The sequence below is a fragment of the Vigna unguiculata genome, chromosome 3 (assembly GCF_004118075.2).
Source record: "Vigna unguiculata cultivar IT97K-499-35 chromosome 3, ASM411807v1, whole genome shotgun sequence".
NCBI lineage: Eukaryota > Viridiplantae > Streptophyta > Magnoliopsida > Fabales > Fabaceae > Vigna > Vigna unguiculata.
This window is the reverse complement of record NC_040281.1, coordinates 38,872,686-38,944,774: the sequence shown is the minus strand read 5'-3', so window position 1 is coordinate 38,944,774 and position 72,089 is coordinate 38,872,686. Positions and strand designations below refer to the sequence as shown.

At 31.2% G+C, this 72,089-nt stretch overlaps 3 protein-coding genes, 1 long non-coding RNA gene and 1 pseudogene across 5 annotated transcripts; 4 read left to right on the top strand and 1 right to left on the bottom strand.

Annotated features, from left to right (window-relative positions):
- Window positions 1-12,253: 12,253 nt before the first annotated feature.
- Window positions 12,254-28,270, top strand: LOC114179471 (alpha-glucan water dikinase, chloroplastic). 2 transcript variants are annotated; one of them, XM_028065822.1, is made up of 34 exons: window positions 12,254-12,410; window positions 12,567-12,823; window positions 13,551-13,592; window positions 13,694-13,803; window positions 13,940-14,018; window positions 14,141-14,232; window positions 14,346-14,499; window positions 15,746-15,967; window positions 16,088-16,426; window positions 16,515-16,622; window positions 16,742-16,840; window positions 16,927-17,061; window positions 17,169-17,257; window positions 18,565-18,699; window positions 18,944-19,106; window positions 19,199-19,288; window positions 19,366-19,551; window positions 20,396-20,458; window positions 20,548-20,610; window positions 20,700-20,759; window positions 20,909-21,061; window positions 21,176-21,259; window positions 22,013-22,189; window positions 22,267-22,373; window positions 22,502-22,715; window positions 23,737-23,840; window positions 23,991-24,129; window positions 24,224-24,349; window positions 24,936-25,046; window positions 25,697-25,795; window positions 26,445-26,618; window positions 26,735-26,827; window positions 27,002-27,117; window positions 27,722-28,270. In XM_028065822.1, the coding sequence occupies exons 2-34, from the start codon at window positions 12,587-12,589 to the stop codon at window positions 27,924-27,926; spliced, it is 4,368 nt and encodes a 1,455-aa protein (XP_027921623.1). In that variant the 5' UTR covers window positions 12,254-12,410; window positions 12,567-12,586; the 3' UTR covers window positions 27,927-28,270. The 2 variants fall into 2 exon arrangements, with proteins under 2 accessions (XP_027921623.1, XP_027921622.1); XM_028065821.1 differs by having other exon boundaries at window positions 12,559-12,823.
- A 1,042-nt stretch (window positions 28,271-29,312) lies between these two features.
- On the bottom strand, window positions 29,313-30,116 carry LOC114179372 (heme-binding protein 2-like). The gene is made up of 2 exons (XM_028065697.1): window positions 29,905-30,116; window positions 29,313-29,820 (listed from the first exon to the last, which is right to left on the bottom strand). The coding sequence occupies exons 1-2, from the start codon at window positions 30,114-30,116 to the stop codon at window positions 29,406-29,408; spliced, it is 627 nt and encodes a 208-aa protein (XP_027921498.1). The 3' UTR covers window positions 29,313-29,405.
- Window positions 30,117-41,232: 11,116 nt separating this feature from the next.
- Window positions 41,233-41,563, top strand: LOC114175869. The gene is made up of 3 exons (XR_003602933.1): window positions 41,233-41,246; window positions 41,345-41,441; window positions 41,524-41,563. It is a non-coding gene; the product is annotated as an uncharacterized LOC114175869 (long non-coding RNA).
- A 4,577-nt stretch (window positions 41,564-46,140) lies between these two features.
- Window positions 46,141-52,045, top strand: LOC114175430 (annotated as a pseudogene).
- Window positions 52,046-66,620: 14,575 nt separating this feature from the next.
- On the top strand, window positions 66,621-70,483 carry LOC114176782. Its single transcript, XM_028061943.1, has 7 exons — window positions 66,621-67,130; window positions 67,234-67,320; window positions 67,400-67,615; window positions 68,028-68,192; window positions 68,396-68,449; window positions 68,577-68,723; window positions 70,030-70,483. Exons 1-7 carry the CDS (start codon window positions 66,870-66,872, stop codon window positions 70,405-70,407), a joined length of 1,308 nt encoding a protein of 435 aa, XP_027917744.1. The 5' UTR covers window positions 66,621-66,869; the 3' UTR covers window positions 70,408-70,483.
- The last annotated feature ends 1,606 nt before the right edge of the window (window positions 70,484-72,089 follow it).

Sequence of the window (72,089 nt, the reverse complement as noted above, 5' to 3'; positions counted from 1 at the left end):
GAGACATTCGAGATCATGGTCAAAATATATGGCTCTTACTTAACGTAGTAACGTTGATCCACTTTTGAGGGACGAGAAAAAATATCAAAGACAACAATAACATAGAAATGTTTTCGTACAATGTTTTTTTTTTTTTTATCAAATCAAATTGAAGATTAAACCATAATTGATTATCCGGAGTGGAATTGTAAAGACATTAAAACCAATTCAAAGTAAGTTATAAAGTTGTAAGTGTTATATTTTGTTTTATATTTTATATATTACACATAAGTAATTTTAGTTTGACCAATATAGCGTGTATAACGAGTACGAGAGATTATAATTATTTAAGGATGATTAAATTGCTAGTGTATTTTTTTTAAGGGAAATTTAAAGTTATTTTTAAATGAAGTCACATCTTGAGTGGGAGGGTGACCCGCCATTGTTAATAAATGGGTGGCTTCATTTAGGTTGACCATTTTTTTTTATATTATTATTAAAAATATTGAAGGTATATACCGAATCTTATGCACGATATTTTGAGCGAAGAGAATATTCATTACGTGTCTTTTAATCATTTCGTGGAAACTCGTGACTTTGAATATTTCACTTTGCATCGACATCGTCATTTCATGCCACATGGATACATGGGACAAAACAAAGTCTTCACTTAATTAAGAACCACCCAATTGCGATGGAACTATTTCTTTTTCTTGATTGCTTCATTTCTGGTTAAATGGGGTGGAAAAATGCACAATCTAACAAGTCTTGTCTAAACAATTTCACTTATTTAAAACTTACGATAACTGTTATGGAGTATAACCTTTTTTTATTATATTTTTTAAATTTGATTTATTATAATAATTTTTTCAAGCAAGCTATCAAGATAAACCAGTCGGAATTTCTTTTTGAAAAAATACACAAAGAAAATTCAGCACCAATAAATTATAAAGCATGTTCATATTAGATATCAAAACATTGTCTCTTAAAATAATGAATTTATAAAAAATTTATTTATATATTTCTCAACTTTTTTATTTTGTCTGAATGTAAGAGTCAAACTCACATATATAAATTCATAAGATCTTTATATATATATATATATATATATATATATATATATATATATATATATATATATATATATATATATATATATATATATATATATATATATGTATGTATTTTTGTGTATGCAATAAATTATTTATCGATAATATATAGTTTAAGTTGTTATATAAGATTACTTTAAATTATTAAATATTTAAAAAATGATCAAAATTTGATTTACAAATAATAATTTTAAAACCAAATATTATTCTTGAATGTAATCATGTAAAAGCCATTACATGGTCAACGACATTGTAAGGTGGATCTTTATTGAATGCAATTAGTGTACGAAATGGAGCTGTGAGAGATAAGAATAACAATTCTTAAATCGCATAATTCCTTAAAAAAATCTTAATCGTATAATTACAACTACATGATCATAATTAAATTCACTAAAACTGTTTTGAATGATTCACGTGCAAAAATGAAATGATAAATATTATTTAGTGACACGCTCCCTCTCGCACCTAATAGCAATATATTATTATTATTATTATTATTATTATTATTATTATTATTATACCTCGAATTGATGAGATAAAAGGGAGAGTGGAAAATTCATAATATGAATACAAAATGAGACCATTTTCAAGCTTTAGAAAAATGTTCTACATTTAACGTCTTTCTAAAAGCAAAAATCTCAAATTATCTGATTTTAACTATTTACATAATATTTTGATATTTTGAAAGTACCCAATAATATGTATGGGCTCTTATCGGCCCAAATACCAAGGTCTGTCCACAATGCACTTAACACCCAAAAGTGAAGCCTGTCTCTTTCTGCACCTCCTTTCTTTTTTCATCCTCATAAAATTCATAAACTCTAAATTTACCCTCCTTAAAATTATACTAAAAATGTAAAAAGTTACCTCTCATTTTCATTTTTTAAAGCTCACCTAATTGTGTAATTTGAAAGATATTTTCATATTTGAAAATATATTTCACAACTTATATTCCAAAATTTATTAGAAAAATATATTTTAAATTATACGATCCAAAATGCATTTGAATTTAAAACCTTATACTTTATGAACGTTCATGGAACGCTTTGGAAAGATAGCTCTTAGCATCTAAAACCTTAACCTTGAGGTCACTCTCCGCTTCATGGTCACAACACTACAAATAAGACCCTTCGCTAATAGCCTCTGCAAAAAACCTACTACAGATATGGATGAGCTTAGGTAGAGGGATGCTAGGTACATGCAATTACAAGAATTGATGGAGCTTGAAAACAAGTTCAGAGCCGAAATTGGTACGTTGTATAAGTGTGAAAAGGTGAGTTATTAAAAGGAAATGAGGTGAAAGTGTGAAAAGTGTTTTAAAATTTAAAATAAAAGTCCAAAACAGAGAGTGAAACCAAAAAATAAAATAAAACAACAGGTGTGCAAGATAGTAAAAAAGTGGTGCAGAAAGTAGTTAATGGGAGGTGTGTGCAGTGAAATGTGGGCTGCAATTAAAAATAAATAGGCAAAAAAAATATATACAAACAAATCCAACACAAAAAAAAGAGGTACAAAGATTAAAACAATGGGGTGCGCAAAGTAGAATGATTTGTAGCCCAAAGTGAAATAATGGATGGTGCAAGGATTGGGGAGGAAGTGAATCTGTTGCGTGAATCAAGGGGTAATGTTGTGGTGTTTTAGTTGGAATCAAGAGGATGAAGGTGCGTGGAGTGATGAAGGTGCGTGGAGGGAATGTAGGTTCTCTGTTTTTGTTTTGCAGAAAATTAAGGAAAGCAAGCGTGAGTGACGAAGGTGAAAGATGTTGGATGAAGGGAATGTGATGATATTTGTTGTGCTTGTGTTCTATTCCTTTTTTATCATGCAAGTGACGAGATGAAAGAATATGGAGGTTTTGGCTGGCAAGATGAAGTATGAAGATGGCAGGGATAGATGGAGGGAATTTGTGGCTGTGGGGGTTCGCTTGAGGCTTGGACGGTGAAAGCATTGGTGTTGGATCGTGGATTATATTTTCAAACACTCCAGCAACAAAAACAAACAACAACTCACAACAGTATTATCATGAATCAGCAACAAATGAAGCACGGTAGGCACAACCACAACACGACATCATTCATTCAAAGACTAGACAATCTCACATTCATCCAAACATTCAAGAATAGAATGATGCTTAACTCTTGTAGCCTCCTTGTGTTTGTGTTGCTTGATGTTAGGTGGTTCTCCTCTTGTATTTGCTTCTCTTTGTGTGCTCTTTCCTCTGTAATGAAATTTTTTCAAAATTTCTCCGGTGAGCTTATGAATCTTAGTTCTCTTTTTTCTATCCTCCTCAGAGGTATGTATTCTGTTGTTATCCAAATCTCCTCTTTTTGTTAAAGATCTTGGGCAAGATTCTAAACCTGAAGCACGCACTCTATGCCACCAACGTCAGGATATAGGGTCAAGCCAGAGAAATGGCGGTTGCTTCCTGCCTCTGATTTTTCTTCTACTATTGGTCATCTTCCCCTTTAATCACTTCCAACAAATGGAATCAGTCACCTTATCTCCCCTTCCATCACTTCCCACTGGTACAATTTTTCCATTTATGTATACAAATAGTAACAAAGTAGGACCTTAGCCAACTAATTACTCCCCAAATAAAGAAAAAGCTAGTCGTGAACCTCACCATCAGAATAAATTCTATACTAATTGCTCCTGCCTTTGAAATTAGTAGAAATTATAAAAGTCCAAAAAATAAAATAAATAAATAAGATAAAATAAAAGAGTTAAAAAATAAAATAAAAGAAAAACAAAACAAAACAAAGGGCAAAATAAATCAGAGAAGAGAAGAAAGAAAGAAAAAACAATATATATATATATATATATAATATAAAACTAAAAAAATAATAAAAAAGAAAAGTATACAAACAAAATAAAAAATAAAAGAAAAGAAATAATATAAAACGAGATAAAAATAATAAAAAAGAAAAGTAAAAAAATAAACAAAATAAAATAAAATAAAAAGGAGATAAATAAAATAATAATAATAAAGACAAAAATAAAATAAAATAAGATAAAATAAAGAGATTCAAATTAAATAAAGTAAAAAATGTAATATAAGTGTATATTTTTTTTGAAATAATAAAAAATATCTTTTATTTTCCATTTTGTTTTTTTTTTGTGTTCTCTGTATATTAGTTTTATTTTTTATTATTGTCATCCGAACGAAATTTAGGGTTGATAATGGTAATAGACATCGACACCTCTTGTAACTGATTGTTAAAACGACCTTTCTTTGACCCATTAAAGGTCATAATATCTACACTCTGGTCATGAAGTTCCCGGTCATTGGCAGGAGATATTATCAAATTCATGTTGATAAAAAAATTGCATGAGAATGTTATATCACAAGCCTCCTTTCATCCATGCCCCAACAACAACATGTAAATGGGAGAGCTACTGATAGAGAATGAAAACTTTCTCATATTATTGAAGTATGAAAACAGTGGTGTTTATATACACTGAAAAGGAAGTAATAGACTCAACAGAAAAACAGAAAATAAACCCATGCACGTAACCATGCCCCATGCATAGGCCCATACACATTGACTTAAATCTCAACATGCCTCATTAAGTCAAAATCGAACAATTCCCAGAGACTCTCTAAGTTTACAAAATCTAGCAGCCTTCAAAGGCTTTGTAAAGATATCTGCACTCTGATCTTCTGTGCTGCAGTGCTCTACTTCAAGCTTCTTGTCATTAACCTGCTTTCTCAAAAAATGAAACCTCATCTCTATATGTTTGCTTTTTCCATGAGCTGATGGGTGTTTAGCTAAGTCTATTGCAGACTTATTATCAACAAACAGTGTTGGTGGTTGGATCAATTCTGCATTCAACTCCTTCAACAACATCCTGAGCCATGCAGCTTGACATGCAGCCTGCGCAACAGCTATATACTCTGCTTCACATGAGGAGAGAGCCACCACGGGTTCCTTGACTGAATTCCAGGATACTAGTCCTTTGCCATAGTAAAAAATGTGACCTGCAGTACTTTTCCTGTCTTCCATGTCACCACACCGATCTGCATCTGCAAATCCCACCAACTTCATCTCACCCCTTGGCTTCTTGCATGGAAACATTATACCAAGGTTACATGTTCCACGCAAATAACGTAAGATTCGTTTTACGGCATTCATATGGCTAACTTTCGGGCTCTGCATATGTCTGCTAACAATACCAACACCATAACTCAAATCGGGTCTGGTGTTACATAAGTATCTAAGACTCCCAATGATTCTTCGAAACTCTGTGTGATCAACATCTTCCTCCTCAATGCCCCTTTCTAATCTGAGACCCATTTCCGTTGGAGTTACTGCAGCATTGCAATCCTTCATCTCGAACCTGTTGAGAAGATCACGTGAGTATTTCATCTGATGCATAATAGTTCCGGCTTTTGTGAACTAGAACTCAATGCCTAGGAAGTAGTTGAGCCTTCCCAAATCACTCATCTCAAATTCACTATGCATTTGAGACTTAAACTCTACAATTGCTTCTGGCTTGCTCCCAGTCAACAACATATCATCCACATAAAGACATACTATTATTTTCTCTTCTCTGTCTTGATCTTTCCAGCACTTGGTGTACACCCCTTGTTCAGAAACACACTCACAAAACCAATCTTCTCCAAGAACTGATTGATCCGATGGTTCCAAGCTCTAGGAGCTTGTTTAAGCCCGTAAAGTGCCTTATTAAGCATGTACACCTTGTGCTCTTCTCCTTTGACTATGAAACCCAATGGTTGTGTTACATATATTTCCTCCTCTAAATACCCATTCAAGAAGGCAGATTTTACGTCTAGTTGGTGCAAGGACCAACCCTCCCTGATTTTTCTTCTACTATTGGTCATCTTCCCCTTTAATCACTTCCAACAAATGGAATCAGTCACCTTATCTCCCCTTCCATCACTTCCCACCGGTACAATTTTTCCATTTATGTATATAAATAGTAACAAAGTAGGACCTTAGCCAACTAATTACTCCCTAAATAAAGGAAAAGCTAGTCGTGAACCTGACCATCACAATAAATTCTATACTAATTGTTCCTGCCTTTGAAATTAGTAGAGATTATAAAAGTCCAAAAATAAAATAAAAGAGTTAAAAAAGAAAAGAAAAGAAAAACAAAACAAAGGGAAAAATAAATCAGAGAAGAGAAGAAAGAAAGAAAGAATATATATATATATATATATATAATATAAAACTAAAAAAAATAATAAAAAAAGAAAAGGATACAAACAAAATAAAAAATAAAAGAAAAGAAATAATATAAAACGAGATAATAATAATAATAAAAAAGAAAAGTAAAAAAAAACAAAGTGAAATAAAATAAAAAGGAGATAAATAAAATAATAATAATAAAGATAAAAATAAAATAAAATAAGATAAAATAAAGAGATTCAAATTAAATAAAGTAAAAATGTAATATAAGTGTATATTTTTTTTGAAATAATAAAAAATATCTTTTATTTTCCATTTTCCATTTTGTGTTTTTTTTTTTGTATTCTCTGTATATTAGTTTCATTTTTTATTTTTTATTATTGTCATCCGAACGAAATTTGGAGTGGATAATGGTAGTAGACATCGATACCTCTTGTAACTGATTGTTAAAACGATCTTCCTTTGACCCATTAAAGACCATAATATCTACACTCTGATCATGAAGTTCCCAGTCATTGACAGGAGATATTATCAAATTCATGTTGATAAAAAAATTGCATGAGAATGTTATATCACAAGCCTCCTTTCACCCATGCCCCAACAACAGCATACATCACATAATGGAGATAGAGGTTGAAGATCTCAACCCATAATATAGAAGGCGACGATCGCATCCAACCAGTGAGAGACACTAAACTATTCTCTTTTTTTTTGACGTCAATAGATCGTTAAAGATTGAGACTTATATTGAAGGTAAGGATGAAGAGCTCCAATACCAATTCATTTGCTTGCAAATGTACACATTTAAATGTTTTACATTTAGATGTTTTTGATTATGTAATCTCAAACACAAATGATGGAAGAGTCATGCATAATATAATATTACAAAATGTAGAATTTAAAGATAATTAAAATTAAGAAATGGCATTTAAACATGAATAATAAAAAGTTATAATGGAAATAATTTCTTAAATACTCTAACTAAGGAAATGAAAATCTGAAAGGAAGTTGGTGTTGCTTGCTTCTACTTCTAGCCTTGTACACTGTTTTAGATGAAATGGTATTGAAAGGGATGAGCCATACCATTGCCACACCATTGTGAGTGGATAAATCTAACCGCCAATGATATCTTTGGTGACTTGCTGAGCATACTGATCCATATCTTATGATGTGGTGGTCACTGGTCAGCCATTTCTCGACAAATATAAAGCATTTGAGCTGTGCCTTTGCTTCTGCGTTTAGCCAAGTGTCTCTCGCCTTTCATTTTTACTTTCCTTTTCATCGGAACAACACAAATCATCTCCGAATCATTTTGCTTTTCCAACACATTTTTTCTGTCGTTTTTCTTGGACTTCAAATTTATCCTTATACTTTCATTCATCCATTAATGTTTAAATTTGAGTTACTACAGTCCATTTTTTTATTTTATTTTAAGACATACTTTTATTTCTATAATTTTATAAACTTTTTTATATGTACTCGCATAAAAATTACGAAAATTTTAACTTGTGTTTCAATTATAAAGAACCATAAACATAGTAAAAAACAATATATGAAGTCTCATCATTAGCAACAGATTAGATTTTGGATGTACTGATTGCTCATCAAATTCACACTTCCCATGATCTTATCTTCATAGTGTTTGATATTTTACTCCAATATTAAGTTTTATAAGGTAAATCTAACCAATTAAATTTAACGTATTGAATATAACCAAGATCATTCCCAAAATAAAATAATACACTTGTTCCAAAATAATAACATTAACTAAAATTTATAATTGAAAGGAAAAATATAATAAAATTTCATAATAAGAAAAAATATAAAAAGTATATTTTACCCTTTAATAAATTTTAATTTATAATTTTTTTATTTTAGTAAAGTTTAATTAATAATAAAGTTTGAGAGTGGTGTAAAGATTTTTGGGCTTTAGTTTCCATTTTCTTTAATCAACTTTACTTTGTTTTACAGCTCCTTGCTTGTGAAAGTTGTGGATTTTAAACCCTCCTTTACTCATTCAAGCACCTAAATTTATTTGCTTGGACAAGCTGTCCGTGATAATGCATAAGTTAGTAATTGACGTGTCCACTTTTAAGATCTGCCCATGTACTACTTTTTTTTTTCTGATTTTTTAAAATTAAAATAAAATTAATTGATTTATATTATCTATAAAAATTTACGGCGTTAATATGATATTTAATTTTACAGAAATGAAAAAAAAATGATAATATGAAGATATGAATATTAAATAAAAATTGTTTATAACGAAGAAACCGTGGTTAAATAAGGCGTCCAAGATAAGATATTTAAATGGGACTGTTATTGGAAACCGTTGATGTGTTAATCATCAACGGAATATAAATAAGATAAGTATGATGTATATGCGAAGTGTATCTTTGATACAAGAACCATTTCAGAATCTAGAAAAGCAACTTTTGGATTTACCAAATTGGGTTCGTTACATGAATGAAACTACGGAAATGATACTACTGTACACGTGATGGGATGTGATCCATAGAAATAATAATAATAATAATAATAATAATAATAATAATAATAATAATAATGATTTATTTTAAAATAATAAAAAAATTAAATAGGATTAAGAACCGGATATCTTAGAGGGGAGATTAAATAAAGAATCTCATAGCTTCCTTCCTAGCAAGAAATAATTTGTTTTTAATTTGAATTATAATTATCTTTGCAACATTAGAAGTTTGATCTAAATTTAAAAAATAATCTTAAAAAATGTAAGTTTAATATAATCAAACATTATTAAGAAATAATTTCTAACTTAAAAACTAGGTTGCAGCAAACAAATGACAACAAGTTTATCAATCCTTCAACTTTAATTATGGTCTGTTTTGGTTAGAAATGCTCCGATTTGGATTATTTAGCTTTGACCTATACAAAATATCTAGATTGAAGTGTAAAATCTAAAAAATTAGTAAAATCTTAAAACTTTAATAATAATTTTGACTGAAAATATTTCAAAATAGATTAAGAATAAGTGAAAGTATTGAAAAATATAGTATTTGTAATTCTATTTATGATTGACAATTATAGTGAATGAAACTATACCTTTCTTTAGCCTGTTGGCCAATTTTTTAGTTAAAAAAAATAGAACATAATTTAAATTATTAATTTTTTATTGTATTATTTAACAGTTGTAAATGTGTAATAATACTAAAATTTAGCTTAAAACAAGTTAAATTTCAATTATTAATTACAACAAAACAATTTGAACATGTAAAGATAAAAATTAATATTATAATTAAATATTATTACATATATATAATTCATTCAATTAAATATTATAATTAATCAATTAAAAATATATATAATTAAAATTTTATTTTTTCAAAAAATACATTTTAAATACAACACAGGAATTCCAATTTATACATATATATATATATATATATATATATATATATATATATATAGATATAGATATAGATAGATAGATAAAAGTTAAACATTTATGTCATCATCATTTTCACTCTCACATACATTATTGAGTTAAATATGTTTTTGTCTCTTAATTTTCAGTGAATTTTGGAATTAGTATATTTTGAAACTTTGGACCAATTTAGTAATTTATCTTTCGAAATACGTAGATTTAGTCATTTTAATCAAATTTTGTTAGGTTTATTTAATGTTTTGTACGCATTTCAAGATTGTATTCGAGTGATTTATACTGTTTGACAGATTTTACTTTAACGTTAAGTCAAATACTATTATGAAACACTAGCGTAAACACAGGCGCTATCGCGCCTGTGTGTACACATTTTTTGAATATGCATGATATTATATTAGTAGTTAATTATATTATAATGTTATATTTATCAAAAATAAATGTATGGAGAAAATATGAGAAAATAATTGTTGATGAAGAAAAAAAGAAGAAGAAGGAGATAAATAAATAGTTTTATAAAAATTTGTAAAAGTAACATTAATTTTAAAAAATTTAACAATAATTACATCGTAAAAGTAAAGTTGGAATTATAAAATGTGGACACAAAAGAGGGAATCCTCTTTATATATAGTTATAGATCCTTGAAATATCAGGTAAATTTAACCAAATTTGACTAAAAGAACTAATTTGAAAAATAAAAAACTAAATTAATTCAAAATTTTAAAATAAATTAATTTCAAAATTCACTGAAAATCAAGGGACAAAAAATATATTTAATCTTAAATTATTAATTTATTTCCCATGTTAATACTTTTTATATTTATAGATTCTATGACGAGTTGTAAAAGTGTTCATTTACATCAGTATTATTTTTTTTTAAAATTTTATATCAATTAAAAGGTGAATGTCGATGTCATTTATGTAAAAAGAACTTTCTAATAAATCAGAATTATAATCAAATGCAGAGAAACTGAAGTTTTTGAAGACCATAGCATTCTAACATCTTCCCCTTTGAAAACAAACAAGAAACACTAATCTGGATCCACCACATATATGGGGTGAGAAGTGCATGCAGAGGTAGAAAGAAACAAACATCACCCATTTTCCCCTTACTTTGTCCGCTGTCTGCTTCAGAAATGCGACGATATATGTTTCAATTTTTGCTTTTGCCTTCTCCTAGTGCTTACCCCTTCCAATTGTTAACTTTGGACCTCAATCTAAGACGAACTTTCAAAATGGTTGCCCTTCAGATAACTTGGATCTCACATATTCAAATTATTTTTCACAATTAAAATTACTATATAATATTTTATACAATCTTATAAAATATTATAATATTGTAAAAAAATTATAACTTTATGTAAAATTATAATTTTAGTAATTCCTTAACTTAAAATTGCTTAAACAAAGATGGTAAAGCAAGAAAAAATTCTTCAAAAAGGATATGTTTTGAACAAGACCTAAAGTTGACCTAAAACTAGTCATCGGTGATTTTCTTATTTTATCTTCCCAAAAGTTTTGACATACAATAATTATAAATGATTTTCCATTTTCCATTTATTTATTTTTTGTCACTTAATGATTCCATAATTTTATTTTTTCCTACAATGTTATCCTATGCTTTAAATGAACTTCCTAACACGTGTGCATGTGTTTCATGCTAATTCCCTATTTATCATGTTCACAAAAACCAAATGCAAAATCAATCTTACCAAGGAACTCCTACATCTGCATTTTTAATCTCAACAATAAACCCAAAGCTAATTTAGTTTCTAGTACTTAACACAGTAGAATCATTTCTTTGTTTTGATATATAGAGGCAAAATATATACAGATGTGAAAGGATATTAATGGTTCTACCTGAACACAATGAAAGATGAGATGCACAACTTGGAAAAAACTATATACTCACTGTTTTACTGAGTAAATATGAATAAGGATCCGAAAATGAATATAAAAATTTAAATTAATACTATTTAAGTCTATATTAAAAATTGGCTTAGGTATGGGAAATTCAAGACACAAATCAATATACTGCATATAAGATAATTTTTAGTTTCTAAAATGAATTTAATTGATTAGACAGAAAAAAAGAAAAATCTAACTTGCGCACTTCTTGCGTGATGAATACATGGGTGCCAATTGTGCGAACATTAAATATCTAAAAAATTGTCGCTGAATAAACCAATGGGAACTAATATTTTGAAGTAACTTCAATAATAGTAAAATCACAATAAAGTTACACAAATTCATTTCTTGAACAAACAAGTGGCTTACTTAATTTGGAATTCCTCTCCAAGATTTCCCGAAATCTGATGCGGACAATTATAACCGTGTGATTCACGTTGATTTTGTTCTCATTCATAGGACAGAATCATGGTACTGTTGAAATTAAATTCAAAAGCAGGGGCAAATAAGGAAGAAAGCGGTTATGAATATCATAAAGAAGAAAGTATCAGCTCTCACGGGCCCCACGGGTTCGTCTCACAAACACTGTGCCATCATGCGATGAAGCACGTGACAACTTCTCCAGCCCCATCTTTGACCAATACCACCTTGCCACGTGTCCATTCCCTTGATATTACTTCTCTCAGCGTTCCAAGTGAACCAACCGATACCATACACACACTTCCAAGCTCTCTCTCATCACAGTGAAGATTTTCTTTCTAATTTTACGTGATTCCAATCTCACACTCTTCTCGAAGTCTCAGACGAAGCCACTCTCACACCTTCCACCGATTGAGGAAGACGAAGGTTTCTTTTCTTTTTCTTTCTCTGTTTTCTTCCAAATTTGCCTCTTCTCCTTCTCGTTCTTATTTATTCATAGGTTCTGGTATCGCAACTTTTGCTCATTGTGAATTTGAATGATGGACGCATGTTAATGTTTTCCTTATTTGTCTAGAGGAATAGTAAGGAGTAGATCCGTGAAGATGAGCCAAAGTATCTTCCACCAAACGGTGCTTTGTCAAACGCAAACGGTTGCTGAGCATCAAAGTAAGGTAAGTTCCTTCCCGGTCAGTGTGAACAAAGGAAAGAAGAATCTCGCGTTTCGTACAAATTTTCGCGGGAACAGGCTGTATGTGAGGAAATGCAAATTAGCCATGGGAAAGCACCGCCACGTCGACGCTATTCCACGCGCTGTGTTAACCACGAATCCGGCTTCTGAGGTATGCTCCAATCACCATAATATCATTACGTCGTTTCAGTCTGATCATTATTATTATATTATCATCATTTATTATTATTATTATTATTATTATTATTATTATTATTATTATTATTATTATTATTATGATTAGTATTAGTGAAGGGAAAACTAATTATTATAAAATCTTTACCCTCTTCATTTATTTAAGGATCGAGATTATATTAAGAATGAAAAAAAAAAGGAAGGATTCATTTTGTTAAATTAGCGGTTAAATGTTAAATTAAGAAAGCTTAAAGTTTGATGGGGGAAGAGTAACTCCTGGAGTCTTTCCTTTTATTTATTTTATTATTATTATTATTATTATTTAAATTATTTAATGGTGCTGAGAAAAAAATTGCTGGACGTCTGCTAGGTAATCTTGAATGAAGCTTTGTAAAAAATGTAATCATAAAGAAACAGTAACTTTAATGGAAATGCTGAAATATGTTCGCTCTTGATAATGTCTCAAGCAGAGCGTTAAGAAACTGCGTTCATTTTCTTGAGGCATTGGATTGAATGCTCATACATGAACATGACATAAGACAGTAGCTTAGGATGTAACTATTAATTTGGGCACAAATCAACATTACGCGTTTTTGTGAGCGTATAAAATTTAATCAATAATATTCAATGTGTTCCTTTTCTTGTCTGTTTTTATTAACTGGAATTTGAGTGTTGTGTTGACTGCCTTTTTGGCCATTGAACAGCTTTCTGGGAGGTTCAACCTTGATGGAAATATTGACTTGCAGGTATTCATGTGGCCCATAATATTTAATTGTGTTCATGGATGGTAAATATGAGATTGTAATAAGACATTATTAGTCAATGATGGTGGTATTCAATGGAGCAGGTTAGTGTTAGTTCTTCACAACCAGGAGCTGCAACACAAGTAGAAATTAAAGTTTCATACAGTAGTAGCTCTCTGCTTTTACATTGGGGAGTTGTGTGTGATCAGCCAGGGTATGTTCTGTACTAGTTAAGTTATTTTGATATTCCTCAAGCATTTTAGGTGTTTGGGTTAGTTAATAATAGTCTTTAATATATCTTGTAATTTGAAGGAGATTTGTTTCCCCCCGTTTTTTTATTTTATGTTCAGGAAGTGGGTACTTCCTTCTCGTCGCCCGGAAGGAACTAAAGTTTACAAGAACAAAGCTCTTAGAACTCCTTTCATGAAAGTAAGTTTTCAACATTAACTGCAACATTAAAAGAAAGTTTTATCGGAATGTTGATAAACTGACTTGACATCTTTAAATATAGATTTGCATATCCGTTTGACTAATTTTTTTTGTTGCTTTAGGCTGACTCGGAATCCTTCCTTAAAATAGAAATTTACGACCCTGCGGCACAATCCATTGAGTTCCTCATACTTGATGAGGCTAAAAATAAGTGGTGTGCTTCTCATAGCCTTGTTTTTTTATCGCCATTGTTGAATAATAGTTTCACGGTAAACTTAGACATAGTTATTTTTGCTTTTTTTTTTTTTCTATTTTTTCTAAACGTAGGTTTAAAAATAATGGTGAGAACTTTCACATCAAGTTACCAGTAAAAAATAAGCTATCTCAAGAAGTTTCAGTTCCTGAAGACCTTGTACAGATTCAAGCATATCTTAGGTGGGAACGAAAGGGTAAGCAGATGTACACTCCAGAGCAAGAGAAGGTCAGTAATGAAATGGTCTTTCATGTCTTACATTTAGCTGCAAGTTTTTGAAGTTTGATGCCTACTTTGTTCCTTTCAGCTGATTCTTTTTTATAATTTCCTAGTTCTCCCTTTAGTTTGTTTTGCTCTCCAATTTTGTTATATCAATTTTCTGCTTTTCATTCGAAGAATATTCTTCTGAATGTATCCATGGTAAACGTTCTTGGTTATGCCTTCCATAACAATCTCTGGAAAAGATTAGTCTTTGCAATCTCGTATAAATTCTATGCTCATGTATTGTCCAGGTTTATTGACATTCCCACTCCTAATCCTTATTTAAGTTGATTCTATCACATTGGGTTACTACGACCCACTCTCTGGTTTTTGTCTTTAGCTTCCATGAAATATTATTCAGATGAAAGAGCATTCTTTCACTTGTGATTGAGAATAAACTACCAAACGCATCATCTCTTTCTTCTCTAACATGATATATAGCTAAGATTATTTTCTTGTGCCTGTTGGATAGGCATCTCACTACACTATAGAGTATCTCTTGGAAGAACACTTTTGCTTACAAGATATGTTATATTTTTTATTACTTTTAAAATTATTCTTTGGATATCCATGCTTTACAACATGTTAACCGCTCTAAATAGACTGATAATTATGTTAAAATATTGTTGATTATATTCATCATTTGATTTTGTAATGATTAGCCAGTTGTTAGGACTTAGGTCATGTTGAACATTTTGTTAGTGGTTGTTATTCTGCCATAAAATGGGGGTTATATGGGGGAAAGTTAAAAGGAAATGTCCCTTGTACAACAGGCTCTGGGAGTTAGATCTTCTATGCAAATTTGTTATTATTTGATTGTTCATTGCTGTTATAAAAAGCACTGCTTTACATGCTCCTTAAATTATTCTCTTGAAAAAGAATTCTCTACCTGAAACTTCCAGAATCGAAAAGTAAAGAGGAAGTGGAGGAGGTAGGTAGGGGTTACTTTTACTGGATTTGATTCTTCTATTTTTGTAAAAAGAATGATAAATATGATTCCTTCCTTTTGGCTTGTAAGTTTATGATCGCAATTTGTTCTGTATAGTTCATTTTTGGATAATCTAACATTATATGGAAAATGGATTTAGTGACAGCCTTCTACTTTTGCTGGAATTCAACATTAGTCTGTTATATTTTACTGCTCTCGTCAGGACTATTGCATTTTTCCTTCACATACATGATTAGTATATAATTTTCTCCTCAATTATGTTAGGCGGAATATGAAGCAGCTCGGCAAGAACTATTGGAGGAAGTATCTAGGGGTACTTCTGTACAAGATCTTCGTGCAAGGTTAACTAAGAATACTAAAGCTGCTGAAGTGAAGGAGCCTTCTGTTTCTGAAACAAAGACTATCCCTGATGAACTTGTACAGATTCAAGCTTATATTCGTTGGGAAAAAGCTGGAAAGCCTAACTACTCTCAGGAACAACAACTTGTAACTTTGTGACATCCTCTCCAATTTCTACTTTTCTGTTGAATATTAATTACCTAGGTTGTCAAATTATAATTCATTTTATCTAAGAGAACCTTTTGGCACTCGCTGCTTAATTGCCAGATGGAATTTGAGGAAGCAAGAAAAGAGTTGTCAGCAGAGCTTGAGAAGGGTGCTTCTTTGGATGAGATACGAAAGAAGATTACCAAAGGAGAAATACAAACTAAAGTTGCCAAGCAGTTGAAAACAAAAAAATACTTCCGCGCTGAAAGAATACAAAGGAAAAAAAGAGATTTGAGGCAGATTATCAACCGAATTGTTGATGAAAATATAGTTGAACAATTTAAAGATGTTCCAAAGACCTTGAGACTAATTGAACAATATGCCGAGGCAAGGGAAGAATATGAAAGTGGTCCTGTTTTGAACAAGACAATATACAAGCTTGATGATAATGATCTTTTGGTGAGATAATTTTTGCCAAATTGATATTTTGAGCTGGTGGGTCTTTTATTGACCATCTGATTTTGATAGTCTTTCCTATCTTTAAAAGGTCCTCGTTACCAAAGATGCTGGTAAGATTAAGGTTCACCTGGCTACAGACTCAAAGAAACCTCTTACACTTCACTGGGCCTTATCTAGAACATCTAATGAGTGGTTGGTGAGTGTTTATTGTACTATATACCAGATTAATGTTCTCCTGGGTGTTAAAATTGTGTTGTTTGTTTCATCATATTTTTTAAGGCATTTTATTTACAATAAACTCATTGGCAATCTTAGCTACCACCTGGAAATGCTCTGCCCACTGGATCTGTTGCTCTGACTGAGGCTGCTGAAACACCTTTCAGAGCTGGTTCTTTGTCTCATCCTTCCTTTGAGGTGTCTACAATATCATTCCTAAGTATTTTAAGTCTTTAGACCTTTGGATTTTAATCTAAGTTTAATAACATCAATTTAATTTTCAGGTCCAGTCCTTGGATATCGAAGTTGATGATACTTTTAAAGGAATACCATTTGTCATTTTATCTGAAGGAAAATGGATAAAGAACAATGGATCAAATTTTTATATTGAATTTGCTGGAAAAAAGCATATACAAAAGGTTACACTTCCTGAAATTGTGTTTGTATTTCTTCTTTCTCCAATTATGTTGGCCTATGTCACCATGTTATCATGATCAACAATATATATATTTTTTTCCATTAAAAGGATATTGGTGATGGCAAAGGTACAGCCAAGTTCTTGTTGGATAAAATAGCAGAAATGGAAAGTGAGGCACAAAAGTCCTTCATGCATCGGTCAGAAATCCCTTAAAAACTTTTACTACTTTATTGAATTATTGTTATCTGTCACTTGAAACTAGAAATAGGATTTGTACAGGATTATAGCAAACCTTATTTTCTGTTACTATTGTAGCAAAAACATGTAGCTTATAGACTGGCCAAGGGTCCTCCACTGATAGTTGTATTCTTAACGGCAATTTGAGCTTCTTCACCAGTACCAATGCGATATACTATGTTTTTGTGTTAGAGCATCTAATACCAAAGGTTTCGTTGAGTTATTGGGTTCTTGAAAATACTATTTATGCATTTTATGTTATTTTTTATGTCCATTAGGGATTAATCTTTTAGATCTGTCCTGTTGTGAACAATATTAATACTATAGAATTGCTATGTTGGAAGTGATAGACATCTATCAAACTATGAAAGGAAGAAGAAAAGAGGTTTAAGTGAAATAACTTAATTTTATTGGATTGGATGTGGTTGACTGGGTACTTTAATTTGATTTATATGACTGTATAGGTGAGAGATATGTATAACCAAAACCTTTGCAACATAATTTCGGTTATATAATTTTTAATTTGATACCATTTATATGCAATGAAATTTTAATGGATAAGTAGGTAACCTATTTTCTGACAGCGTTCAGAAGAAATAATATATTTTGTGAGTAAAAAGACTATATATTTGGTTAATCTCATCACCACCTTCACATAAGGCTTTTGAATGTGGGTTATTTTCTAAAAATATAGTGTCATAGATTTCAATTTCAAAGTGCAGCTCCAAATTAATGTCATCAACTTTTGATATGTGTGCGTTGTAAAAGATCAGTTAGCCAATATCAAAGGTATGAATGTCAGAAGGGACTACGTTACCATTTTGTTACATGGAAGTATTGGTGAATGATTGACAGTCTTGTCCCTGAATGCATCTTTTGTGGTGTCATAGATACGTAGAAAAAAAAGTTGTTAATTGTGATATGATAAATTGTCCTGATGTGTACTTTTTTATATTCTCGGACTAATATTTAGTTTTTGCTTGTTCGTTTATTTTGTATGTTCAACTTATTGGCACCTTTATTACCTGACCACTTACTAGTAGGTGAAACTCGTGTAAGTTCCACTGAATAGCAAGACACATAAATTTCACTTAATAATATGGATGTGTTGAATAGTGTGTGTAAAAGCTTGGAATCTTCCGTTTTTAATTTCCCTTTTTTAAAACAAACCTTGATGCATTTGACTGAACAAATACAGAATATTTATTAGGATGTTACTTTGTTCTATTGGTTCTGAGATGCTCACTCATCCTTTTACCCCGTTCAGATTTAACATTGCATCGGACTTGATAGATGAAGCCAAAAGTGCTGGTCGACTGGGTCTTGCGGGAATTTTGGTGTGGATGAGATTCATGGCTACAAGGCAGCTCATATGGAACAAAAATTACAATGTGAAACCACGGTAGATTTCCTTATGAAATGTTTCTCACTTGGTTTGTGCACTTCTCTGGATAATGAATAATATTAACCATTCTGGGAAACTAAGATTATGAATCACAATTAACTTTCTGCTTTAGATTTTGCTTGTTTATTGTCTTTCTTTTGTAACAGTCTTATTTATTTGCTATATAGTTTATGATTATGTCTGTCCTGTTTATATGCTTGATCGTCTTCTTCTAGTAAGCATTGGTTACTGATTGGAACAGTGAGATAAGTAAAGCACAGGACAGGCTTACGGACTTGCTCCAGGATGTTTATACAAGTTATCCACAGTATAGAGAAATTGTAAGGATGATCTTGTCTACTGTTGGTCGTGGAGGTGAAGGAGATGTTGGACAAAGGATTCGGGATGAAATCCTTGTTATTCAGGTACATTTGTTTTTTATTTGCTTTTCTATAGCATCTGCATATTTCCCTCTTGTCTGCATATGGATTAATCTTATGAAAAATTTCTATTACAGAGAAATAATGATTGCAAAGGTGGAATGATGGAGGAATGGCACCAGAAGTTACACAATAATACTAGCCCTGATGATGTTGTGATCTGTCAGGTAATTAGTTGTTCTCTTTGTAATTCCTTATGGTTTGCCCTTATCTTCCTTACCTTTATTGTTTTGGTTTTCTCCAGGCACTAATTGATTATATAAATAGTGACTTTGATATTGGTGTTTACTGGAAAACATTGAATGACAACGGAATAACTAAAGAACGGCTTCTGAGCTATGATCGAGCCATTCATTCTGAGCCAAATTTTAGGAGAGATCAGAAGGAAGGTCTTCTGCGTGATCTGGGAAACTACATGAGGACTTTGAAGGTTGTATTTATATATGCGTTCTTAATTATGTGTTATTTTTTTCTGATTTGTTTTTTTTCAGTTAGTGAATGTTATTAGTTGAAAATGCTCTTGGCTTCTATTCAATTCTTTTCGTAATAAATTCTTATTGTCGTGCTAATATGGTTGCGCATATAAATTAGGAGTGATCGTGATAGAATAGTTGCTATATCTGTGTGTGCATGATAGCATAAGTAAATGAAGTTGTTAGGAACCTAGAAACAGTGATGAAAGGACAAGACAGAAAAAGAAGCAAAAAGATAAAGTCTTGTACTGCATATTATTCACTTTACCTTGTAAAAACCAAAGCTTACAAAGGAAAACTACTTTCCTTTCTCATAGGGTTCTCCTTGTCACAAACATCATTTCAAAAAGACTCCCATAGCTCTCCTTGACATGACAATATATAGAATTCTACAAAAAGTCTTCATCTCATGTCAAATAACAGCTAACTGTTAACCAGTTAACTGCTACTGCTTTTATTTTTCTTCCTATATATACTTTCAAGACCCCCTCCTTTTTCCCTTGCCTATCAGAAGTGGAGTTCATTTTTTCCAGATAAGGTTTGTTTGTTCTTGCCAATGATAAGCTGCAAAAGGTTCTTCAGAAGTGGAGGGCAAGGTTCATTAGGCTTCTACCTCTGTATTAATCTAATACTGCTACTGATTTGAAGATTTGTTCCACCTTTAGTTACCTCTTTAGTGGTCTTAGAAAATTGTCCATTGCTGTATTTCCCACCATAGCATAGTACCCTTGACATATTGGGCTTACCTTGTGGATTATATTTTGTCATATGATGATTTTGGTTTGATTACATTATATGCAGGCAGTTCATTCAGGTGCGGATCTTGAATCTGCTATTGCAAATTGTATGGGCTACAAATCTGAGGTAACAAGACAGATAAGATCTCTGTTGCTCATCCTTTTCTTATATCTTGAGATTTTCATGCAATTAATTTACACTTAATTGTTTCTCAGGGTCAGGGCTTCATGGTTGGAGTGCAGATAAATCCAGTGCCGGGTTTGCCTGCTGGTTTTCAAGTAATGTTTATTAATTCTTTATAAATCAGTTTCTGATGATGTTATGTCTTCTGAAATATAAAAATATTTATTTGATCTACCACAAGCAGGGATTACTAGAGTTTGTCATGGAGCACGTTGAAGATAAGAATGTTGAACCACTTCTTGAGGTATATATTGAAATTATATAATTTATGTATGAGAAGAGGAAAAAGTGAGAATATTTAATTAATGAATAACGTGAAGTTGATATTGATTTGATGTGGTGTGAAATACAAAGCGTCAGTCCTATTAATATATGTTTGTTTCTATTCAATAGGGATTGCTTGAGGCTCGTCTGGAACTCCAACCATCACTCAGTAAATCCCAAAGTCGTCTGAAAGATCTTATATTTTTGGATGTTGCTCTTGATTCTACCGTGAGAACAGCAGTGGAAAGGGGTTATGAGGAATTAAACAATGCTGCACCTGAGGTAATTCCCTGTTTTTGGGGTGTAACTGTTTTTAAATGTTGCTTGCTGAATTTTGTTGTGTTGATACATATTTTAAATCAAATTCTGTTATACACTGGTGTGTGGACTTTGCAGAAAATAATGTACTTCATCATCTTGGTTCTTGAAAATCTTGCCCTTTCATCGGATGACAATGAAGATCTTATCTACTGTTTGAAGGTATAGTGATTTGTCCCTTTTTGTTTCGTACTCACTAGTTGGGTTATTTCAAAACTCAGACTCAGGCTTATAAAGCCTGTAGATGTGGTATGTTATTTCAAAAATCAATTATATGTATAATTGATTACAGCAAAAATCATTTGTATTTATCTAAGTTTGCTGAAAACTGGCTTTAAGATAATTTATTCCATTTGGATATGAGAAAAAGAATATGTATATGAAGCTGAAAGGGAAAAACATTGTTGAAAAACAATCATGTTACAATTTATCATATTCATAAAATCAGCTTCTTTTGGATTTTCTTACAAATGTCAGCTGCTATCCTTAAAATAACATATAGTTGAAATTGCAATCTTTTTTACCCCATAAAGAACTGAAATCTTTAAAATTATTTTTTCCCAAACTCGCTCTTTCAGTTGTTAATTGTGCAATTATTATTTTTTATCATGGTCAATTCCACTGTTCTCATGGATTATAATTGACAGTAATGTGGTCACACAATGTGGGAATTTCTTTCATCAACATTCGTTTTTAAATATTCATTCCTCATTAATTTGAGGATTGAATTTGCTTTGTGTTAACTTAAGCTTCTTAAAGCTGAGTATAAAGGATCATAACTAACAATGCAAGAAAACCACTGATGCTGTTCCAGTAATGGTGCTACATAGTGTCTTGGGTCTTCAGATATTCTTGGTCTATATTTAATCAGACAAAGGAAAATATCCATTAGTATTTCTTTGTTTTATTTTGAAGGGATGGGATCTTGCCTTAAGCATGTGCAAGAGTAATGACACTCATTGGGCATTGTACGCTAAATCAGTCCTTGACAGAACCCGCCTTGCACTCACAAACAAGGCTCAATTATACCAGGAAATTCTGCAACCATCGGCAGAATACCTTGGATCACTGCTTGGCGTGGACCAATGGGCTGTATGTATTTTTTGATTGTTTTGTTCTCTATCTTTCTGTTTTGCCTTTGTTTGTATCTAGAATATCTCCTGCTGCAGGTGGAAATATTTACTGAAGAAATTATCCGTGCTGGATCTGCTGCCTCTTTATCTACTCTTCTAAATCGACTGGATCCTGTGCTCCGAAAGACAGCTAATCTTGGAAGGTGAATTGATCATGCTTGTTTCTGATGTCATCTTCAATATAATATAGTCAACAGGCTAGACCATACACCATCATTCTGGTTTTGAGATAATTATAACCTTCTAATCTAATTATAATTTTCTCAAACAGCTGGCAAGTTATTAGCCCAATTGAAACTGTTGGATATGTTGAGGTTGTAGATGAGTTGCTTGCTGTTCAAAACAAAACATACGAGCGACCAACAATTTTGATAGCCAAGAGTGTAAAAGGAGAAGAAGAAATTCCAGATGGTACAGTTGCTGTCCTGACACCTGATATGCCTGATGTCCTATCTCATGTTTCTGTTCGAGCAAGAAACAGCAAGGTATCATCTTACTTTGGATAGCCAGACTATTTTGGTTATATTTAAGGATGCTGTTATTAAATGATAGACCTGTGTGTTTCATCTTCAGTTTGACACTAAATCAGTGGTATCTATATTCAAATAGCGCACAGTCACTCTTTAACTATGATGACATTTGAGTGCATGCTCCCTAGGTAAATTAGCATACTCCAACAACAGTATTTTTATTGAAAACTATTCACCTTCGTTCTCAGATGATTCTAAATTTGATTCTCATTAAATTCAGCATCCAATCATTCAAAGTCGGTGATATTGTTAGTGTTAATAATGTAAACAAAAGGTTTTTCTGGGAAATTCAAGGACAGTTGGATCAAAAGCCCATGATTTGGAAGGTTTACACATAAAAGGTCAAAATGTAAATGACCAGGAGAACTTGCTGATAGGGAAAGTGCTGGAATTTGTATTCACGTTGTTGGGAGTCAGTTACTCCTTACTAGGCTAACGAGGATATTCACACACATTGTGAGACCCAGTTATTAAACCTAGTAAGGAGGGGTAGAATCAGGGAATCTGAATGTTTTAACAGTTTTTGGCTGTAGGCTTGGGCAGAGATTGCCTTCGATATTGAAGTCTTAGCATCTGGGTTGTGAAAGAGAGTTTACAAATCCTTTCTTATTTCAGTAATTTTATCCATCTTTTCTCGTGTAGGTTGGGTTTCTACCAGGATTGATATAAATTGCAAATTTAGACTTAACCAATTATGAAGATTTGATTAAAAGACTTGACACGCTTCATCAGCTAACCTGTTATAGAGTGCAATGTCTATTAATCCAAGACAAAAAATAAAAAAATTAGTTATCATATTTATCTTGTGGTTTTCTAACCAAACACAACAGTTGTGAGCCATGTATTCAATTTCATCACGTGGGATAAGGGTATTGTTGTTATTATATCATATTACCATGCCTATGATACGCTATTTATTGCTGAGAAGATTTTGAAATGCAATGGCTGTCAAATGCTGAAGTTTTGAGTTTTCCAGGTTTGTTTTGCTACATGCTTTGATCCCAATATCCTTGCTAACCTCCAAGAACATAAAGGAAAGCTTTTGCGCTTAAAGCCTACATCTGCTGATGTAGTTTATAGGTAAACATTGTTTCTGCTTTGGATTAAAGTCCTAAAGATGTTTAAATGCCTTCCTGTTAAAATATTCACTTCACCTCCTACTGCTCAACCTTAATTGCTGTGTTTTACTTCTTTCTTATACAATTTTTCATTTTGTGGCATTTCATACAGTCAGGTCAAGGAGGGGGAGTTTACTGATGACAAATCAACTCACCTGAAAGATGTTGGTTCAGTGTCACCCATATCTCTGGCGAGAAAGAATTTTAGTGGTAGATATGCTGTCTCATCCGAAGAATTCACTGGTGAAATGGTTAGCTTTCGAAATGAACTACGTGTCGGTATACATATGCATTTTTCTTATACATGTTTCCTCCAGAATAACTTGCTCAAAGTTATGTTCCCAGGTTGGAGCTAAATCTCGTAATATCGCTTATTTAAAGGGGAAAGTAGCTTCTTGGATTGGAATTCCTACCTCAGTTGCCATACCATTTGGAGTTTTTGAACATGTTCTTTCTGATAAATCAAATCAGGTTCTATATATTATATTTTTGTCCATATTTTTCAGGTTGCTTAATGAACGTCTGCATCTCCTTTTTTGTGGTTATCGTGGATTTTCCATGTATATCAACTAGTGTGATTTTTTTATAATTTGAATTGGGGTTTGGAATACACACATTGGCTTCTGATTTTGGCTTTTTGAATTGCTAAACTATTGTATTTGATCCGTTGTAGTTTTCAATTTGTATACGAGAAGGTTGGTAACTCTTAAATCTTAATGGGTGTATATATTTGAATGTGAACTTTTAAGGTGCTAAATTGAATTTTCATAACAATTTATAATAACTGAACCTGAATACATTTCAAATGCTCTACCCTTTAAAAAATGGATTTCCCCCACTTCATGTTGCAGTTAGTGGTTGTTTATAACCTAGGAGTAAAATTGAGGTTATGGCAGAGGCAAAGTCTTATACTAAAGCATAGTAGTCCCCATAGGATTAAATCTCAAAGATTGTTTAACTGCATGGTTGACATCTATAGCTTATCTCATTTTTCATTTACTTTATGCCAGCCTTTCCTGTAGTCTAATGAAATCTTGGACTGCATGTTAATCAACAGGCAGTGGCTGACAGGATCAATATTTTGAAAAAGGAGCTAATTGAGGGGGACTTCAGTGTTCTCAAGGAGATTCGCGAAACAGTTTTACAGTTGAATGCACCACCCCAGTTGGTATTTTTCTTTTAGTACCGGCTTAACTTTAACATGATACAATAAACATTTATTTATCTTGATTCTTATTGTTGCGTTTAATATTGAAAGGCCACTACTCTGAATATAGAGACTAGTGGGATGATTTGATTTATGTAACTAACACCACTTAACAGGACAAGGTTTGGTCTTGATGGTTATATGATATGTTAGTATGTTAATATTACAGAGGGTTTCCGTGTAATCTAGTGTAACTTTTTGGTATTTCTTGTATGTCAAACTGTACAATTATCAGTCCCTATTTATTATGTACTTGACTGGTTGAAGAAAACTGCTTATTTAAGTTTTAAATTATGCTTCTCTAATAGCTCGACTTGAATTGGGATTCCAACAATCATTCTAATGAACATGAGTCTAAACTTTTCTGTTATGACACCCCATATACCCCTTCCACCCCTTCCAAATATTTCTTGCAAATCACTCATTTATTCTTTTAAGAAGTAGTAGTTTTTGTCTCATGCTCGACATATTACTTTTATTCTTGGTGGAATACCAAAAGTTGATATTAGTCTAAAGTTCTTCGGCTACCCTGCAGTTTTTAAATTATTCCATGTAAATGATGTGGAGTCTTATCGAAGAAGCCAATGAATTTATACATTAACTATATTCAGGTTGAGGAGTTGAAAACTAAAATGAAGAGTTCTGGAATGCCTTGGCCGGGTGATGAAGGTGAACAGCGATGGGAACAAGCTTGGAAGGCTATAAAAAAGGTTAACACTTCTCTCCTTGTTTGAATGAACTGGGTTTGATATATCTTATGCAAGAGAATTTTTTGTTTCTTGTGTATTTTGCCACTGCCCACTACCCATTTTCACTAAGGTCAACACAAATTTGAAATATTTTTCAGGAGATGTTATTAGAGACCAATATTTAAGTTCTCTATTCTTCATTTTAGTATCACATACTCTGCAAATGATGCCTTCTGGAAATCATATGTTCTATGCTTTTCCCTTTAATCATTTAATGTTATTTTCTCATGATTTGTTTTTCTCAATTATGAATTTATCGGCTCTTGGATATTCAAGATATAGAAATTCTTAATATGATGTATTGTGTGGGTTAAAAGCTTGAAGTTTAAGTTAATTTAAATTTGTATCTTTGGTTTCCTTTTCTCAAGCGAATTCATTCACAATCTACTATCCACCGATTTTCCTTGTTCGTCCTTTATTTTTTAAAATCTCCCAAGTTGTTGCACCTGGACATGCTTGCAATGTACAGTCAAAATAAATATATTCCTACATATATATGTTAGATATGTAGTTTAGATCTATTTCGAATTTTAGTGTAAAAACCTTAATACTTGTGTATATTTTAGTGGTCATGAACCAATATTATTTATTTGTTTGATTCATTAAAAAGGTTTGGGGCTCCAAGTGGAATGAAAGGGCATACTTCAGCACACGAAAAGTGAAATTGGACCACGAGTATCTTTCCATGGCTGTCCTTGTTCAGGAAGTGGTAAATGCTGATTATGCTTTTGTCATCCACACGACTAATCCGTCCTCTGGGGATTCGTCAGAGATATATGCTGAGGTATGTTTAATGATGTCATGTTTTCCCCTATTCTTCCGCCCATTTAAGTAAACATATTCACTATTGAATCGATATGGGAAAGAAGCTATTTTAACTGTGGTACTCTTCTGATATAGGTGGTAAAGGGACTTGGAGAAACACTGGTTGGAGCTTATCCTGGTCGTGCTTTGAGTTTTATCTGCAAAAAGAGTGATTTGAACTCTCCTCAGGTACTTCTGCAAGATCGTTTTGTTTTTGTAGTATTTTGTATGGTTAATGCCCTAGTTATCATTCTTTTATCGATTATGTCAAATATAAGAACATCATATATGAATTATCTTTACCAGTACGGCATATGCTTTTGGAATTTTTCATTATTTTTCTAATTTTTTGGGCTTCCTTAGATCTTGGGCTATCCTAGCAAACCTGTCGGCCTATTTATAAGACGGTCAATTATTTTTCGATCTGATTCCAATGGTGAAGACCTAGAAGGTTATGCTGGTGCAGGTCTTTATGACAGGTGAACTTTGACAACTCTTCATCGATGATCATCTTCCATAGAAACTTTGTTAGAATTAACTTTTATGAGAAAGTAGATCGAATTACCCTTCCTTATCAGTTAAATTAATCTTTTTCCTGATAAAAAAAATTGAACTTTTACAATAAATTTATTTACCTTTTTATTTTATTCTATGAAACAAGTTCATAGCTAATGAAATGATGGCATTGAATTGTATCTGCATGTTTTATTATCTTAACGCGATGCCAATCATTTTAACTGTTTTCCCCTTGTAATATGAAATTGCGGCAAGAATTATATCCAATGTACACAAGTCATTTTGAATTGAACATGGAATTTGTCTAGCTTTGCATAACTTGCCTGGCTTAGCAAAATGGTATGTGTATGATGGATAAGAGAGTATAATTGGCTACACTGGTAAATGTATCTCATTTTCGGGTCTTTCTGTTTTCATAAATAATGGTAACCCTTAGGATATAAGAAAATAGTACGTGCATTGATATTTGGGAGATTAGAGTGGTCCTGTGAACTGTTTCAAGTAATTATTTTCCAATTCCATTTCATGCTTTCTGACACCGGTTTACTGAATTTCCTTCCTGAACAGTGTGCCAATGGATGAAGAGGAGAAGGTGGTGCTTGATTACTCATCAGACCAACTGATCCTTGATGGAAACTTTCGGCAGTCAATCTTGTCAAGCATTGCCCGTGCAGGAAATGAAATTGAAGGGTTGTATGGGTCTCCTCAGGACATTGAAGGTGTCATCAAGGATGGAAAACTCTATGTTGTCCAGACCAGACCACAAATGTAGACTTCTACCATCCATATCTTCTAAACCCACCTACCTCCACTTTCTTCATCCCCGTGCAATATGGCGTTTCAAACGTGCCCGTGCCAACATCTGCCTGTTCAACATTTAAACCTGCGGACTACAAAAATTGGCTTTATAGATTTAATACATGTGATATATTAAATTTTAAGGAATAATTTATAAGTGTATAAACATAGAATAATGTAAATTAAGAAAAATTTAAATGGCTTTCTTTTTCCTCACCATAGATTATATCTAAAGCTACTTCTTAATCAAGTTTGTGTTTTTACTTGAGGTGTATGGACCGGGATCAGGTTAATAATATTTCCACATTTATATTCGAAGTACCTTTTTTATATTCTGCATTAGTTAAAATCATTAGCTTGCTATAGTATTTGATAGTTTGACTGTTTCACTGTATTTGTTGCGAGCACTCTATATGGAGTTTCGAGGACGATCTCAAAAAAGAAATGACTTACACTTTTAGGGACAACCAGAAGGTTGGCTTTCAGGACATCTTATTTTTTCTTCACCTTCTCTATTTTTCTGTCTCTTCCACTTCTATCCTCTTTTATATCTCTTGATTCTTTTATGATCATGCTTTTGAAGTTATTTTCATATTCTGATTCTGTAAAGATTATAATTGCTAAATCGCATACTGTGTAACCTAAAGCTATTACAACCAAATGAAACAATAATTATTTTCACTTCATCGGCTAAGAGATGTTGGTTCACAGGTTTTTGTGTATACCAGTATCTCCATCTCATTGTCTGTTGCTACTGGCATAAGCACTTGACAATGAAAAAAGAAAACAACTTAGTCAACATCATTTGAAGTTATCAATATCTTTATGGATTGACTCGTTGCCACACCCATGTTCATAGTCTGTAATTGTTTCTTCAATCAAAGATTATTGAATTTCGAGATATTTTCCAAAACTCGTTAGCACTATTTTGTCTTTCAAAAACTTCTGTTAAAACCTCACAACCTAACCTTGATAATATCTATATTTTTTAATTATAAGCGCATTGTGCGGATGTTTGATTAGCTGAATGAAAATGTTTCTCCTTCCAACACTATCTCATATAAAACAAACATCTTTACCCGTTATGAGTTGACATTGTTTTGGCAATAGATTTTTCATTTCGATCTTATGCCATAACTTTTTACGCTAATTTGTTGTAAAAGGTGAATTGGACAAAATAAAACCTCAACCGTTCAAAATACAAGTGATACAGAATAATCCCATTCAAAGAATTGAATTAGTAAGAAATAATTCGTATCCTAAACCATTCAATAGGAACTATTTTTATATATTAAGTAAACCATCAAATGTTTTATAATTTAGTTTTATTTACATTAAACCCTCCTCAAACGCCGAAACAAGACATTTCACACATGATATCATTGACACAAGCCATTTGAAGCACAATGACACAAAAACAAGATACTGCACTTAAACGAAAAACAACACTCAGTCAGCACTGGGTCCCAATTCCCGACACATTTATCCACACTTCATTCAAGCGTTGAGTAGTATTATGAGAGGAAGCATTGTAGTTGGCAATGATATAGGAGTCGGTATCTTGTATTGTTATGGATTGGTTGTTTAGGGTAGTTAGAAGAGCTTCGATTTCTTTGTTAATATCATCATCATTCGCATACCCACCGAACTTCCTAACTGCTATGCACTGACTTTTCCACTTCTCTATCCGCAGCTTGAGTTCAGGATTGGGCAACGGAGGTTTCCCATGAAAACGAGTTGATATGAATATTCTTACAATATAGGCATTCCCAGAGGGTGACGATGAAGACGGCACACTCGTTAAGGCTGGAGCAGTAAATGCAATTTTTGAAGAATTGGAATTCGCGCCATGGATATACTGGTATAGCCTGGTGCATCATTAACACTCACTTATTAACAACCATCAGAACATCATTATCAGCACTTTTGAAAAGGGAAATAAAAGATAAAACCTTTGAAATCCAATTTTGTAGGACTGGTCGAAGGAAGTTCCAGAAACACGGGCTGATACCCATGTGGATTCATTGTAGAGTCTAATCTGAAAATCTGACCGAGAGAGTATGGGTGTGTAGTTAGGTAATTCAATAGCCTGCCCCATGTTGCCACTGCACCAACAAATTGATATCAACAAATAGTAAACAAAGTGCATCACTGCTGTTTCCATCACTGCCTGTCTTCTCTTTCCAAATTACGTGCCCATTTTAAAGAGACAGAAGCAGCACACAGCACACAGAAAAGGAGTGGAAGCAGGAGTGAGGTGGGGTTTTCCTCATTAATCACTACCTATTTTATTCACTTTCTCTTTTACTTTTTTGCGTAATCTCAGCAGATTTCCATGTCAAATTATACATGTTACTCTTTATTTAAATATTTTTCTACAAATATTTTTAAAAATAAACAAATAATTTTTTTCATAAATTTATTTGTAGCAATTATTTTTTGGGTTAAATATGTTTTTGGTCCCTTAACTTTCAGTGAATTTTGGAATTAGTCTATTTTGAAACTTTGAACCAATTTAGTCCTCCATCTTTTGAAATACGTGAATTTAGTCCTTTTAATCAAATTTTGTTAAGTTTATTTGACATTTCAAACGCGTTTCACAATAGTATTTGACTTAACATTGAAGAAAAAATGTGTCAAACAGTATAAACAACTCAAATACAATCCTAAAATGCGTACGAAACATCAAATAAACCTAACAAAATTTGATTAAAAGGACTAAATCCACATATTCCGAGAGATGAAGGACTAAATTGGTCCAAAGTTTCAAAATGGACTAATTCCAAAATTCACTTAAAGTTAAGGGACCAAAAACATATTTAACCCTTATTTTTTTTTCTCTCACTATTGAAAGAAAAATTACTTTTAATGGAGATTTGTGACTCGGTATATCTCAAAAAACTATATCTTCAAATTCATTTTTCGTGATAGAAGAAATATTTATCCCTAAAATATGGGACTAAATTAATCACAAAGGTAATAAGTCATTCAAGTACATCAAGTTCCATACTTTGCGTAAGTAAAATTTTGTCTCCTCACTTAACTTAAGAACATAGGTGCTTTATTCAATCATACGTAACAATATTTTCAGTTTAAGCAATCCCACGTAAAGGTGAATTCGTTTTGATTGGCATGCTCTAAGTGAATATTGACAAACACTTAAAACGAGCAAATTTAAACATCCATATTTCACTTTCAACAAAGATTAAATTTTTAAGAAATAGTGATGTTGTTCCAAGTGACAAATAACATACTCTAAGGGATTTATTTTCTTAATAAAATATTTTAGTTATGTAACACTCCATTTAATTTAATAAGCGAAATTAAAGGTAGCGTCACATAAAGATAACAAACTAGCGCAGTCCGGGAGTTTGAAACTCAACTCCTTACAACTCAAGGCATACCACGATGCCCAAAAGAAAACTGGATACAGAGTTTAACCAAAAGTATATAAATCTAAGGATGAACAAATACATGGGCCATAACCCTAAAGAAACTTGTAAAGAAATGAGAAACCAGTCCACGCGGACTATGCAGCGGAATCACCACCTCCCTGTTGCCCACAGGTGTTCCTCGCATCTGCTCACACCAACAAGTTGATGATCATCGCAAAAAAGAGTACCACACAGTAGAACACACAACAATGAAAGTAGGGTAAGCTAGAGCACAAAATATTTCATCCATACAATCAAAATATATTCACCATACCGTATACATATATCAACCAAGCATGTTATGACTTCTCAGACAATACACTAAGACACGACTCGACTCATTCGGATACATATAACCTGGTCAGATTCAGCGGATGCTTGCACTTGTGGTGGATACCTCTGCTCACCCCCGAGCTATGTGTTACAAGTGTTATAATGAATCAATTTCCCTCACCACAAGGTTAGCCCTTAATGAATTTCAGGCCTCCTGCTACCCTCATCACAGGAGTCAGTTCGCTCTAGGTGAGACTAACTGACTCCTTAGAGTGTCAGGATGCAACCTTACCTTGAATCCTTACCTAGTTATACAGATGAGGCACCACCATAGACACCCACTAACAGGGGCCATGGAATTACGTCCCGACCACTGAAGCGCGACCCTGAAAGTCTCACCTAGAGACTCCAAGGAATTATGCGCTGACACGGACTAAACATGCTCAACCAATCAAGAAAGATTCATTATACAGATTATACATGCATATCGCATACTAGTTCTTCATAATCCATCTCTTTCATTTTTTTCCAGTAAATCCATACCAGCTCATCATTCTCAACCAACATAGTGAAATTCCATCTCATGCCAATGTCGTGTCAATTTAGTACCAACCACCTCATTCATTTCACATGCGAAGGTTCACGCCCAAAACCATCATTTACAATTCATGAATCACATCACTCATGCATATTTATTTGTCTTATGCATTTAACACAATAATCAACATCCAAGCAAGCATAAACCATTTCAGAATTTCAAAAACAACCACTCAATCACACTGTCTCGTCCAGCTCTTCGCTCAGACTGAAGGGTCTCGCTCAGGCGAGAGGCTCTTGCTTAGGCGAGCCCCATTCGCCTAGGCAAGGGCTTGAAAAAAGGAAGCAGGAGCTAACGCGGGATCTCGCTTAGGCGAGACCCCTCTTGCTTGGGTGAGTTGCTCGCTCGCTCAAAAACTGAGCTGGTCGCCTAAGCGACCTTTCGCGTAAAAAGGGTTTGGGCGAGTCCCTGTCCATCTCGCCTAGGCGAGACTGGTTCGCTTGGGCGAGATTATCAGGTCTCGCCACTATTTTCCTGCAATAGTCACCCACACCAGTCCAAAACAACACACTCATACATTCACAGTTAACATATCATCACATCAACCACAGGACCTCGAAATAACAACCAAACAACATGGAAAAAGGAATATAGGAGTAAGCCATAGCTTCCCTACCTGGAAATGGGCTCGTACGGGACTTCGACACTGAACCAAACAGCAGCTCTAGAACCAGACTCGCAAACTGGAACAGCGGACAAAAATGAGTTACTACAGGGCTTCCAACTGTGACCATGAAAACTATACTAGAAAAAGGCGGTAGGGATTAAAACATACTTGCGTGAGCAGAACTAAGGTCAAGCCAAGCGTGATATCTAACTTTTTCATCCCTTTTTTTACAGGTTTAAACGCACAAGTATTTTTTGTTTTGAGTTTTCTTAAGCCAACAACTCATTTTCTGCTTATATTTTGTCAGATCTAACTTCTTCATCCCTTTTTTTACAAGTTTAAACGGAGAAATATTTTTTGTTTTGAGTTTTCTTAAGCCAACAACTCATTTTCTGCTTATATTTTGTCAGATCTAACTTCTTCATGCTTTTTTTTACAGGTTTAAACGAAGAAGTATTTTTTGTTTTGAGTTTTCTTAAGCCAACAACTCATTTTCTGCTTATATTTTGTCAGATCTAACTTTTTCATGCGTGTTTTTATAGGTTTAAATGGAGAAGTATTTTTTGTTTTGAGTTTTCTTAAGCCAACAACTCATTTTCTGCTTATATTTTGTCAGATCTAACTTTTTCATGCGTGTTTTTACAGGTTTAAACGGAGAAGTATTTTTTGTTTTGAGTTTTCTTAAGCCAACAACTCATTTTCTGGTTATATTTTGTCAGATCTAACTTTTTCATGCTTTTTTTTACAGGTTTAAACCCAGAAGTCGATTTTATTTAGAGTTTTCTCAACCGAAACACTCATTTCTTCTTATTTTTTTGTGAGATCTATCTTTTTCAATCGTTTTTTTAGACGTTTAAACCCAGAAGTCGTTTTTATTTGATTTTTCTCAACCGAACATCTAATTTTCTTCTTATATTTTGTCAGATCTAACTTTTTTATGCTTTTTTTTACAGGTTTAAACCCAGAAGTCGATTTTATTTAGAGTTTTCTCAACCGAAACACTCATTTCTTCTTATTTTTTTGTGAGATCTATCTTTTTCAATCATTTTTTTAGACATTTAAACCCAGAAGTAATTTTTTTTTATTTTTCTCAACCGAACATCTAATTTTCTTCTTATATTTTGTTAGATCTAACTTTTTCATGCGTTTTTTTACAGGTTTTAAACCAGAAGTCGATTTTATTTTCAGTTTTCTCAACCGAACAACTTATTTCTTCTTTTTTTTTTGTGATATTTATCTTTTTCAATAGTTTTTTTAGAGTTTTAACCCAGATATCGTTTTTATTTTGATTTTTCTTAACCGAACATCTTTTTTTCTTCTTATATTTTGTCTGATCTATCTTTTTCATGCGTTTCTTTGTACAGGACTAATATGGCTCACTGCGACATATGGTTTTATTACCCAGATTTCGTTGTTATTTCTACCTTTCTCCAGCGAACAACTCATTCTTCTTTTATTTTGTTATATCTAACAATTTTATTGCATCATTGTATTTTCTAGGTTTGCTACATTTCTAATATGGTTCACTGCCGCAGATTTAACATCAGGTTTGAAATAAACTTTTTATCTAACTTTTTTTTGTGTTTATGTAGATCTAACTGTTGTTTATCTGTATTTTTTCACTTTTGAGATCGTTCATCTTCTTTACTTTTCTACCTTCAAATCTCTTTGTCATTTTTTTTTTCGTTCATGGTTTTTTTTAATAAAGCATTTAATCAGCAGATCTCTTTATTGTTACCAACTTACACTATATTTTGGCAAAGTTCTTCACTAAAAATAGTTAATCTAACTATTTTTGGCGTTTATCTACTTTGATCAAACTGTTTCTTATATTTTTCTTTTGGATACAGGCTTAAAATCAACATTTCAAAGTAATGCAGTAGTCTTCACCAATTTCAACTGGTAAGTAATTTGTATGAAAATCTACCTTTTTCTTGACCAATTTTTCTGTATTTTTTCACCTTTTACAAGCAAACCCTTCATCTTCTTTATTTTTCTTTCTTAAACTCTTTCATTTTTATTCGTTAATGGTTTTTTTTTAATAATTCATTCTATCACCAAATCTACAAATTTTTACCCAATTTTCGTTTTCATTTGCACATTTTTCAAAGAGTTTTTCACATTTTTCAAATCACCCTTTACTCCATCAAAAGCTTTTCGTTTTAAAAATGTTTTGTATTCCAACCCCTTCAAATATTGCTTTTATAAATCTTCAAATCAACCTGTCAATCAGTATTCAAACGCATTAAATTTCGCACTACTCGAGATAATGATGAATAAACTGATCCATCATCTGCCACACGTTATAATTATTAAACTTTATTATATTCCAATATTAAATATACACCATCCTCAAAAAAATCAACATTACAAAATTACATTAAATAATTCTTCTTATACTTTTACGACGTTTCATAATTTTTTTTTATTTAACGTATAATTTTTGAATTCGTATTTATTAACCTGTACTTTTACCACTTAAGACTTTTCAGTATGTACGAATACTTCCAACAACTATGACTTCTCCTATTGTTTTTATATATATATTCCCTGTGTTTACCAATTCAAAGTCAGACATCTGATTTTTCTACTGTTAACCATTTTATTCTCTTACAATTTTACTTCATCACCAACCTATTCTGCTTCAATGGAACCCATGCCCACACCACAATCCATACTTTCTTTAGACATGGTTGGCAGATTCATTTCTATGTTTTTGAAAGACCAAGTATATTTTTTGATTCAAACTCATTTATCTTTGTTATTTAAATTTATTTATTTCTTTATTCTTAACTTGCTAATCTTTTAAGGACTGTGGACACGTCGACCGAGTCTTCATCATACGCTATTGGAAGGACCTTGGTGCTAAATGGACCGTTGTGGATTACCAAAGTAATGTTCACCATGTTATTTACAACATGGATATTCACACTCCAATGATTACTCAAGGCTGGAACCAACTAAGATCTTTCTATGGAGATCAGTCTGACAAGTTGCTTGTGTTAAAATACTTGGGAAATTCATCTTTCGTAATCCACGTCTCTAAACATTCTGCAGACATAGGAATTAAGACCAAGTTCCTTAACAATGTTGCCATACGTCGTCCTCTCTCTATGTCGAACTTAATCCATTTTACTGTTGAATTATCCACATACTACTGTCAAGCATGCCACCTGGTTAGTTTTGAATTTTTAATATTATTTTAAATTTCCATTCCTTTCTAATAATTAATATCTCTTCACATTCTTATTCTTTTTTCAGTATTTGAAGAAAGAATTTGCTACTTATTTTGAAAAGAGTGGACTTTCTTCTGTTGTTTTACATGGACCCAAGGGCGAGGTCGAGTGTAAATTGATAATAAGACCTAGGTATGTTAAGATAGGATCTGGCTGGAAAGACTTTCGTGCTCTTCATCAACTCTTTGTAGAGGATCACCCTAAATTATTTTTTGAAGTTGAAAGTGAAAGAACAAGCAGAGATATCAAAGTTCTTTATCCATTTTTTTGGTATTAAAGTTGAAAATTTGTATTTTATTTTGTTTGAACTTCTTATATATATATATATATATATATATATATATATATATATATATATATATATATATATATATATAAGATGATTTATATTGGACTCTTATTTTGTATGCATTTATTATATATCTCAATATATAAGTTATATTTTGTTCTCTTTTATTATATGCATTTTCTTATTTTGTATTATTTTTTGTTCGTCTTCATTTTAGTAATTATAATTTATTCTTAATTACATTTTTAATTAACAGTAATTACCATAACACAAAATGAATTATAATTAATTATTATTATTAGAATCTTATAAGTTATAAATGAATTATAATCTTTTTCACCATTTTTCAATTAATTAAAAAAGAAATTTAAAATGACCGATTAGAAAGCGTTTTATATTCCACCGCCTTCAAAAAGTGGTTGTAATTGTCTTCAAATCAACCTGTCAATCAGTTTTTAAATGCATTAAATCTCGCACTGCTCGAGATAATGATGACTAAACTGCGGATATCATCTGCTGCACGTCATAATTATTAAATAATAAATCAGAAGCCAACAAACGTTTCATTTTTTAAATTTCTTTTCATTTCTCAAGGTCAAATTAATTGCACTGTCCAGAGTTATCAACACTTCTCAAGACGATAATCATGATTGCTCTACGTAATCAACACTAAAACGCTTTGATTACTGCTACATCTCTTCACATTCAAACAATTCTCAAGACGATAATAATGGATGCTCTACGTAATCAACACTAAAACTCTTTGATTACCGCTACATCTCTTCACATTCAAACACTTCTCAAGACAAAAATCATGATTGCACTACGCAATCAACACTAAAACGCTTTGATTACCGCTACATCTCTTCACATTCAAACAATTCTCAAGACGATAATAATGAATGCTCTACGTAATCAACACTAAAACTCTTTGATTACCGCTACATCTCTTCACATTCAAACACTTCTCAAGACGAAAATCATGATTGCACTACGCAATCAACACTAAAACGCTTTGATTACCGCTGCATCTCTTCACATTCAAACACTTCTCAAGACGAAAATCATGATTGCACTACGCAATCAACACTAAAACGCTTTGATTACCGCTACATCTCTTCACATTCAAACAACGCTTCTACGTTTACAATTTACAAGTTATCTTCTTTCAAGTATACTCATCTGTGTTCATCTATTTAGATCAGATTTACAAAAGTGCTTCTCCATTACACAAAAGGTATGGATGTATAATTATTACACTTTTATGACCTATGCTTCTGTTCATCATCTTTTTTCTTTATCATCTTCTCCGTTTCATCATCACCATTTTCTTTTCCATTACACAAACATTTTTAAACTGCTCTATCCTCACCATCTTCTTTTCCATATGACAAACACCTTTGATTACAAATACCTCTCTTCACAGTCCAAAAACGCACCTTCCTCTACAATTTTCAACTTATCTTATTTGTCTCATACTTATCTGGGTTAATCTTTCTATATATCAGTCAGATACCAAAGCGCTTCCCATTACACAAAGGTATGCATGTTTAACTTTTATATTTTTATGAACGACACGCTTTTATGTTTCATTATCTTTTATGTTTCATCATCTTTTCTGTTTCATCATCTTCTATGTTTCATCATCTTATCTGTTTCATCATCATCATCATTTTCTTTTTTTATCATATTCTCCTTTTCATCATCACCCACTTCTACAAATTTTTTGAAGGTATTCATGTTAAACTTTTAACTTTTTATGAACTACACTTCTCTTCACAGTCCACATAAAAAAATGTGTTTCGTGATTTTCTGTTTTTCATCATAACCATGTTAAACTTTTACCTTTTTATGAACTACACTTCTCAGATCATCATGTTCTCTGTTTTTCAATGTTTTTTAAATATTTTATACCATCTACTTAGATGACGACGAAACAATGCATATTGGGTGATCAATCCATACTTGCAACCAAGTGGAAGGGTGTATTCTTTACTATGTTCATCGAAGAACAGGTTTTTTTTAATTCATCAGTTATAAATTATTCACCATTATTATTCTCTGTTGAATTTAAATAATAGATTTTTGATGAACTTTCTTTTTTCTGAAGGATTTTGGTGACGTCAACCGATTGTTTGTCATTACATTAGGCCGTGAACTGGGTCCAATTTGGACAATTTCTGATAACAAGGGTAATATGCACCATGTTACCTTCAACATGGATATTTATAATCCGAGGATTACTGATGGCTGGTGTGATATAAGAAAATTCTATGATTTAAAACCACCGAGACTATGTTACTTAAGGCATACTGGAAATTCTGTTTTTGAAATACACCTTTATGATCACTGTTCAGAAACAACTTTGCAAAAATTTCAAAGTCATGTTCGATCAAATCTTCCACTCACAACGTCAAAATTAATTCACTTTGAGTTCCGCCTTTCTAAATACAACTACAAATCAAGCTCTCTGGTGATCTTTCTTACCTTTTTTTTTGTAATCTGTATACCATTATTTTTGTCTTTTTTTAATCTTCGGTTTAATGTATATATATTTTTGTTTTGTAATTATATTTTTTTGGTTTCCGCAGGATTTGAATTCAGACCTATGTAAGTATTTTCGCAATAGTAATTTCTCAGAAATTGTGCTTTACGGTCCAAAAGCAGAGGTTCAATGCAAGTTGTTAATTAGAGATAGATCGGTGAAGATTGGCAGTGGATGGAAAAAGTTTTGTGAACTACATGGACTAGAGGAAATAGATATAATACTTCTTGAGGTTGACGGTGAAAAAGCAAGCAACGATGTCAATGTGCTGCTTAATATATTTGATTGTTATCATGGCCACTGAAATCATCCCTGAACAATATTATTTTAACGTATTACTTCTTTTGTATGGCCAATGTAATATTTTGTAGGAATTATTATAGACATTTTTTACATTATATATATATATATATATATATATTTATTTTGGTAAATACAACTTTTTAAATCTGATATAATTTTAACTATTACATATCTTCTTCCATATACGAATATCTTTGCCATTTAATTCATGTCAGACCCCTAAATGTCATATCATTCATTTTTGCTTTTTCAATTAAATTTTATATTTTACAAGATATGACCATGATTTATTTCAGATACATCTCATTTTTAAAAATTTAAACTAAAATTTAATATGATTTTAAAAAAGTAGATTGATATGACTTATGCACTGCTCAAGAAATTTCTTAATTCTTTCCACATTTTTTATGCCGTACCAATCCCTGATATGATTACTTTTTTTTATACGAATATAGTTTTTTTGAAAATTTGATATTATATATTATTAATTTAATTCATCCAACCCTTTTGTCTTCTCCAGGAAGTTTCTCGCACTATTGTATGTCATCTAATTTGTATCTATTTTATTCTAATAAAGTATATTGTGTATTACACTATTTTGTTCTCTTTTTGTACAATTTAATTAATTATTATTCATCCAAATAACTGTTCTCTTTTCTCTGCCTAGTCTGGATTCATACAAACCATCTTCCACCAAAGGTATGTACTTGATTTGTTTTTGTTAACAAATATAGTAATACATGAAGCGTAGCAGTTCATATGTTCTTTTGTACAGTTGTAGGTTTTGTCCATTTGTTAACAAATCCTGAAAAAACATCTTCGCACATTGCTTCTTTCTTAAAATTATTTGTTTATACAGCCATACTTTTTTGCAGATCTTCATTGTTTCCATATTAGTGATTCAATTAATGGTTCACTGCTCAATACATCACGCCAAGAGGTAATATTTTCATTTAAAAGTAACCTGTTCATGGTTCATCTTCATCAGAATGCTTTTTTTCCTTTATTTTCCTTTTATATGAAACCTGTGAAAAAAACCATTGCAACACATTACTGGTTTCTGACATCAATAGCTGTTTTTCGCAGTTTTCACAAAAAATTGATAGTATGATTTCTGTAAACGTAGGTCAATTTTTTTTTCTATTAACATGTCATGTCTATTACTCCATGTTTACAGATTACTTAATGCTTTTGTACTTCTTGCTTTCTTTAACCATTTCAAATTTTAGAATCCAATAACCTATGAACCTTTACTTTTTCAAAATTTGCCAAATCCATGTTATCTTTTTCTTACTATCCTTGACCAAACAGATATATATTACTCTATAGCTGCTTTGAACCTTTTATTTATTTATTTTTTATTTTTCTTAATTAAATGCTTTAGAATTAATTATTATCTTCTTTATGTGAGTTTAAATATGTCACCAATGTAATACTGACTTTTTTACTTCTCATTTCTTGAATATCTTTGTGTTGAGATCAACATGTCTCTCTCTGAAGTTCAAAAGCAAACTCAAAATGTAAGCCAAGTTACTCCAGAAAAGGAGAACTGGAATATCATCGTTAGGGTGATACGTTCATGGTTTGTTCTAGATTTCACTAAACAGAGGTGTCCTTTTTCCATGGAGTTGGTTATTCAAGACAAAGAGGTTATTATTCTTCTAATTATTTACCATCATTGTTATGAACAAAATATGTGTATGTTAAACTTCTTTATATTTATTATATTGATGTATTTCAGGGTTCTAAAATACATGCTTCCATCAGACGTACTCTAATTTACAAATTTCAGACTGAAATTTCTGAAGGTCATGTTTATGCCATCCAAAATTTCAGTGTTGCTCCCAATTCTGGAATATACAGAACTACGCACCACCCTTATAAGATTAATTTCCAGTTTGGTACCAAAGTTAGTTTGCTTGATGGTAACTTGGTTCCTGATCTGAAACCACAATACACACCTTTGTCATTATTGACAATCAATGGATTCGATACTGATTATTTAGTTGGTAAGTTAATATTTTTTGTTTTTCTACCATTCATATTTTTTAGTTATCAACAATTATTTCGTCCTTTTATGTTATGAATTCTATTATTTTTTATTTAGATATATTGGGATTACTGGTCGGAGTGGGTACTGAAAGAGAATTGCAAGTTGATGGAAAGACAACAAAATTAAATGTCATTGCAATAGAAGCTGATGGGTATTTTATTTCTATACTATACTACATACCTTTTTATTTCTGTTTAAATAATGATTTCACATAACATTTATTGAATGTTTAGGTTTCGAATAGAATGTACTTTGTTTGGTATTTATGTGGATGAACTGAATGTATTTCTTTCAAGTGAAGAAGTACAAAATTGGGCTATAAGTATAGAATTTGCGAAACTCAAAACTTTTCAAGGTAAACTTCTGTGACTTCTTTTAGTTTTGTTATATTACAATTTTTACCATGGTACTTTCACATACACTATCTTTTTAAATTTAGATAAGGTTCAACTTCAAAATTGCAAGTTTTGCACTAGGATTAAGTACAATGTTAACTTCAAGGAGGCATCTGAACTTAAATCAAGGTAATGTTCAAATTGTTATTCATTTATTGCAATACTTGATAATTTTTTAGTTAATCCATTTTTTTAACTTTAATTTGTATTGCCCAGAATGTTTGAGAACAATGAATCTCCCTCTCAAGGATTAACGCAGCTTTCTTAGACTTCCAAACATACTGTGGAAGAAGACTTTTTAACTCTTACACCTAGGACGAACATTCAAGGTCTTAAAGATTGTAAAGAGGTTAGAATGACTTCTAAATTATTTCATGAAATTTTGTTGTTGTCAATACCTTTTTTGATTAATCTTTCCTATATTCAAAGGTTGCCACTTTCATATTGTTTGGAACCATTAACCATATATGGGATGAGGATGACTGGTGGTATACGGCTTGTGTTTGCAACAAAGCTGTTTATCCAGATTCAAAGATGTTCTTTTGCGAGAAGTGTAACAAGCATGTTATAAAAGTATTTCCAAGGTTAACTTTAACTTTATTAAACTTAATGCCCATTTACATATATGATTATAATTTACACTTTTGGGAATTAATACTTTTATATATTTTACAGATATAGGATTAAGGTTCGAGTTATTGACTCATCCGATTCCACCACATTTGTTCTGTTTGATAGGGATGCAACCACCCTTTTCAAAAAAACTTGTGTTGATATGTTAGAGTCTCATGATAAGGTATACTCTTCAATATATCAACTTATATATGTACAGTAATAAGCACAGTGCGATATATCTCTCTGAATATGATATTAAATTATTTTGTTATCGTAGATGAATGGTTGTGGGAATTTTCCTAAGGAGTTTGAAGAGTTAGTTAATAAAAGTCTGCTGTTTAAAGTTGAAAGTAGGAACGATCAAACTTTCAAACTTGAACAATCTTTCAGAGTGAAGAAAGTATGTCTTGATGATGATATAATTCAGAAGTTCAATGATTCTTCGTTGAAATCTGTGGTAATATATAACTTTAAATATACAATTTACATTTTAGAATTTACATATATGTAAGTTCTTAATCATTTAATTTTCTTAACCTTCTTGAAGGATGTTTATGCTGGCAATGGTGAGTTTAGCAGGGAAAAACAACATGTAGTCAATGAGTCTACTGTTGATATTGCAGAGGTATACAAATTTAATAAATTTCAATTTTTGTTAATGACATATTATTTTATTAATTTTATTTGTTTTTAACCTGTACTATAGGATTTATTAGTCAGATTTACCAAAGAAACAATTGAGTGTGCATCCTAATCTCCTGACTTAATCAAAGATACTGCTACGAATGAGGATGGTATCAGTTCACTTAAGAGAGAATATGCAAAGAAGACCTTACCACTTGAATCTATCGAAGAAGACATTGTTCCACTGAAGCTGCTAAAAAGAAATATTAAGAAGGAAAAATTAGTCAAAGAATAAATGATTTTAGTTTTAATATTTAAAGACAATTTCTTTTATGTTTGACAATTTGGGACCGTAATATGTGTACGCATGATTATGTCTTCAATTTCCTTTAAACTATAACTTTGATGTTTAATTTGATGATAACTATATTATGCTTTTATTATGCTTTTATTTGTTACAAATTGTATAATTTTATTTCTTCAATCCGTTGGTTTGTAAAATATTGTTGACATTTTTCAATTATTGTCAACAAACTTGACTGCCAGCTACATCAAAACTTTTCAAAATTGATATTATTTTTTAGCATCAATTATTTTTTAGTATAATCAAATAACTTTTATCAAAAACTTATTTAGAAATTCCAATTTATTAGTTATATTTATTTTCATAAATGCATGATATCTTTTTCTTAAATAATTCTCATTTCTTATTTACATTGGTTTTCATAAATAATATATATTTGGCAAACCAATTAAATGTTGACACATTTTAAGTTATGACAACAGGCTGCCATACACAAATTTGAATCATTTTTCTTTGTAATGGTTACCAAGTTTATTAAATAAATTCCATTTTAATTTTCATATATATCAAAAAGTAAAATTTAATATATCATAAATTTACAACCAATTATTATATATTAACTTACTAAGTCAATTTCGATTCGATTGGTCTTAATATAATAATATATATATATATATATATTAATATTTATCTCTATATATATTATATAATATTTATCTCTATATATATTATATAATATTTATCTCTATATATATTATATATATATAGATATAGATTTTTGTTGTTACTTTATTATATCCACCGTATTTAATATTATAAAAAAAGTCTTTATTTTATTATATATTATATTATATTATGATATTATTATATTTAAAAAATATTTTATAACGTAATATCTTTATAATTTTATATTGTCCTTTTAATGGTCTGCCCGTTTTCCAAAGTAATAATTACATTACTGTTTTGAAATCTAATTGTAATTGTCCCGTCTTTTCATGTGGGATTTTTCCTCTATAAATGTTCATCTGCATTTTACCATCAAAACCACACTTGAAGATAAGTTCCATCATATTCTCCATTTTCTAACTCTATTTCTACTTCCATTCTGAAAGTCCTACCAAATGGAGAACAACTTCAACGAAGAACAAGTTCTTAATAGAATGAGTAGGTACCAGTTCTCTATTATCCACCTTCAGGATGAGGTACGTCTTTGGTAAATTTTTGTATAAATTTTTGGTTTTACAAAAATTCTTCTACTCTTCTTATTTTTTTCACGGATTTGAAATTATATTATCATTTTTTCTTCAACTAATCTATGTCGTTGTTCAAATAAATTATATCTTTGGAGGTGGTTGGGTTTGTGGTTCGTGCATTCGCCATTCTTTATGATCATGATCTTGAACGTCAATGGACTTTAACAGATGAAGAAGGCAATAGACATGTCGTCACTTATAACAAGAATTTACAGAAACCAATGCTAATAGGAGGATGGAATGATTTAAGGGAACTTTATGAACTACACGATAACCACAATATTTATTTTGGATATATTGGTCATTCTTGCTTCCACATCACTGTTTTTCCAAGTAAATGCAAACCTTTATCTATTGGACGTTTTCTTAAAAGACTTCAAGCAGATGAACCACTTTTCAATAGACCGAAGTTGCATTTTTGCATATTTCTGAATCCAAACCAATGTCATGCTAGCCATCTGGTGAGATTCATTTCAGTTATATTTATATTTATGTATTTTAATTTTTTTAAACAATTTAATCGATATCTTAAACTGATTAATAATTTTTATTGAATTCTTTAATTACATTCTATGTGTTAGGATTTGCCAGCTGATTTTGACAATTATCTTCGTCAAGGAAGATTTAAAAACATTCTTCTTCAAGGACCGCGCAAAATAGTGAAGTGCAAACTACTCTTGAGAAATCATCCAAAGAAGTCTAACAAAATAGGAAGTGGGTGGAAGGAATTTTGTACTGCTCATGGATTTGATCAATCTATTGACTTGGTGTTTGAAGTTGATTAGATGAAAAGCAATCAGAATGTCAAAGTGCTTACATATTGTAATCTTTAATTTACAGTTTCTTTTATGGTGTTATTTGAAAGTTTTAATTATAATTAGTTTTCTTTTCATGTCTACTACTTAGGTAGTTTTCAAGCTACAAGTTTTTATATCTTCAGCAATGCATATGTATAGTTCTATTTTGTTATTAATGAAATTTCTTTGAACATTGTCTCAAATTCTATGAATTCCAATAAAAATTTATTCTTAATCTTTAATTCATCGAGTTTAATTGATACATACTATAATTTAATTTAACATATTGAAATGAGTTATAATTAAACATAATTAAATATGTTATAAGTAAACATACATGTATGGATGTATCTTGGTTTAGTATGTTATAAGTAAACATACATGTATCGATACATGTTATAATTTTGTAGACATCATGAAAAAAGAATGGCAGATACTTGATATGAAAATGTACTCTTTGTTCTACTATATATAGTACTGCATAAAAAAGACGTGTTGTAGTACCTACATAAAAAGCAAATTTTTTGTTCCTTGTAAGAACAAATCAAATATCAAAGAATTACTATATATATGAATGTTTCTGATCTATTACCAGTCACCATTGCATGCTATTACTATTTATAATCTTAGTCTACTGCTAAATACTTTTTGTAGTCTTACAATTGCTTCCTATTACAATTACAAATATTTTTGTTTCCAAAATTGTGATTAGAGGTACAATCTCCCAAAAAAAGTTTAAGAAAATCATTCACCAATATAGTAATAAAACAAAGAACACTTTTTCATCCATTGAGTCAACTTATCTTTGTTTTTGTTTATTCCATTGACACCTTTGAAAGTATTCCATATGTTTTCTGCTCAAATGGAGGAAAACGATTGTAAAAATGCAAGGGTGAGGAGGAAGTTGGTGCTACAACAAAGGTTTAATGCAAGAAGTAATCAACATTCAGGTAATTTTCTAACATATATCTTGAATCATTTGACTACACAATCTGTTCATCAAACATTTATTTACAAATTCTGCATTTTTATGTTTATATCTTCTTTGCAGATTACAAAGAACAGAATGCAAGGAAAAAACCAAAAATCGTCAACCATTCTTCTCAAAGTATAAAAATATCATTTTTTTAATTGTATTTCAAAAATTATATTTTGATTTGAACTTGACAACATAGATTGATAATCAAATATCTTTGTTGTTTTAATGATAGATAAAAGAAGTGAATCTGAAAAATTAGTCCATAACAGTATCCAAAGGAAGCCATTACAAGAGTTGCATCCTAGTAAGTATTCTTCTTCTTACCTCTTTCTTGACACATTGTTGTTACATGAATGCCATATGTATGGTTTTGTATTGTTGGACATTCAATGCTGCTACAATAAACATTTTTCAGATCTGCAAAACAACAACAATTTTCACAATATTAAATCAAGATTTCAGTCAACAATTGGTAAGTTATGTTTGTTTATTTTTGAAGATTAGTATTGCAATATCACTTTAACAAATTATAAACAATTGTTTATTTCAATGCAGTGTCTGAAAATAATATATCAAATTCTTCCACTACTTTAGTTGAAGATCCAATTGAAATAAACTTAATGACTTCACAATCCGCAGCTTCTACTATAACATACAATACTCCTTGTGGTAAATTTCTACATTTAGCTGTATTTCTACATTCATCTTTAATGATTTCTAATGATTCTATTCATTTTTTTAATGATTTCAGTTCTCAGCAATAACATTCACAGAAGTTATGTACAAAATAATTACAATTGCAGTGCAGGTAAGTAGGTTTTTTTACTCATATATACAAATGTTCATACTGAAAATGACATTGAATGTAACATAATTGTTTTAATAATTCTTTTCCATAGGTGCCACATCTGCAGTTCAAAATCATTCATATTCTGTCTCTAACAATAAAGTTGTCAAATATCCTTTTCAAGTCATACAATCACTTCAAAACAGATTCAATCTTGATGATGAAACAACAACAGAACAACATTGTTCAGACACAACAAATGATGATTCAACAAGAACAACATATGAAGGTAATTCAGATATTGAATTGCTAACTTATTGATGTCAATAAATTCCTTTTTTAAATGATTAATTACTTTTCATTTGACTAATATTGTAGGAGATAATACAAGTACTACAATTACAAACGAATTGTATTGCAAAGGAGAGTTACAAGGTAATGTGACACAAAATTGTACAGAATTTCATACATAAAATATTAGTTGATGGGCTAATGGTTTATGCTTTTGTTCAGAACTACTCAATATTGGAGACCCTTGCTTGGAATGCCAATACTCTCAAGCTCAACTGTGGTATGAAGAAAGAGCAGAAAAAAGTAACACATCAAAGGAAGTTCAATTCTCATTATTTTGTCAAAAGGGAAAAGTCCAAATTCCACTACTAAAAAAATCACCTGATCTTCTTGAAGGTTTGTTAAATGGTGTAGATCGTAGAAGCAAATCATATTTATAGAATATAAGAGTGTACAATAGCATGTTTTCATTTACTTCAATTGGTGGTAAGATAGATACTTCAATGAACAATGGTTCTGCTCCACCACAATTTATTCTTAATGGTCAGAACTATCATCGTATTGGAAGTTTATTGCCAGAACGTGGATCAAAGCCAAAGTTTGCACAACTTTACATATATGATACCGAAAATGAAATGAGTAACAGATTGAAGCATTTCAGGTTAGTTAAAAGATGAAGTTATTTGCTGAAATGAAATATTGAAATACATCTGTTCACATTTCTTTTCTTTATTATGTTTTAGGTCTAACAGCAAGGAATCTGATATAGATCAATCATTGGTTGCTGATTTGATTCAAATGATTGACACTCACAATGTTCTTGCGAAATCTTTTAGAAGAGTAAGAGAATTGTCACTACAACATATGGAATCAGATTTCACACTAAGACTATTTAGAGGCAGAAACAAAGACCCTAGAGTATACAACACACCTTCATGTGATGAAATAGTTGCTCTAATAGTTGGTGATTTTGGCAATCTGGATGTAGGCAGAGATATCATTGTCAAAAAATTTTCTGGTGAATTAACAAGACTGCATGAAACTCACACAGCTTTCATTCCACTTCAATATCCTCTCATGTTTCCATATGGAGAAGATGGTTATCAAGAAGATATTCCAATCAGAGAATCTCATTCAAGAAGTAAATCTAGGGTCAGAATTAGAATTTCGTTGCGAGAATTTATTGCATTTAGAATACAACAAAGATCTATAGAACCTGGAAATATTGTGAATGCATGCCGATTATTCCAACAGTTTTTGGTTGATTGCTATACAATGGTGGAAGCACAACGACTGTCGTTCATTAGAGCTAATCAAAAGTTAATTCGTTGTGATATTCTTAATGGATTACAAGAGGTTGTTAATAGAGGAGAGACAGATCTTTCTTTAATTGGAAGACGTATTGTACTGCCTGCTTCATTCACTGGTGGTACAAGATACATGTTCAACAATTGTCAAGATGCTATGGCAATTTGTAAAAAATTTGGATATCCTGATTTGTTCATTACTATAACATGCAATGTCAATTGGAGCGAAATAAGAGACTTTGTTTTACCAAAAGGGTTGTCACCATCAGATAGACCTGATATTGTATGTAGAGTATTCAAAATGAAGCTGGATGAAATGATGACAGATTTCAAAAAAAAAAGACTTCTTTGAAAAAACCACTGCAGGTATGTTCTATACGCATTAGTATAGACTGTATGAATATTTATTAAATTAGATTTTGTAACTATTTAATTTGTTCTGTTATATATGCAGGAATGTACACAGTAGAATTCCAAAAGAGAGGTTTACCTCATGCACATATACTTTTATGGTTGGATGGAGAAAGCAAATTGAAAAATTCAACTGATATTGATAAAGTAATATCAGTTGAATTGCCCAATGCGGATTTGTATCCAAAATTGGAAAAAGTTGTAGCAAGTTACATGATTCATGGACCATGCGGACCTGCGAGATATACTTCACCATGCATGAAAGAAGGAAGATGTTCCAAATTTTATCCTAAAAAATTCACATCTTCAACTTCTATTGATGAAGATGGATATCCATGCTATAGAAGACTTGATAATGGTAGATTTGTTGAGAAGAATGGAATTAAGCTGGACAATAGAAGTGTTGTTCCTTACAATCCACCACTTCTAATGAGGTATCAAGCTCACGTGAATACAGAGTATTGCAACAAGACCAATTCAATAAAATATTTGTTCAAATATGTCAACAAGGGTCCTGACAGAGCTACTCTTAAAATAAGCAACAACTCTGCACAATGTGACAAAGAAACCATTATTGATGAGATCAAGAGGTATTATGATTGTAGGTATCTATCACCATGTGAAGCAGCTTGGCGAATATTTGCTTTTGACATCCATCACAGATGGCCTCCTGTTCAGAGATTGACATTCCATCTTCCTGGACAACAATCAACTTTGTTTAAAGATAATGATGATATTAATGTGATTTGCAACAGGTACGAAAATGCTAACACAATGTTTCTAGCTTGGTTTGAGGCTAACAAAGTTTATACAGAAGGAAAAGAATTGACTTATTCTGAATTTCCAAGCAAATTTGTGTGGTTTGCTAAAGAAAAAGAATGGAAACCAAGGAAGAAAGGCTACAACATTGGTAGACTTACTTATATTCCTCCGGGCTCTGGAGAACTTTATTATTTAAGGATATTACTCACCATTCAAAAAGGTTGTATTGATTATGAAAGCATTAAGACCATTGATGGGAAATTTTATGAAACATACCAAGATGTTTGCTATGCTTTGGGATTGTTGGCTGACGATAAAGAATATATTGCTGCAATAAAAGAAGCAAGTGAATTTGCTTCGGGGTATCAACTTAGAAGATTATTTGTTACTTTGTTGTCCATGAATACAATTTCTAAACCAGATATAGTTTGGAATTCTACATGGAGTATCTTATGTGATGGAATTTTGTACCAAAAGAGAAAGGAGATGAACTTACCAGGTAATTTATATTGTTATTTTTTTAATTCAATACAAATATAACTTTTAATTGCATTATTTTGTTCATGCAGGTCTTCAAATTGAGACTGTTGAATTACAAAAAATATGTCTCGTGGAAATACAGGAAATGCTAATGTCAAATGGTAGATGTTTGAAAGATTATCCTTCATTACCTCAACTTGATATTTCAGATGTACATACATTCAATAATAGATTTATTGTTGATGAGCTGCAATACAATAAAGAAGAGATGGCAAAAGAACATGATATTTTGCTTAAAGCACTCAATGATGAACAAATTCATGTATATCAGGATATCATGACAGCAGTTGTTTCAAACAAGGGAGGATTCTTCTTTTTATATGGATATGGTGGTACAGGTAAAACTTTTATGTGGAAGACATTGTCGGCTGCTCTAAGAAGTAAGGGCATGATTGTTTTGAACGTAGCATCAAGTGGAATTGCTTCTTTACTACTTCCTGGTGGAAAAATAGCACACTCTACCTTCTGCATCCCACTGTTAATTAATGATGAATCAACTTGCAACATAGCGCAAGGTAGTCTCCGTGCTAAACTTCTGATGGCAACCAATTTAATTATCTGGGATGAAGCACCAATGATAAATAGAATGTGCTTTGAGGCATTTGATAGAACACTAAGAGATATTATGCGAAATGTTGATAATGCCAATAATGACAAACCATTTGGTGGCAAAGCAGTTGTCTTGGGAGGTGACTTCAGACAAATTCTACCCGTTATCAAGAAAGGATCTAGGTTTGATATCATCAAATCAGCAATCAACTATTCAGAGTTATGGAATTGTTGTAAAGTGCTCAAACTGTCCAAGAACATGAGATTAAGTACTACAACAAACAATCAAACAACCAATGATATCAAAGAATTTGCTGATTGGATATTGAAAATTGGAGATGGCCAAATGGATGTAAATGAGAATGGTGAGTGCATGGTTGAAATTCCAGAAGAGCTGCTGGTTATAAATACAGATGTACCTTTATTGTCATTGGTTGAATTTGTCTATCCTCAATTTGTGGTTAACATGATGAAGCCAAATTATTTTGATGATGGAGCAATCTTGTGCCCAACTAATGATTCTGTAGAGCAAGTCAATGATTTCATGTTGTCTTTATTAGGTGGTGAAGAGGTCACTTATTTAAGTTCAGATACACCTTGCCAATCTGATGAACAAGATGAAGTTCAATCTGAATGGTTTACATCTGAATTTTTAAATGATATCAAATGTTCAGGGATACCAAATCATAAACTCAAGCTCAAAACAGGTGTGCCAATTATGCTCTTGAGAAATATTGATCAAGCAAAAGGTCTTTGCAATGGCACAAGATTGCAAGTCAACCATTTGGGTAAAAAATGTAATCTCTGCAACTGTAATTACTGGAAAAAACATTGGTGACAAAATTTTTATTCCAAGAATGGATTTAGTGCCATCTGATTCAGGATTGCCTTTCAAATCTCAAAGAAGACAGTTCCCAATTTCATATGCTTTGCAATGACGATTAACAAAAGTCAAGGACAAACACTTTCTAGAGTGGGACTTTATCTTCCATAACCTGTATTCACACATGGCCAACTATATGTTGCTATTTCTAGAGTGAAAACCAAGAGAGGATTGAAAATACTTATATTGGATGAAAATGGAAATATCACAAACACAACTAAAAATGTTGTGTACAAAGAAATTTTTGAAACTCTTTGACAATGAACACATTATAGGTATGTAATTTCTAATTTTCTTTTAATTTGAAAGTTTGTATAAATATAGATGCAAGATCTATTGTTATAATTAAAATATTTGTTATAACTTTGTTGTTCAATGCAGGATCTATTGCCTAAAGTCCAAGGCTTACAATAAACATCATATTGATTTAAGAAGTAATCAAATTTGTGTACAAAATGAAGTTATGAAGTTGATTAACAAAAAACACATTATAGATATGTAATTTGATCTTCTTTTATTGTTATTTTTTTAAAAACATTATATTATAACCTTATAGATTAATAAATATTACAAAATAAATTACTATTATCAAAAATATTACATTTAAAAATACTCGTGCGTTGCACGGGTAGAAAGAGTAGTAATGTTAAAAGATAAAGGTGAGCCGAATCCGCAAAAGGTCTTCAGATTTGGCCTCTGAATACATAATGGATTAATATTCTCCCATCCTTCATATTTGACCATGACACCTCATACATAAAATGTACTCTAGTGCCTCAATTCGACAAGGAACATGAGCACTCATCATTCTCTAATATACATCCCAAAGGATACTTAGTAATATCCAAATATGCATTAATGACTAATGCAACACATTGAACATAAGATCCAACCGAACATGGTAGTACCAAGTTCATTTCATATTATTCATCGTGGAACACCTAAAATAATGTCGTTTTTGGCATGCACCAGAAGACAATATGTCACTTAAGTATGGGTAAAATTTCGCCTAAGCAATCAAAAAGCAAACATTAAGCATGTTATTATAGTAACAACATGCATCAATTTTTATTGGGAATAAGAAGTGGTTACAATCACTGTTATCACACCGTCTTTTCGAAATTAGGACCTCAAATATGGATGAGAGAATAAGTGATAACAATTATTGTGTTGTTCATGAAGTATATCTCTTACTTCGTAAAGGTAACCACCAGAATAATTTCAAAGAGGTAACATTTGAACTGCTTATATTTCCTATTATTTCCATATTTATTGTTAGTCACTTGAATCATCACCCAAATTCACCTAATAAATTGCTTATATGAACTTTTGTAAGCACTTTAACCAAGATTTGCCTTTAACGACATAAAGCACTTAAATATATGTAGTTTTAACCGAGATATTGTTCATGCTCAGGTAATACTATGTCGAATTATTTGAATTTTGTTTTACTTGTAAAATCGAATTTGTGATATTGATTCTAAAATTTAACTGTGATTCGGTCTATTTAATTTATATTACAAAATAATTAATGTCACTTTATATATATATATATATATATATATATATATATATATATATATATATATATATATATATATATATATATATATATATATATATTCCCTTTTCACCATAGGCGATAATTATCACCCTTCCATTGGTGTATTTTCATAAGACACAAAGGTTTTAGGAAGCTTCCTTTCATTTCCAATTGACATATACACCATTAGTTTTCCCATGAAATCATAGTTTTGTTGATGGTTTTTTAGCTTATTATATTCTTCTCTGATTCATAAGTATTTATTGTCAATTGATAAAGTACGACACTATATCGGTATTTTTGTATTTGAGTGTTTATTTTTACTCGAATTTGTAAAAATGGGTTCGTTGAAATTTTTTTTTTGTAAAACAGGGACAAGTCGCCAGGGTGGAGGATGACATTACAGGTGAAATCGTCCTCCACCCTGCCATTTTTTTTTTCAAAAAATAAAATCGTCATCTATAAAACCGATTTTTATTAATTTAAAAAGTGAAGTCTTCGTAGTACATGACGACTTCACTATTATTTTTATTTTTTTTATGTTGTAGTTATAGTTTGTTTTTATAAAATCTGCATTTAGTCCTGATTGTTTCTAAACTTCCACTAAAAGTGCTTCACATGAATCACCAAGTGTCCATCAATCCTTATCTTCATCTCTGGTTGAACCCCACTCAGAAACTCTCCATTATTATTTCCCTTGTAAACTTGCATTTGATTGAAATCTCGTGCCACCTACCCTTCTCATGAAATGAAACTTGGTTCTTGTGGAGAACTTTTTCTTTCCAAAAATATGCTCTTTCTTCGAAACCAAAATAAAAATAAAAGTGAAGTAGTCATGTACGAGGACGACATCACTTTTTAAATTAATAGAAATTGGCTTCTCAAATAACTATTTTACTTTTTAAAACAAAAAGAAACTGGTAGGGTGGATGACGACTTCACCTTTAATATTGTCATCTACCATGACGACTTGTTCCTATTTTAAAAAAAAATAAAATCAACTTACCTATTTTTATAAATTCAAGTTAAAAAAAAGACACTCAAACACAAAAAAGCCACACTACACCTCTGACACAATATAACATCTTTCTCATTTTATTTCTTATGATTCAACAAATCACTCACAGTTTTCCATGATTTTGGAAATTCTTACTTCTCAATTTTTTCCAATTATTTTATTCAGTGAACAAATTCTCTTATAAAAAATCATATATAATATGTTAAAGGTTGATGTCTGTCGTATATCTAATATGTTTAAGGTTGATGTCCCAGTAACATTAACTGTCAATGTACGTAATTTTATAATTACATTAATATCAACTATCAATTCCTACTCGACATTTGGAGTACGTAATTTTATAATTATAGTAATATCAATCAATACCTACTCAACATTTAGAGTGTAAAAGTAAGTCAACACAATTAATATAGATTTGCTCACCACAATTTGAGCTAAAAATAAGTTAGTTTAACTCAATTCAAACTGATAATTTTGTAATTTAATAAGATTTATTAGAGGTTAGTGTTAGTGGATTGACTCACTTAATAATATTTTATTCTTTCGATTTCTTTGATATATTTATTGTAGTACAACCAAGATGGGTTGACTCTGTATTATTTTTGTGTAACCATTCAGTTAAATTGTTCACTTATCTTACCAAACATTATTATAAAGATAATAGTTTGAAATTAAAGTCTCAATCTACATAACTTGACAAACAAATAAATTAAATATTTAAAATATTTAAACATTATAGAACAACACTCGAGTATTTAAAAAAAAATCAAATTATCAACATGCATTAGTAGAAGTAATAAATAATTTCAATAAAAAAACTTATGAAAAAATGGTAAAAGAATTAATAAAAGATTGTTAGTGGTGATCACAGGTCAACCCACTTGCAATTCCACTTGACCTTGTTTAACTCGTAGGTTAAATAAATTGACCGAGTTCAATTTAATCTACATTTAAAAAAAATGATTTTTTTCTAATTTAACCGATCTCAAACCCATAATAAATCGTATTGGCTCACAAATTATAATTCCTTTTGACATCTTTGTCCATTATACGATACTTGAGTATGTAACGAATTTGTGTCCACCTTTATAAGTTTTTTCTCAAATCTTCGCCTTTCTCGCTAAATTACCGCTTGAGTAACATTTTTAAAATGAATACAATTATTAGTTTAATGACCATAATAAACTTTATAATATTTACAATACATTCTACCCTTCTTTTGTTCAAGAGAGGAAAATGTACGATCATTACTTAATTTAATTTTTTTAACTTTTAGCAAAATATCAAATATCTTACCAATTTTTTTATTACATTGAAACTATATGTATTGATTAGTCCATTTTTTTAACTTCTCCTTGCTGCCAAAAAGCCCTAATTGTATTTTAACAATGTTCACATCATTATTTTATTTGACACATCTTCATTTTTATCCATTTCGTTTAATTCTTTATTATTAATTAAGGCTTTCAAATGCTATATTTTCTTACGCGGCCTTTTGAATTTTCAAAAAAGAAAATCACCATTTTATTAGCCTATTTGCTAGTGTTTTTTTAAACTCTAAACTTGTTGCCAAATGAACTTAATCATGCTCATAAACTTGGGTATAACATCTCTTTTTTTAATTGTCTAAATCAACTCAAGTAATTGTCAACATTTTTATTATTTTATTTATTGATATTCATTAAATTTCTCAAACTCATTCAGGTAAGAATAGTTGAAAGGTGTTAGCAATTATTAGAATTGTCAAAATGGGTAATCCGACCTAGCTCGACTCGATCCATCATAGGTTGATCACTTAGGGAGTCAATCCAACTCGGCTCACTTATTAGCGAGCCAAAAAAATTCGAACCAGTTTGACCCATCACGGATTGGTGGGTTTAACAGATTGACTCACGGATTCACTTAATTAAAAAAAATACATTTTTTTTTTTACTTTTTTCGGTCAAAACTAAATTATAATTCTAATTAAAATCTAAATAAACTTCAACACAATCCAAATACAAACCAAAATCACAAAAATACAAATCTATGTGTTTGGTTAAAAAAAAGAATCTAACCTAACCCAAATGCAAAACCCAACTTAACAAAAAAAGTACTTGTATGATCCTTTATTTACAGGTTGGTGAGCCAATCCAGCTCACCATGGATTCAATCCGGATGATTCGGATTCTAGGTAGGTCGGATAAAAAATCAACCCATATTGAAATTTATAAAAAAAATTCAAAACAACCCGGCCCGAACCCGTGATGGACTGGGTTGGCTCGCGGGTTCCAACCCATTTTTACAACTCTAACAATTATGTTCTAAACACTATCTCTAAAATATTCCATTTTCCACTTAGTCTCATAAAACTCACTCTCACAATTAAATTAACATATTCAAAACTAACCAATTTAATCCTAAAACAAAACACTAAGTCACATTAAGCGTGTCAATTTTTTTATTAAAAATATTTCATGTCGATTGATTTAAACTTTGACAAAAGAAAAAACAAATATTATTCTTTTTATTTAAGCTAACAATATTATAATTTTGTATTGCAACATAATAAATTTCTTATAAATTAAGAAAACTGAGATACGTTAGGATTAGATGGATGTATAAAGTTTGGTAGGTTTTGAAAGTAGCTAACTTTTGGTCCTTTGCATCAATAGTTGAACACAGTTGGGATTAGGATTAAGATATTTAGTAGTGATTTTATTCCTTCCCAAAATGATTGTGTTGTCTCCCACTTCTTTAAAGCGACACATTATAAATGCTTTGTGTTGTTCATAGTTACTCCATTAGCATTCATCGTACCATCAAAAACATATATATAAAGATATAAAGAAATTAATTAATGAGATTAAATACAAGTGCTTTGGTATGTTGTAAAATTTAGTATACCTTGGACTGGGGATCATGCATATACGATTGAGATATTATAATTTACAACAAAAACAACTCGTGAAAAACACAAGGAAAGAAAAAGATGAACAAAATAATGCACTACCCAAAAAGACTTGAAAATATTACATGCGGAATTAGAAATTAAGTGATGTTAAATAAAATGTATCGATTAATAAATATAAATAATAAATTGTACATTATTGATGTAGGGAAGAAGTCATTGGGTTGGATGTTCACTTAAACAATTCTCAAGTCCTTCAAAACTCTTCTCTTGCTCTTTTTTCGGTGTTCTTGTTTGTCAACAGATCGGTGGATACATATTAAAAGTGTTTCAATGTTAAAGCTAGTGCATGATCGATCGGTGAAAGCAATACATGTTGTATTTAATGCAAGATAAAAGTTTTAATAATCATATATTTGACTTTTATTTATAGTTTTTGTTGTGAACCTTTGATTAGGGTTAGCCTAATCACGATCCAATTCTATTTAATCCTCATTAGTGACCTGTTTGTGCTAGATTGGAAGATAAACTAACTTTCAGGTAAATCGATCTGTTCAACATAATCGACCAAACCAAGTTGCATTTATTTAGAGGAACGATACAAAGAAGATTAGCATATCCTCTATGCCAATGATGTATCCGTTCGGTGGAGCTGTGCGACCAAAATTATAATTTTCTCTCAAGCTAACAAGTCAATAACATATATGAAAATCTTCTACAAAATAGTCTCTTGATCAACTCCTATTGTCACGTATATCAACAAGTCCGTACATCACGATCACCATTTAATTATAAAAGAAAAGATGAGATTGAATTTCCATAATTATGATAAAATGAATAAAGATCTTTATATTCTTAGAGAAAGGCATACAATATTAAATAGTCTAACTTAGAATCTTCGTGTCTCTTTATTAGAGCAATAATAAAAGAATTGTAAAAGAAAAATATTTAATTAATAAAGATAATGAAATACATGAAGTGATAGTTAACTAAACTTTATGTTGGTGAGATTTAGTGCGGCATTATGTTGTGAGAGGATTAAGACAAGTGTAGATGTGAGATATTCCCTTAACAGAATAAATAATTAATTAATGAATAAATAAAGAGAAAGAAGTAATTTACTAATGATGGCCGAAAGAAAGTGGAACTATATCCCAGAATTCTTAAAGATTAGTTCGTAATCATAAATATTATTCGTACCGGGGCTCCTTCATAGAGAATTTTAAGAGTTAGTTTAAAAATAGTTCATTCAAATAAATTTATAGATAAATATTCTTTGTAGGATTAAATATTTTTTTCCTAATATTATAAAAAATCTATTAAATAATAATTAATTTTAATGGCTAAAAATTGTTAGTTATTATAGTGACTAATTTATATACTAATTTGCAACATATAAAATTATTGGTTACTAAAATAGACACTATTATGAATAAAAAATTATAATTAGTTGTTAAATTGAATACTAATTAATTAGGGATTAATTTAGAAACTAATTCTTTGGGTACTAAAAGTCCTGATAGCTAATGTTTAATGACAAATTTTCTTTGATAGCCAAAACTTTGATAGCTAAATTTTAGAAATTAATTTAGAAACCAATTTTAATTTTTTATTCATAGTAGTGACTATTTTAGTAACAATTAATTTTTTATTTTATGAATTAGTATCTAAGTTGGTCACCATAATGACTAACAATTTTTTCACACTAAAATTGGTTGTTAATGAGGAATTTTCTTGTAATGTAAACTTTCACTAAAAAATTGAATTAGTCTCCCTTTGAAACTTTGGCACAATTTAGTCTCCCAACTTTAAAAATGCATGGATCTAGTTCTTTTAACCAAATTTTGTTAAGTTGATTTGATGTTTGTTAAGTTTATTGGACAAATAGCACTTTGTGTATTTGACGTTTCAAACATATTTCATGGTAGTATTTGAATTATTTATCTCGTTTAACTCATTTTCATTTGAGTGTTAGCTGTGTTTAAAACATGAAACAAACTTAACAAAATTTGGTTAAAAAAACTAAATCTATAAGTTCTTATGGTGACTAAATTTGTCAAAATTTTCGAAATGGGACTAATTCTAATTTTCACTAAAAAATATAAGGACAAAAAACATATTTAACCATTTTTAAATTATGATCCAAGCTAAATTTGGATAGTTTCTTTCTGCACCTCTATAACTTTCTTTTTGTATGTCCATAATTGTTTTCTATTTTTTTTAAATTACACAATTAAAAAATTATTTTATAATTTTTGAATCGTGTAATTTAGAAATTAAAAATAATATTTAGATTTTACGATTTAAAAATTATTTTATAATTTTTAAAATATGTAATTTGAAAGTCAAAACTAAGGGTGTCAATGGGGCGGGTAGGATACAAGTAGTATCTGTTATGCAGATACCCGTACCCTATCCGCTGGATAAATATTTGCCACGTACCCGTATCCATATCAGTCGGGTATCTGTTATGCAGATACCCACATAATTTTTTAATATCCACGGATATCCACGGGTACTTGCAGGTATTTACAAAAAATAAAAATAAATATTTAATAACATATTTTAATCGTAAATTCAAATAAAATACAATACATAACATTCATAAATTTTAAACAAAGTTCAAATAACCCATTTAAATAGTCTTGAATGACAATTTACAAAGAAATATTTTTTTTTTAAACTAATTGACAAAAAATAACTCATTCAAAATCAATATGTTAATATTTTAATCATGTTTTTTTAAAATTTTTTATTTAAATTAAAGTATAGCGGGTATGATTATCCACGGGTACGGATACTATGATACCCGTACCCATCCTATTAACATGCGAGTATTAAAAATACTCGTACCTGTTATCCACAGGTATCTATTTACAATATCTATTTCTTACCCGTAACGGATTTTATCCAGACTCACATGTACGGTTTTTTTGTTTTTTGTTTTTAACATTCCTAGTCAAAACTAGTTTCAGATCGTACGATTTAGAAGCTAATTTTGCTTTTACGATGACTTCTTGAATTATGGATCTAAAATTTAAAAATATTTATGAATTATAAAATTTGAAAATCAAATGAATTTCAGTTTGGATATCCGAAAACTATTTTTTTTAGAAAATAATAACTTCTAAATTATATAATTCAAGTTATTTTTTATTTTCACATTACACATGAAACTTTCATGATGAAAGTCATTTTTTGTAGAACAATCTGTAAATCAATTTTTACTTTCAAACTATACATCCAAAAAGTTTTCAAATTACAAATATGGAACTCATTTTTTTATTTTTTTATTTCTTGATTACATAATTTAAACTAGGCAAAATGGAAAGTCTATTTTATATGGTGGTGCAGGAAGAAAATTTTGGAGGTGAAAGAAGAAACTGACCGAGATTGGTTGTACAAATTGGTTGGGCCTAACCCGAAGAAACTGACCGAGATGGGTTGTCAAAACTTGTTGGGCTAACCCTTTCTTATTAGTTGGATTTATTTTGTGGGGGAGTATTGGAATTGTATGTCATCCTCCTCTTAAGTAAACAATTTATTAGGTTAACGAATTTTGGGAAGACTCTTCCTTTTTGCAACTCCATAATTTCTTCTATAGACAGATTATGCAAAATATCAAAAGCATCCCTCGATAGGAAAGTTTTCATATTGTATAATTTTGAAGTTAAGAATTTGGATGTTGTTTTTCAGATAATTTTTGATCTTTGTTGTATACCTGTGGAAGTGTGTTAATAAGTTATGGAGGTGATAAAAAGAAAGAGCCTTTTAATCATACTTTAGACCATTGCATCAAATCAATCGTTTGGATCCTCAAAGTAATCAAAGGTTAATTAAAAAAAAAGAATGATCTTTTATTTAAAACTTTTAAGTAATGTTTTAAATTTGATTTTTGTCTATGAAAATAAAATATGTTATTAAAATAATTGATGTATAGAAACCATCATTTATCTTCATTGAAATTCCTTTTATCGGTCCATGTTGGAAGTCAGAGAAAGAGGTTTATGTTACATTCATGGCGATGATTAGTTATCATTGTTTGTCCCCTAAACTGTAACAACACAAACACAGTCCTATTAAAAATGTAAATTATAGTTTGGTTGGAGCAACATGATGCAGATGATGGTAGCATGCAGTGCACCATAAGTGAAGAAATGGACAACTTTCAACATTATTTTCTTAGAATTTCACTCTCCCAAATCATGTTTTATGCAACAATCTTTTTGACCCAGATGCTTGCTTTCATCTTTAATTGCTGTCTCTTCCCAAACCCGTTTAGAACTTGTTGGTATGAACACTTAGAACTTCGAAACTAGGTCATGCTTCTTAGGCTCTCTAGACAAAATCATTACTTAACATCACTGTTCAATGCTTGGAAACATATGATGTATATATTTCTGTCCCACCCTTTTCTTTTCATTTTAATATTATACCATTTTTACGTAAAGAGCAGGCATTATTTTGAAATATTTTATATATTATAAAATTTTATATTTTTCTTTTAAAAGTGGCTCGTATATTTACATCCATTTTATACAATGAATTTGACTTATATCTAGTTGATATGAGAATTTAGCACATTTATTTTTATTTTGAGACATATACATTTCGAACATAACACTAAATATTAATAATAATGATAATAGTTTGATAATGGATAAGATAATAAACTAGTACAACAATCTTACCAGAGGATAAGTCTCAAATGACTCTAATATTATTTTAAAAACTGAATTTTAAATTTAACTTCATCATACTAGCTTTAAAATAAAATTTACATTCAGTCATAAATTATAAATTTACTTTATCTTTAATAAATGTAAAACTTCTGGCAACAAATATTAGTTCAAACTCAAATTTAAAATGTATGGATAAACTTGAAGTGCTTAGTGCAGTTGAGATTCATGGAAGGTAAAGTAATGTATGTTGATGATTTAAACCCAAGTACCTACCACTCCTTCTCATGATTCTATTCTCTTCTTTTTCATATGGCCACTTTACCAATATTCCTCTTTTTAGACACAAAACATTCTGCTAGTTAGGTGCTTTATGCTAGGATAGAATATAATTTGCACGAAAGGGGTGATGGACATGGAATAGAATCTGGAGTTACATCTATGACCAATCTTTACGATACGTTGCCCTCTATTTTGGACTTCTTGATTTGTTAGAATGTGGAGAAAAATGCTCACATTTCATGCCAATCATTATACCACTTCCAATTAAAATGCTAATTAAGGAGTTGATTATGGTCTAATCTCAACACCCAAGTGAAGGGTTGAAGAAAATTTTACATTCAAATCTTCCATACTTATTCAAAAGTCATGTTCTTAACCTATATTTATACCCTTAATTCAAAGACATGTTCTTTTCAAGTGGGATCGGATATAATTATGCAGAAGAATGTGGAGGAAGATCGTTTGACTTTGGAATATCTGGAGTTTGACTAGGGTTGGAATGCAAAAGAATGGGACAACCTTGATGATTCATTACACTTGCAAATATATGTGAATTTAGGTTGAAATAACTTTTTCTTTATTTTGAGATATAACTCGTAATAGACAAAGATTTTTTTAACATGTTTATTTAAGAAAAAATAAAATTAGGTCATCACAATTAAATAACCTTAACAATATATGAAAACATCATAATTAATTTGAATCCCCAATAGGAATATAAATTTCCAAAATTCAAGGCGCATATAGGATGAAAAACTTTCAAAATGTTTGAATTCGACGTCAAGAAGATGGTAAAAGAAAAGTTAAAGGAAGTTCAATAACAAACACACTTTATAGTTTCATGAGTTTAATTATGTCAAATTGTTTACAATAATATGATTTATTATTTACCCTTTTTATTTCGGGTGTAGGGACCAAGAGCCTACTAAGAACCTCTTCGATCTTACTCCTCTTCTTGAAATCTCCTCTTCTCACAACTGCAATAACTTCTTCTCCAAGAAATCCGCTTCCTCGCTCGATCGGTCGAACAGACGATCGTGGTACCTGTCTAAAAGGTTTTGATGCTTAAATCAGTTGATGAACCGATCGGTGTATAAGTGTAAATGCAGTAATAAATGCGAATTTAAGATCCTCACCAACCTACCTTTAGGCCCTATTTATAGTTTCCGGTGTGGGCCTGTGATTAGGGTTCCTTAATCACGGCCCAATGATCCTCTAATCAAGATTACTAACTTGTTTAACGTTAATTAATCCAATTGACTGGTGTCGTTTGGCCGTTCGACCGATGGCCGCTTGACTAGACTGGTTATCTTATGATTTTAACAAGTGAATAATTAATTTTTATAACTGATCGACCGATGGTCATATGTAAGGCGCTACACGAATCACTTAGGAGACTGATCGACCGATGGAGCCTTATGGGTTGGTGCACTATCGACCTGGTGGCTGATCAAACGATTGTCCTTTATAAGTTAAGGCGCTGTTCGTGTGGGACCGAACGGCCGATGATCCTTTGTGGAGTAATGTGTAATTCATATGTAGGGCCGATCGACCGATGGTCCCTTACGATATAATACGTGGTTCGTTTGTGAGACCGATCGACCGATGACCCCTTACAATATAATACGTGGTTCATTTGCGAGACCGATCGACCGATGGTCCCTTACGATATAATACATGGTTCATTTGCGAGACCGATCGACCGATGGTCCTTTACGATATAATACGTGGTTCATTTGTGAGATCGATTGACCGATGGTCCTATATAGTTCATCCGTGAGGCCGTTTGACCGGTGGATATATTTTATATACGAGCTCTCCTAGCCTTGTTCGATGAACCGGAGGACTGGACATGGCCGATGGCCCGATGGGGCATCGTACACCTTTAAATCACTAGATTTTGAAATGAATTTATTATGTCATTAACTTTGTTTTATTTTACTAGTTACTAAGTAAATATCATCTAGCATTAAGTATTATAGAAACTTGTTGCTATAACAGGTTCAAAAGTAGTTGCTATAACTTTGCACAGTAAATTCGATTTTGAAGTTTTAGATGAAACTTGTTGAGTTGCCTAAGTTATCTTTTATTTTGTAGATTTGTATATAGTTCTTTTGAATCATAAATATAAAACAACCTAGTCGAATTCATAATTTTATTTGTACAGTAGTTTACTTTAGTTGGTTTCAATTGTTAATAATTATCATGTTATGTAAATGTAAATTTTATAATCCATATCTATTATTGTATATGTTTTTATGAATTTCTATACACATTAATTATCCTGAAAATTATAAGTGTAGTTGGCGTATCGTAGATCCTTTAAGTGTCTCACAATCTACCATTAATGTATTTTGACTAATTTGTGATTGCAGAAGACGCATGCATTAACATATGTACTACCAAAAACGCGTTGTTTTAATCAGCAACCACCACAAATGGTTAATTTCAAAACTTACTCATAAACTTACGGTACTTTTTGGGAGTTGACTTTTTTGTTCTTCTCATTGCAACTTTTTTTATATGAACACAATTAACATTGTTCCACTGTGAGAAAGAAAAGCCATAATAAGCAAGAGCACATTGCATTGATATTTGGGAGTAGAATTATAATGTTTGCACGTGAAGATGTCGAAGTTTTAGGTTTGGTCGCATTTAATTTACGACCTATCTTCTCCTTAAAGCTTACGTTACTATAGGAGCAGCTATGATTCCTACCAATCCATGGCAAAACACTTTTTGAATGCTTTCATACATAAACACTTCCATCACCCCCAATAACCAATCATCTTCTTTCACCTCGTTACTCTAAACAATACAATGATATTTTTTTGTTTTTTAATTGAAATTTTTCCTGACCAAAATTTTGATGCATTTTTGTTTTTAAATTTTAAAAATTAATAGATAAAATCTTTTTAACTAAATTACATTAAATTTTTTTAATATATTAAATACGTTTCTTTGATAAACATTAAAGTGATAATATATCAAATAGTATAAATAACTTAAATATTAACATGAAACGTGTTTGAAACATAACAAAAATTAACATAATTGGACTAAATTTTTATTTATTTATTTACTTTTAAAGTTTGAGAACAAAAATATATTAAAATTTGGAAAAAAATGAATTTTAATTTTAAATCAACATTTAAAGAATAAAAACATATTTAATACCTTGAAAAACAAATTTGTCATGTTAATTGAAAAACAAATTTGTAATTAAATCGTGTGCGTAGTAAATTAATCATAATACGGTTATTTCAAGAAAATTTATGATATAGGTGTGGTTATTTTAGTAATTTACAGAAATGAGTGATTTTAAAATTATATAGGTAATTTTTAAAAATATTATCCATATATAAGTCATATTTTAATTTTTTTTTGAATTAGACTGGATTGATTATGGCTTTCTTTTTCATTAGAGTCGTGTTTACTTCAGTAAAAAAAATGTAGAGTTGACTTGTAAATAAAACCTTAATCTATTTAAAAATATATCAAATTTTATGAATTAGATTATGACTTCTTGATCATGATGTTGTGTAAAAGACTACTTATATGATAATGAAGCAGAAAAAAAAAAAACACAACACATATATATATATATATATATATATATATATTAATAAATATGATGATGTAATGACATAATTAATTTTGTTAGATGTATTTCTCGAAAATTTTAGTAGTGATACTTTGTAAATTAAATTCCATAAAAATAATTTATAGTCTACTTCTAGAACCTGTGTATAACTTTTTGCAAGTAACTATTTATTTTTAGTGTACAAAATTTCTCAATATTAAAATTATTCAAGTTTTTTTACAATAACAATGTTGGACTATGTTGAATGAATTTTATTTTTATATATTGACGATAAAATATTATAAATGCTTAATTTTAACGTTGTTTAATAACATTATAGTTGATAAAAAAAATATAAAGTGAGATTCCCTAAATTAATATTATTGAATTAATGTATGTTTTACCCACATTCTTACTTTTTTCATCTATGAGTTTAAATTATATAAATGGAGAGACACACACTCCACACACACGATTATGTCAATAACAGTTGCAGACTTTCCCTAGATTGAGAATTTTACAATAATTTTACAGTAACCTTTATTTTGAAATAAAAATAATAACAGTATTTTTAATTTGAGATAATTTTTTTTTTAGTTTTCAAATTAAAATTTGATCTTTTTTATTCAGGAGTCTATTTTAGAAAATAAAAAAAGTATTTGTGCACCAATTTTAGTATTCATGTCCCAAATACGTTAACGATTTGTGTTTATTTATACAACCTACTTTTACTTTAAATTATTATTACCAAACACGAGAATCTACTTTTTTTTAAATGACTGGATTAAAAAGATCGTTTTTAAATGACCACATCATCTAAATTTACAAGAATAAAAACTTGAAGGATGAAAGCATCGTGAGTTACTCCACAGATATTGCCTGAAGCAATTTGTGGGTGTCTTCACTCACCTCCACATTCTCCATCTTCAACCTCCGTTGCATGGCCGAACTTGTCATACAAGCAGCTGCATAAGTTCTGATCAATGATTCAGAAACATCCACCCCTAGAGAATCCACAGATTTCTTCACAATCTCTACAAATTCTTCTGCACCGTCAACATCCTTTTCTTGTTCAAAATGCCTCATCATGACATCCATGACCTTTGACGATGGAATCCACTTCTCACCATTCCCAAACATGGCTTTTAGCCTATGTTTACGATCCCCAATCATTTCTCTCCTACATTTCGTCCTTCTCGTATCTACTGTTTGTTGTGTTCATTCATCACAATTTGGTAACCACCCAGTTGAAAATCAAACTTTTTGGCCGAAGGAAGAGTTGCGCAAGTTGAACGCTGTAAGAGCTCGTCTTCGGCAAATCAACAAACCTCCTGTTAAGACAATTCAGGTTTGTGCAAATGATTGTTCTATTCACCTTGTCTTGTTTTCTTTCTAGACCATGCTATATAATTGATATGCTTATGTTGTGTTTTTGTGCTTCTTTTGTGCAGAGTCCCGATGGAGATATAATAGATTGTGTTCTATCTTATAAGCAACCAGCCTTTGATCATCCTCTACTGAAAGGACACAAACCATTGGTATTTATTATTTTGTTGATGTTGTTGTGTGTGTTTATATAAAAAAAAAGTAGTAATTTTTGTTCATCTGTGTGTGTAGGATCCCCCAGAAAGACCGAGAGGACATAACCAAATGGATTATTTGAATGAGAACTTTCAGTTATGGAGTTTGTCCGGTGACTCATGCCCTGAAGGCACAATTCCGATAAGAAGAACAAGGGAAGAGGATATTTTAAGAGTTCAATCTGTTCACAGATTTGGAATGAAAAAAACACTAAATCGTGTCAGAAGGGACACCAGTGGCAATGGACATGAGGTATATTACTTGAGAGCAATCATAGATAGTAACACAAACTCTGATATTCTTTTTATCTTTCCCTTTTCTCTTTTTCTCAAAGAAAGTGGAGTAAGAATAAACTAATAATATTAACACAAACAAACTACAATTCAATGTTTCATTTCTTTATCATACCCTTTTGAAAGTTAAGTAAATTGAACCACGTCAGAGCATTATATTCCACCCTATTTTACCACTTGTCAGTCCTCTTACTGTGAAACTGGGCACAGTAATGAACTTCTCCTAGTCCTGTTAGAAAAGCAAATATAAGTATAATGGATTCTGAACAAAAACATAAAAGTTAAATTGGGAAGTTAAATTGTTATGCACAACTTAATTATGGTATGTTGAAATTGGACTAACAATGTTGTGGATGGTGCACATTGCATAGCATGCAATTGGGTATGTGACAGGGGATAAGTACTACGGAGCAAAAGCTAGCATAAACGTGTGGGCACCCATGGTAGAAAACCCATCTGAATTTAGCTTGTCTCAAATATGGGTCATTTCTGGTTCATTTGGGGATGATCTAAACACCATTGAAGCTGGTTGGCAGGCATGTTGCTATCATTATTACTTTATCATAATTAATTCTTCGTTTACTTTCTACTATTTATTTTCTTTATCTTAAATGCACCCCATTTGGTTAAGCATTCAAAATACAATTAGCATATTAAATCACCTCTCTCTCTTTTTCATCCATGTATTCAATTTTGTACTTTAGCCAATCTAGCTAATTTCAAATAATTTTATATGCAGGTCAGTCCAGGGTTATATGGGGATAGGTATCCTAGATTCTTTACTTATTGGACAGTAAGTAAATTTATTCAAGAAAAAGAGATGGAAAACTATATTATGTATAATTATTTTTGCTTCAATTGTAAGATACCTGATAACAAAATTTTTATTCAAACCCACTAATTATTGTAATTATTTGCAGACTGATGCATACCAAGCAACTGGGTGTTACAATTTACTCTGTTCAGGTTTTGTTCAAACTAACAATAAAATTGCAATTGGAGCAGCAATCTCTCCAACTTCTTCATACAATGGTGGCCAATTTGATATTAGCTTACTCATTTGGAAGGTAATTTTCTATTCATGTTACCAAATTCACTTTGGATATCTAAACATGTGAGGTTTTTGTTTTTGATTTCTTTTGTCTTTAGATAGTGTTTTTGGTCGAGGAGTAAAGTTAAACTGTTTTATTTTTATATTTTTTTTTTCACAATCAAACGATTTAGGAGTTCATTTTCTTAATTTACAGTTAAAGTTGTAAGATTATGGATAATTTACACAAGATCAACTTATGGGTCCCATGTGTGAAATAAAGCATTCATTGGATTTTGATGATAGAAGAGTGACGTCCACCATTGAATCTCAATAATTTTTTTAGTCAAGCAAAATATGCAATTCTCGTAGTCAAAGGTGCAAAAAACTAAAAGAAAATCTAAACTAAAAAGATTGTCAATGTGGGGCTCTCCACACTTTCGGAAGTTTCTTATTACCTCTGAATTATATCATAAAAAAATGTTTTTCTTCCTCTAAAATTTTTAGAACTTTAGTGTGTTCTAATCTTTTACTTCTTAGTCTCTCTAATTTTAAAATACAATATTCTTTATTATAAAAGTGATTTCAATAACACTATAGGGAAAAGAATATTTATACAGTGTTTGAGGAAAAGTAAAGAAAGTAAATGCGGACAAAAGCTTTTAAAAGAATCAAAACCGAATTTCAAAATATAAAGAAAAGACAAAAAAAATACATTTTATCTTAAAAGAATCTAATTTGCATACACCATTTTATCCAATATGATTCCATTCTATTGCGAAGTCATCATAGTATGACAACTCTAAATTATTAAACGTGTATAAAATTAATTTGTAATTATTAGGCGTATAAATTAAAGAACTCTAAATTAAGTAAAGACAAGGTGATTACAAAATTTGGCAGGGTAATGATTTATCTGAAAGATATGAAACAATGACAGAGAAAAAGGGGAAGAAAAAATTGTGTACAGTGTCGCGTCATAGTTAATATGTGCAACACCACTTTAGTAGTCTGGACATCACACGCGTGATTGAGAGTGCATACGAATAATGTGTTGTAACTCCCATAGGCTTTTCTTCTTTAAGATTCTTTTTCCTTTTCCAACTAAAGAGCTTAAAAATGTTTGAGCTCACCACACCTTTGTTTTTTGTTTTCCTTCATTTCCGTAACAGTTTAGCAAAATCCCAACACTTTTGCATATTTCACTCTGCACCTTTCAAGCGGTGGCTCTTTTTGACCATTTTCTCATGTGATTTCTGATGTTGCTATATATGAATGATTATGTCTATGTGTTGAGTAGGTTTGCTTTGTGATAAAAATAGAAGGTTTGGTTATTTTGGCAGGATCCGAAGCATGGGAACTGGTGGCTTGAATTTGGAGGCGGGAGCCTAGTTGGGTACTGGCCATCGTCGTTGTTCAGCCACTTAAGAGATCATGCAAGCATGATTCACTTTGGTGGAGAAATAGTGAATTCAGGGATATCAGGGTCTCACACTTCCACTCAAATGGGTAGTGGACATTTTGCAGAAGAGGGTTTTGGAAAAGCTTCATATTTCAGGAATATGCAAGTTGTGGATTGGGACAATAACTTGATTCCCTTGTCAGATTTAAAGGTTCTAGCAGATCATCCAAATTGCTACCACATACAAGGAGGGGTTAACCAGGCATGGGGGAATTATTTTTACTATGGTGGACCTGGAAGAAATGTAAATTGTCCCTAACCTTCATTTGGAGGGAGGATGTCGACGATTCCAAAGAAATTGAAAATATCTAGTAATTGAATTACTTGCGATTAAATTTTTTCTATTTCTTAATTAGTTAAATAAGATAAAGTAATTAAAATATTCTAAATTTTAATTTTTTTGTTTGAATAAAATAATTTAATTGTTATTTTACAACGAATTCAATTCTATCTTTGAACTAACTTAACTTAGTTCGATCTTTAATTCAATACGACTTGTCTTGACATTTTGTTCAATTTGACCTTCAGCTCAGTTCGATCTTTGGTTCGGCTCTTCCCGACTCAACCTTCGGTCCGGACCAACTCGACTCGACTTTCAACTTGGACTTGCCCAACTCGACCTTCTACCCCACCCAGACCAACCCTTCACGACCTTTGACCCAACCTTTTGCCTTACCCAGCCCAGCTCAACCTTCGGCCCACCCGACCCTACTTGAACTTCGACTTGACCAAGTTTGACCTTCAGCCCGGCCAGACCGACCCAAGTTGGCTTGCCCTTTAGTCCAACATGGACCAACTTAAATAAACCTTCGCCCTAACCTGAGTAGGTCAGCCCGACCCGACCTAACTCGACCTTTTACCCGACTACCCGGCTAGACCTTCGGCTCACGCTAAACTTTTGGCTGGCCAACGAAACTCTACATTTGACCTCAACCTAACTCGACTCAACCTTCATCCCAAGCCAGACCAGTTTGACCTTCGATCTGGATCGACCTGACTTGGCTTCACCTTCAGCCCAAATCGACCTTTGGCCCGACCTGGGTCATCCGACTTGACCTTTAGTCTAGACGGATCCGTCTCAACCTTCGGCCTATGCTGGCCCAACTCGACTCGACCTTCAATCCTGGCCGACCCAGCTCGACCTTCTACCCGACCCGATCAACTTTTTGGACATATAGACTTTTTTTTGTCCTAACCAAGTTGGGGAATTTCAATTGAAATTCCTTATTTATTGAGTGAATTTCAAAATCTATTATTTTAGTTATTTAAAACACATTCTTAAAAGTTTTCAACTTCAATTTTCTTTTAATTTTCTCATCTAAACATATCATTTTCCTTAAAAAAAATTTCAAATTCTTCAAATAAATTAATTACTCTCTTAAATTGTCTCGTTCAAACACAATTAAAGAATGAATTGATCATAAAGAATAATAGGTAGAGAGATGAACCCTTTATTTTAGTTTCTTTTGTCTTTAATTTCTTTTTTGCATTACTGGATTTTGTTTTTATCATATGTTTTCTTCCCAATCTTATCCATTGAAACACAACACACGAACCAGACTCTGATACCACTGTTGAATTTTTTGAGAGAGGATCATTGGAAAGATACAATACCAATGAGACATGAGTCCAATCCACACATAAGGGATTGACACCACTCTTAACCCAAAACCTTAAGACGATGGACTTATAGGTCATCATCTTTATATGGTGCTCAACTTTCTTATTTTTACTCAATACTAGTAGGAGACCCGTGCATACGCACGAGTCGTGTTTTTTTGCTTTTAAAATTTGGTAATGTTGAAAAAATGACTTTTATATGTTTATGTATAAATAAATGATTAGGAAAAAAAAATATTTTGAAGAGTTCAATACTTAATTTAATTGTATGCACCGATTAGATTAATTTAAGGAATATTATTGATATAATTAGCTGAAATT

Bases quoted from the DNA above. Each gene is read 5' to 3' on its own strand.
- LOC114179471 (XM_028065822.1), top strand. From the start codon at position 12,587: ATGAGCCAAAGTATCTTCCACCAAACGGTGCTTTGTCAAACGCAAACG. The intron at 22,716-23,736 runs GTATCATCTTAC...TGAGTTTTCCAG, and splicing joins TTCGAGCAAGAAACAGCAAG to GTTTGTTTTGCTACATGCTT. The intron at 26,828-27,001 runs GTACTTCTGCAA...GGGCTTCCTTAG, and splicing joins GTGATTTGAACTCTCCTCAG to ATCTTGGGCTATCCTAGCAA.
- LOC114179372 (XM_028065697.1), bottom strand. From the start codon at position 30,116: ATGGAAACAGCAGTGATGCACTTTGTTTACTATTTGTTGATATCAATT. The intron at 29,821-29,904 runs GTTTTATCTTTT...ATGATGCACCAG, and splicing joins TACAAAATTGGATTTCAAAG to GCTATACCAGTATATCCATG.
- LOC114176782 (XM_028061943.1), top strand. From the start codon at position 66,870: ATGACATCCATGACCTTTGACGATGGAATCCACTTCTCACCATTCCCA. The intron at 67,131-67,233 runs GTTTGTGCAAAT...TCTTTTGTGCAG, and splicing joins CTCCTGTTAAGACAATTCAG to AGTCCCGATGGAGATATAAT. The intron at 67,616-68,027 runs GTATATTACTTG...CACATTGCATAG, and splicing joins CCAGTGGCAATGGACATGAG to CATGCAATTGGGTATGTGAC.